The 60,109-nt window shown below is 37.6% G+C and overlaps 1 protein-coding gene, 1 long non-coding RNA gene and 1 pseudogene across 4 annotated transcripts; 2 read left to right on the plus strand and 1 right to left on the minus strand.

Annotated features, from left to right (window-relative positions):
• The first annotated feature begins 32,596 nt into the window (after positions 1 to 32,596).
• LOC145568613 (uncharacterized) lies at positions 32,597 to 36,888 on the plus strand. Of its 2 annotated transcripts, XR_014095854.1 has the most exons (5): positions 32,597 to 32,879; positions 33,216 to 33,297; positions 33,866 to 33,941; positions 35,946 to 36,614; positions 36,702 to 36,888. It is a non-coding gene; the product is annotated as an uncharacterized LOC145568613 (long non-coding RNA). The 2 variants fall into 2 exon arrangements; XR_014095853.1 differs by lacking the exon at positions 33,866 to 33,941.
• A 6,951-nt stretch (positions 36,889 to 43,839) lies between these two features.
• LOC145566319 (uncharacterized) lies at positions 43,840 to 45,490 on the minus strand. The gene is made up of 3 exons (XM_081625775.1): positions 45,056 to 45,490; positions 44,701 to 44,942; positions 43,840 to 44,503 (listed from the first exon to the last, which is right to left on the minus strand). Exons 1-3 carry the CDS (start codon positions 45,488 to 45,490, stop codon positions 43,840 to 43,842), a joined length of 1,341 nt encoding a protein of 446 aa, XP_081481901.1.
• A 3,666-nt stretch (positions 45,491 to 49,156) lies between these two features.
• On the plus strand, positions 49,157 to 55,593 carry LOC145566321 (factor of DNA methylation 2-like; annotated as a pseudogene). Its single transcript, XR_014095402.1, has 7 exons — positions 49,157 to 49,308; positions 50,842 to 51,721; positions 52,193 to 52,374; positions 54,092 to 54,181; positions 54,253 to 54,540; positions 55,053 to 55,275; positions 55,360 to 55,593. The product of XR_014095402.1 is annotated as a factor of DNA methylation 2-like (transcript).
• Positions 55,594 to 60,109: the final 4,516 nt, after the last annotated feature.

The following is a 60,109-nucleotide window of genomic DNA, read 5'->3' on the forward strand; positions in this document are numbered from 1 at the left end:
ACTTAAAATTTTTCGTCAAAACGAAAAATCCCTCGAAAAATGCACTTCTGGTATCAGATACTGCTTGAGTGTTACTGTTGGGGTTTGGTGAGTCCGACTCACCGCGGAAACAAACCCAAAACCAAGACCGCACTCGCAATAAATAAAACCATAAACATAATTAACTTAATGACAAGATTAAGATAATGATTATACCTTTGACACATGCTTCTCCCAACCTCGATGGGCTCTTACTTCGAAAGCTAGCCTCGAAAATACGATGACCTCCAACGGAAGTCCACCCACAACTCGAACACCGACTAGGTCCAATGCCTTGGAGTTAGCAAGGCCCGACCGAAACCCAAGTATTTGAGTTCAAAGGTTTTCACAAAGGTGATGCCTTTTTCAACTCTTGAGTTCAAAGGTTTTCACTACTAGTGATGCCTTTTTCAACTCTTACTCAAGTGATTTTTCCAATACCCCAACTTGGGTATTTATAGGAAAAATCATGAGTGTGAAAAGCTCTCCCACCAATGTAGGAGAATTTGATTTTCCCATTTTATTTTAAAGCTAAAATAAAATTAATAATCAAACTAGTAATAAATCAACAAGTGGTAAGCTCATGTGAGAGATTAGGTGAGGACCATTTGGAAGAGGGGGACCAAACTTGCTCCTCACTCCCTTTCCCAAAACCGGCCACCTCAGTGCCCCAACTCCCATTTATTTTGCACCACGTGGCACCCACACTTGGGAACCAAGGCACCCTAGGTGGGCTGCCATGTGCTACGGCTCGGCAGGCCCACGCACCAAGTGCGGGCTGCTTAGCCGAGGCTAGCTGCCAGCACGTCGCGCACAATGTACGGATTCTCAGCTGATAGTCAGCCAGGTGAATGGCGATTATGAAGCCAGGGAGTCGGCTATGATGAAATATCTGTAGATGGTTAAAGATGAGGGCGAGAGCCTAGAGCATTTCTCCTTACAACAAGTTCCCCGTTCAGAAAATCATCAAGCGGACGCGCTCTCTAAATTAGCATCCTCGGCGTCATGTGATACTCCCAGGTCAGTGTTTTGGGAAGTAAAGGAAAAGAGGAGTATTGATGCCGAGCCAGTACAAATTATTGACATAAGCTCCACATGGATGGACGGAGTCATTTCCTACCTAAGGGATGGGATACTCCCGACCGATCCGAAAGAGAGTTGGCTGATAAAGAAGAGGGCGGCCTGGTTTGAGATGAAGAAATGGGAATTATTCAAAAAAGCTTTTGTGAAACCGTATTTGAAGTGTATCACCCCTGAAAGAGGGCATAATGTGTTGGACGACCTCCATCAAGGGCAATGTGGCTCACACATTGGAGGGCGAGCCTTAGCCGAGAAAGTTACCCACCTAGGGTACTACTGGCCGAGTATGAATGCAGACGACATGCAAATGGTGAAGGAATGCGACAAATGCCAATGATTTGCACACCTTCATTGGTATGAATATCGCAAATTTTGTAAGTCTATCCACCACTACCCAAATGGTGTCATTTTCACTCTTTGATTTTGGAAGGCAAGTCACAAAATCCATTGAAATGCAATCCCACTTCCATCCAGGAATTTCCAATGATTGCACATTCCCTTGGGGTCTTTGTTCTCTATTTTCACCTTTTGGCAAGTCAGACACTTTGCTACAAATTCCGCAACTTCATTCTTCATTCTAGGCCACCAATACACCTTTTTCAAGTCCTTGTATAGCTTATCCCCTCCTGGGTTCAGTGAGTAGGGTGTATTGTGTCCCTCTTCCATTAGCTTTATCTTCACTTCCTCACACTTTTGGGGTACACACCATCGACCTTTGTACCTCAAACTTCCATCTTCATGAATTTTGAAATCTGTAGCTTTGCCTTGTTTTATTTTCTCACGAATCCTATCCAATTTTACATCTCCTACTTGGTCTTTCCTTATTTCATCGAATATGGTTGGTTGGATAGTCAAATTCGCAAGAATGCCAGCTGGTACTCCCCATTCTACAACTTTTAAGTTCATTTTCCTCATTTCTCTACATAACTCATCAGCCACTACTAAAGTATTTAATCCATGACTGGTTTTACGACTTAGAGCATCTGCGACTACATTTGCTTTTCCCTCATGATATTGTATGTCCAAGTCATAATCCGTCGTATACTCTAACCATCTCCTTTGGCGAGAGTTCAAACCCTTTTGAGTGAAGATGTACTTCAAGCTCTTATGGTCTATGTAAATTCTACATTTCACTCCATACAAGTAATGACGCCAGATCTTTAGTGGAAATATAATTGCAGCAAGTTCTAAATCATGGGTTGGGTAATTCACCTCATGGGTCTTTAACTGCCTTGATGCGTATGCAATTACCTTCCCATTTTTCATAAGCACACATCCCAAGCCATTCTTTGATGCGTCACTATACACATCATAGATACCACTGTCGTCTGGCAGTGTAAGCACTGGTGCTGTAACCAGCTTCTGTTTCAAGAGTTGGAATGCTTCTTCACACTTATCATCCCACTCAAACTTCTTGTCCTTTTTCATCAGAGTAGTCATAGGTTCAGCAATCTTGGAGAAATCTTTCACAAAACGCCTATAATACCCTGCTAGACCTAAGAAACTCCGAACGACAGATACTGTTTTGGGCATAGGCCAACCAATTACAGCTTCGATCTTGGCTGGATCTACTTCCACGCCATCCTTAGACACAAAATGACCTAAGAATGCTACCTTTTCCAACCAAAATTCACACTTAGAGAACTTTGCATAAAGATTGTTTTCTCCCAGAGTTTGCAGAATTGCCCCCAAGTGTTCTACATGCTCTTCTTTGCTCTTTAAATACACCAATATCTCATCTATGAACACTACCACAAACTTATCCATAAATTAATGAAACACCCTGTTCATCAAATTCATAAAGATTGCTGGAGCATTTGTCAATCCAAATGGCATCACTGTAAACTCATAGTGTCCATATCTCGTCCTAAATGCAGTTTTAGGAATGTTTTCATCTGCAATCCTCAACTGGTGGTATCCGGACCTCAAGTCAATCTTAGAAAACACTATTGCACCTTTAAACTGGTCAAACAAATCATCAATCCTTAGAAGTGGATACTTGTTCTTTATTGTCACCTTATTTAATTCCCTATAATCAATACACAACCTCATACTCCCATCTTTCTTCTTAACAAACAAAACTGGTGCTCCCCAAGGAGACGCACTCGGTCTAATGTATCCCTTGTCCAACAAATCCTGCAGTTGCTCCTTTAATTTACTCATTTCTGCAGGTGCCATTCGATATGGTGCTTTGGATATTGGTGTTGTCCCTAAGACTAAGTATATGGTGAAATCAATTTCTCTCTTAGGTGGCATTCCAGGGATCTCGTCCGGAAATACATCCAGGAATTCATTCACCACTTCTATATCTTCTGGCGTAGTTGCCTCATCATGATCCATGTTTCTTACACTGCAAAAGTACACTAGATGCCCCTTTTTCATGTACTTTGCCAACTTTAAAACGGATATCAACCTAGGGCATTTGGTTTCACCATGCATCTAATAAATCACTGACTCATTCTCACTTGTGTTCATTTTCACTTTCTGCGATCGACAACTGATTTCTGCATATACTTGCTCAACCAATCCATTCCCAAGATGGCATCAAAATCTTTTAACCCAAACTCGATGAGGTCAGACTGAAACACTTTCCCCTCGATCTCTAAAGGCACTTCTCTAAGGGTTTTGGTACAATTCACTACCCCACCCGTCGGAATTGTTATTAGTAAGTCCACCAGTTCTACTGTTTTCAAACAGTCTTTAAGTTTCGAAACAATTCTTTTCGAAATGAAAGAAAAAGTAGCACTAGAATCAAACAATACTTTAACAGGAATAGAGTGAATAGAAAAAGTACCAGTGATGACATCTTTCGTGGAATCAGCCTCATGCCTACTCAACACATTCAGTTTTCCTGTAGCTCCACCTTTCTGTTGATTGTTCCCACTGTTGCTATTATTGTTGTTCTTTACCCCATTCTGCTGAGCTTCCTTATTCCCAGTGAAGTTATTGTTGTTTCCTTGAAAGTTCCTTTGGGTCCCTCCTGAATTATTAATCTGCTTATTCCCATTAGAACCTTTGGAGAAACACTCATACTCTCGATGCCCTAGTTTGTTACAAGCACGACAAGTAACCAAGTTGCCCTCACAATACTTTCCAGGGTGGTTAAATTTGCACCTCTTGCAAAATAATGCCTCTCATTCTTATTATTCCCTTAGTTATTGTTTCTAGCCCCTCCATTGAAGTTATGTCCTCCTTGACGATTATTTCCTTGGGAATTGTTGTTGTTGTGGAAGTTATTGTTGTTATGGTGGTATTTTTGCTTCTTGAAGTTGTTCTGGTTACCCTGTTGGTTCCCAGAATTTTGTCCCACCTCCTTTCTCTTTTCTTTCACTTCCACATCAGCCAGTTCCTTCTTTTTCTTTAACTCCAAAGCATACAAGTGTGCAAGCTCTACCATACACCTCATCCAAGGTTTCAAACACTTGTCCACATAACTTCAGTTGTAAATCAGTAGTCAAACCACTCTCAAACTTTCTAGCCTTTTCCTTCTCTGTAGAAACGGACTCTTAAGCAAAACGAGACAACTCAATAAACTTTGTATAGTATTCAGTCACCGACATCCCCTCCATCTTGAGGTTTGAGAACTCCTCGGCCTTTTGCTTCTGTAAGAAGCTAGGGTAAAACTTATCTCTCACTTTCTCTTGGAACTTAGTCCAATTGAATCCAGGTAATGCTCTAATAGTTGTTTCATTTTGCTGCCACCAAAGATCAGCTTCACCTCTCAAGTAATAAGTAGCACAGCCCACCTTAGAATTCTCTGGGCATCTAACTACCCCAAACAGTTTCTCAAACTCCCTTAACCAATTTTCCAGTATGGTAGGGTCAGGCTCTTCTTGATAGGTTGGTGGTTTTCTTTGGGCCACCTTCTTGAAAAGTTCTCTCTGAGCATCCCCATTGTTGGTTGAATTCCTGGCCAATTGTTGGGCTACAACTGCCAATTGTCTCACAACCTCATTCAAAACATTCCCATCATTACCAGAATTACTTCCCCATGCCATTTTGCTTCTCCTGAATTAAGAACAAGGGTTTATATTAAAGATGGCTTTAGTTAGCTCTCAAGACATACACTCATCTATTACTTAACACCCTTGAAACATTCACAGTAATATTTGAAGCTAACAAATTGGGATAGCAAAAGCTAAAAATTCCCTAAATTTGTAGCTTTGTCAATCAATTATTGATTGCTAACCAGCCATACATTTAATAAAGCATCACATAGATAAATAAAAATAATTCCCATAGATTCCCACAGCTTAGAAATCATTTTTTTGGAATTAATTTGCTTGGAATTTGGCTATTGGAATAGTGATGAGAAATGGAAGATTTTGGAAAATAAAATGAATTATTTATTAATGATATAATTAATTTAACAAATAAATAAATAGGATTTTTATTTATTAAAATAAAATAGCATTACTGAAATAAAATTGAGTTCTAGAAACTTATGTACTACATAAGCTCACAGACTCACTGTGGTCATGCCACTTATTATTTTAAAACTAAAATAATAATAATAATAAACTGTAATTAAAACTGAGGATCCATAACGAAGAAAATTATAAAAATCTAATCCTTTCGTACGTTATCTCTCTTGTCCGCCGACTGCTTGTAGCTACCAGGGTCGAACTCAGGATCATCTGCCTCCTCCATGGGTTTAAATTCTACCTACACGAGCTCTCCCTCTTCCTCATCATCAGAAGAAATTTCTATAATGATTGGAGTTGGAGGTGGATTCGGGTACGAAATCTCCATGAGTGAACTATCTTCCTCCCCTTGCTCTCTATTCTCTGCTTGACCACCTTGTGAAGAAGAAGAAGAAGAAGAAGAAGAAGAAGAAGAAGAAGAAGAAGAAGAAGAAGAAGAAGAAGAAGAAGAAGAAGAAGAAGAAGAAGAAGAAGAAGAAGAAGAAGAAGAACTCCCTGACTGGTGACTAGGAGAAGGGGAATTTTGCCCCACTGGATTTTTGAAATAATAGTCATGGTATGGAAGGTGGAGTTGTCGACAATGGGCTTTCTCGACCCTAACAAGATAAGAAATCAAAAATCTGTAATCCGGGTATCATTGTCCATAATAGTCCCTATATTTGTAGTAATTTGGGATGTCCCCTGGTAAATAGAAATCAGAAAATTTGGATTTGACAACATAATAAGGAGGCTCATCAGGCAAGCAACGGAAAATCATAGCTAATATACGATCAGGTTTATCAAAAACCCTGTCCCTTAAAACATTGCTCCTGTAGAAACAGTAAAAGCGAATCTTTTGAACATAATCATAGGGATCATTAGGTTTCTTAGTGAGAGTGCCTAATTCGGTGTACCCTGCTAGGAAGATTCGGCATCTTGTAAAGAAAAGGCTTAGAAAAGAATTCCCTTTCCCAAAGAAAACAAAATAATACAGTTCTTGCATGAATTAGGTTCAATGTTCAATCAAACAATTTTTCTTATTTCTAAACTCATAAATACATATCCTCAAGCAATATATTCACATGATTAAACATCCACAACCTAATATTAATGCATACAAGAACATGATTACTTCTAACTTATATGCCCAAATTCTTTCCTACCCATTCTCACCAACATGCTTTTAAAAAAAAAAAAAAAAAAAAAAAAAAAAAAAAAAAAAAAAAACTGTAAACACATGATACTTACCTTAATCCTTGCTTTCCTGCAAAATGAACAAACTAAAAAAAAATATTTTTAACTCCTTTTTAATTTAAATTTTCGAAAATAATAGGGAAAAAGACCAAGGAAAATTTGGCCCTCCCCCTAAACAAAATTTTCGGACATTTCCAAAAATAAAAAAAAAATAATAATTTCGGACCTCTTAAAAAAAATTCGCACCCTTTTCAAAATAAAAAAATAAAAAAAATTCGGGTTTAAATTTAATCAAATAAATATTTGATCTTCTCAAAATAAAATAAAATAAAATAATTCTCCTTAAAATTTTCACCAATAAATAAGTACTTGGCCAACTTTAAAATTAAAACACGTTTTAGGCTTTAGTGGTAATAAAATCTCAACCAAAGCTCCCAAATACCACTTTGTAACACCCTAGAAATTCCTTTCTTTTAAAATACCTATTTTTCCCTATTTAAAACTTTAAATAGGAACATCTAAGATATTACCGCCACCGTGAAAACGGCTAAGGCAACTATCAAAGACACACAGCGGAAGACTCACCTTTAAAATATTTAAAACGACTCAACTTAAAAAGTCAACTCACGAAAATAAAGTCAAACCAAAGTAAAACAAAGTCAAACCTACAACTTGGAAGCATTGTAGGCCCTTAACAAAACCAGTTCAACTTAAAACTTTTACGTTCCTCGCAATAGAAATATCATAAAGCAATAACACATCATATACTTATGAAAACTAGCATGATTCGTTCTTCACTCATGCCCGTCATGAATATGCTTCATCACCTGAAAAGCTTCTCTCTACTTGTTTCCACTACTCTCCATTAAAAATGGGTCATCATAGGGGCAAGATAAAGATAAGGCCAACAAACACACAAAAACACACAATCAGCAAAGCTGAGTAAATAAGCGTATTTAACACACTAACATGCATTTGCCTATCGGCACACAACTTACCTTGTTGCACCTGTTGTTCAAGCACACAACATTTAACAAAACTTCTCAACTAGAAAACTACATAATTTGTTTAGCGTTGATTACGCATCGAACGGGTTTCCAAACTAACCTCCCCCAATAATGAGGTTACTGACACGGGAACTAACCGTGCCAGCATCAAATAACCACTTGTAAGTGGCGAAAATCCTGCGCATAATAGTAATAAAAGGAATGTATAGCGTCCTGTACTCTAGTAGAAGTTACGGTTAAATATAAAACTCCATAACTCCCCCCGCATGTTCATACTCAAGGTATATACGTTCCAAGAGTTTTGGTGCGTAATCTCTTTCACTTTACGTTCTTTACAATTTATTAACTTGGTGATGACTCTAAAAACATAACAACATCAAACATCATGATTATTCAAACAATTAAACACTTTAATTTAATTCTTGAATAATTAGTGACCACATAATATTTAATGTTGAACCCTTTTTTTAATCTACCTCGGTGTCAATGACACCTTAAGCTCTTAATGCGTCAAAAATCCTATCCCTCGGTGTTAAAAACACCTTAAGTGCACTAAGGCACCAACCTACAATTTATTCCTCATGTACATAGACACTTACATAGCTCCTTTCTCATGCTTAAAGCATCCATAAAAATTATATGAACCATAATAAAATTCTCTTTTAATATCCCAAGCTAAATTAAAAATTTAGTTTAACTAAACATGCTTTCTATCATGTCATAAATAAAAGTGTGGTTCATACACAACATTCCAAACTATTATTTTCCAACCATTAATCCATCACAAATAATTCATGCTTCATAATTCAAGCACCAATTACAACCAAATCATAATTTCCATTCCAAAACTAGCATGATTCTACTTGTAATCAATTAAACACATTTAGCATGCTACTACATCAATAAAATCCTGCTAAGTATGCGAACGTACCTTGTATACGATCTTAAAATCGCCACAACTAATAGAAATCACTCACTTCGAAGTCTCTTTCAATTAAAAATCATAGAAGAGTATTAAAATCCTCTCTACACAAATTTCCAGCAATATATACTATTATTAAACCCCTCAAAATTTCATTAAAATAAGTTGAAATTATATTTAAAGCATCATACTTTAATCCCAATTAATGGGTAATTAAAATTCCTTAAAGAAACTTGATTTTTAATGCACTACCAAAAATTCCAGCATTATATTTTAATGAAAACTTGCTGTAATTAGGCCTTAAAACACTTAAATCAAAGGTTTAACCCATCCTATATCATAATCCTTCAATAATTAATAATTTATGAATCTAGGGTTTCAAAATTGGGGCTTTTTAATTAGAATTAAAATCTGAAAATTAAATTACATACTACTTATAATCAATCATCATAATATTAATCACAAAACCCTTAATTAAAAATTAGATCTAAGGTTTAACAAGAATTAAAACAAAAATTAAATTTTCTTTTTCGAAGAAGAGGAGCAGCCGGACAGCAGACCGGTGCCACTACAAGCTGCTGCTAGAGCCGGTGGTTGCCGCTGCTGCCGGCTGGTGTTGCTGGTGGCCGACAGCCCACCGGTGGTGGTGGTGGACGGCGGTGGTGAAGGCCGAACAAGGGGAAGGGGAAAAAGAAAGAAAAAGAAAAGAAAAATAAGGAGAAGGGAGAGAAGGTTTACCTTGGGTTTTCCCCACTCTGAACAAAGTTTGATTTGCCTCAAGTGTTAAATATTTATACCCCTTCTCTATAAACCCTTCTTCCTAAACTTTCTCTTTTTAATCTTTCCTAATCCCTTTTCCTAATAAAACTTTACTAAAATAAAACTTTCTTAAATTAATTCCCAATTTAAATAAAATAATTAAACTTTCCTTTTTTAAAATATTTCCAAACTTATTAAAATGAATAATTAAATTACTATAAATAAAACATTTCAATTTATTTAAATACTTCTCAAAATACTTATGTTAAATAAAATACGTATAAAAATACGGGGTATAACAATGGTGCCGAAGCAGTGCTCCCAATCGAGATATACGAGCCCACCCTCCAGGTAATGTTATATGACGAATCGGCCAATTGGGAGGCCATGAAGACTGCCCTGGAATTCCTCCCTGAAGCCAGGGGCAATGCAGCGCTTAGACATGAAATCTATCGTCTAAGCACGACAAGGGCATACAACCGCTGAGTGTCTAAGGGGCCGCTTAAGATGGGGGATCTAGTCCTAAGAAAAATGGAAGCAGTGGGTAGAACCAATGAAGATGGAAAGTTAACCCCGAAATGGGAAGTGAAGGATTTATGTCTTCGTCGTGTGCAATTATTAGATATATAAATGGATCAAATTATGGAGATAATTAAGTTCGGACATTTGGGTCGTCGTTTTATCATAGCTAGAGGTACTAACGATCTTTGGGCTAGTAAAATAGCCCAAAGCCTAATTGGACGGATCCTATAAGGTCACACAAAGGGTCTAGATCAGGCACGAGAGGACGAGGCCCGTGATGGGCCTCATCCCCTAGTATGGCCGGCCATGAGGAGTAAGGATGAGGGTTTTGGGCTTCCTAACCCTAGTCTAATTATAATATGATTATAAATAGACTAGGTGCCTAGGGTTTGCATGAATGCAATTAACTGATCAGTGAGATCAAACCCTAATTAGCAAACACGAGACCAACCCCTCTCAAACTCTCCTCTCTCTCACGGCTCACTCTCCTCCCTCGGCGCCAGTGTGGTGGTTCGTGGTGGTGGTGGATCGTGGTGGTCGGCTTAGTCCATTAAAGGTGGTGATCGCGGTTTTCCTCAATCACTCGACCAATGTAGTACTGGTGGACGGCTCGTTCGAAGCTCGTGGACTAAGTAGAGGAGCAACGCTTGAGGCTCTATTCTCTCCCTGATTTGTCAATCAATTGCTACATGGAATTCACGCTTCAAATGTATGATTATGTGTCTTGTGTGTTATGCATGTGATCATGGGATTGGGTACTTTTATGAATATGATTCATGTTTTTCCGCAGCATAGTACCTATAAACTCCTACAGTGGTATCAGTTAGCCTCTTGCATGAACGCACTTGATCATATTAATAAGATTAATTTGAAGTCCATGTTAATTTTACAATCAATTAAGAGGGAGAAATTAATTTAATTATGGTTCAATTGTTATATTTAATGTGATTAAACTTTTGGAATTAATTAAATGCGATTTAATTATGCTCAAAATAGCCATGAAGAGGACCGATTTAAGCCCCAGATCATTCGAAAAAATTCGAACACCCTAACCCTAATTTTCGGATTTTCGAAAATTCATAGCCTAAAATATGATTTTGGTGCTTGATTTTTTATTTAATTCGTATTGTTTTATGCTTCATAATTTTAATCGGATTGATTTACGCATAAAAATATTTTTTGTATGATCATCGATTTAATTTTAAGAGTTAGAATTAAATTGGGATTAATTTTATGATGAACCCTAATTTTAAAGTTGAATGTGATTTAATTTTAATTTTTGGACTGATTTGATTTAATTTTTATAAAATTTATTTTACTTAAATTAAAAACAAAAAAAAAAATTGTGCTAAGGCCGGCAGCCGCAGCTGGGTGGCGCAGCCATGGCGGCTACCCACCTGGTGGCAGTCCAAGAGGGAGGGGAGAGGAGGGCGGCGGTCCAAGGTGGCTGGGGCAGCAGCTGTGCAAGCGTTGCACACTACTGCCGTGGCTGCTGCTGCTGATGTCCTTTGCGGCAGTGGCTGCTTTCGGCAGCCAACCACCGTGGCTAGCTTCGGCTAGCCAACCACGGTGGGTGGCGAGGTGGCGGCGTTTTTACAAAAAAAATAAAAAATAAATAAATAAATAAATTATTTCAAGATAAATATGATTTATTTTGGGATAAAATAAAATATTTTGAAAATATGATCTTTTATTTTGGATAAAAATCTTTTATTTTGGGATAAAATCAAATCTTGCAAAAGTTGTTATATTTGATATTATCCATATTTAAAGTTGTTAAATTGGTAATTATCCATAATTAAAGTGGTTAATTTTGGATAAGATTGATTAGGATATTCTGAACATATTCCAAAAGGATAATAATTGATTTAAATAATGTGAATATCCCATAATTAGATTAGGATAATTGATTTTAAAATTATTTGATTGACTAATAATTAGGATAGAATCTTCTAAATTTGTTAGGATAATCATGGAAGATTGAATATGATTTATCTTCTAAATTAAAATAAGATTTGATTCTATCTCATGCCTAAATTAAAATATATGATATTTTATGATTGGTCATGAATAATATGCGATATTATCTAATTATGATTAAAATATGAGATATTTTAGGAAATGTGTTGCCTTAATTATGAACATTCAATGTTGTAGTTTAGACAAGCATGTTGAGTGATTTATTATATGGTACTTTTAAAATATATGATATTATATTGCAATATTTAGACTGGTATGGCCCATAGATTCTAAAATACGATCTGCGCATCGTGATGTATTTTTGTAATCTAAATACGGTCTGCGTGCCGTTAAGTATTTTTGTAACTTTTATTTAAAGTAAATAGATTAGTTATTTAAATAGTGTTAGTCCAAAGAAGCTCAAGTGAAGGCCCAAAGGAGCAAGGTGGATGGAGATCCATGATGATTCAAGTGGGAGCTTTTCATTTCTAGTTTTCTTAGGACTAAGGGGCCATACTATGTCATGTTTTATTGCATTAGTAGATTATGCATGTTAAATTTTATTTATGTTGATTAATGATGCGCTAGAGTTGACTATATAATCACAACATAAATGAATCTAGGTCCCAGTAATATTGAGATTGCTTTTCCAATTAAAAACCCGACAAACCCTTGATATTTATGATAGGTCATGCCAAAGCTGGGTGTCATTTTATATCTTGGGAGACTTGGGGTAAATCAAGTTTTACAATTTTAATTGGTTATGCTCAACAAGGTTACCTAAAGAGTTTAGAACCTTGAAGCAAAGGGAAATAATTAAACATGTGATGGTTAATTATTCAACCAAGAGTTACAAGAGTTGTAATCAGTAAAGAGTTTACTCACCTTGAAAATGTAATGCTTGATGGTAGGGCCAAAGTCCGGTCAATTATTGCTTGATTCATTTATTGGGATCAATTAATATTGAATAAAGTGTTTTAAAGTTACCTATATTATTCGTTTATGGTACTTTAAATTTAATTAAACATAATTATTAAACTTTGCCTTATTTTGACATAGATGGGTAGCCATAATTACAATGACAACAACATTTACAATCTTCAACCATTCCTTGAGAAAGATAGGTTGACAGGAGAAAACTTTTCCACTTGGGAAAGAATGCTAAGGCTCGTTCTGAAATCTGAAGGTAGAGAGGATATCATTGACACCCCATTGCTAGGACCTCTGCCAGAAATTGTAACTACGGCAGAAGTCAAGAGGCACAAGGAAGCTCATGATAGAGCTGTGCCTATCACTTGCTTGATGATTGCTACTATGGAACCTAGTCTTCAAAAGCGTTTTGAGTATCAGGATGCGTACACAATCATGCAAGAACTCAAAGCCTTGTTTAAGAAACAAGCAAGAGTTGAAAGGTACGAGCTTCATCGTGAGATTCTGGATTGTAGGATGGAGAAGGGTGCCACAGTTCATGATCATGTTTTCAAAATGATCGGCCTTATTCAAAGTATGGAGAAACTAGGGCACCCATACAGTGATGAGATGGCAACAGACATCATTCTCCACTCACTTCTAGAAAGTTTCAACCAGTTTATCATGAATTTTAACATGACTGCGACTGCAAAGACTATGAATCAATTGCACGCAATGCTGGTTAGTGCTGAAAAGCAAATCCCTAACGAACCTAAGAAAGAGGTTCTCATGGTTCAAAAGGGAAAGGGGTTCAAGAAAAAGGGGCAAAAGGCTAGTGCCAAGAGCAAGGGCAAGCAAGTTGCCAAAGCTCCTGAGAAGCCTAAGGCGAATCCAAAACCCAAGGCTGCAAGTGAAAGTGAATGCTTTTACTGCAAGAAGAAAGGGCATTGGAAACGCAATTGCCAGAAATGCCTTGATTTCCTCAAGAAGAATGGAGCATCAACCTCAGGTATTATGTTATAAACATTTTAACTTTAACTTAGGTATGTGATACCAAGTTGCAGTGTTTAACATTATGAATATTGTGTAGAAGCTGCAAAGAAGTGAGGCTAGCATGGAAATGGAGCTTGAAGGTGCACTAGAAGTGTTCGAGTGGCCAGAGATAGCTTCATAGTTTTAAAATTCTGAATTTTTATGATGATTTTAGAACAATTTCCGGTTTTTGATGAGACAATTTTCAATGTTAGTTTGAATACTGATTCGTTTTTTTTTTTACTTGGCTTGGACAAGTGTTAGTCCATGACCAAGGTAATAAATTGTTTTCATTTTGCTTACGAGTCAAATTTGTTTTATGACATTGATATAAGTAGATCACAAAAGCAATTTAGATGATTCAAAGTCAAACTTACTTACAACAAAGTAAGATTAGGTCACATAACCAATTAGCACATCCAAAGTTACATTGGATGGACTCTTATTCTAAATTAATTATGAATCAGTTGAGAATTAAAAGTCATTCTTGATAAGGTAAGATGACCAAGTCGCCTTTTAGTTGAAAGGGTACGTAAAAGAGCTAAAATGACCTTTTGGAACACAAACATATAATGTGTGTGAACCATAAGTTCAAGAATTAGCAAAGAGATTTAACTATTTCATTACTTTTACTAACGATTTAAGTAACTATATCGATAATTACTTAATGAAGTAAAACTTGGAATCATTGAAATGTTCAAAATTCCAAAATGAAATGTAAAATCAGTTTGAGATAAACAATTTAACACTACAATATGATTGTTGTGATAAATATTTAACTCAAAATAAATATCATCTAAAAGGGAATTGTTGAATTAGTTCACAATCCAGAAAGATTACAATTAAAATGTATGTTAAAGGAAGGAATCAAACTTTTCTTGTCATGGTTTGATCCTAGTTTAGCTTTAATGATTTACAAATATCGTTTTGAGGGTATGCATTTACAACAACAATTGCGAATACACTAAACAGGAAACTTAACCAAAGTAGTAGAAAAAATGTCATAAGAGTTATGATTTGGAAATGTTCCAAAAGTTATCCTTTCTAAACAGGATTAAGGGTTATGAAATCGATGAAAAGCGTTTACAAAGATAACATAATGCACCCTAAATCAGACAAATGGTTCTTCATGGATTATCCCATGGAAACTAAGAGGTATTATTCCTACAATCGCGTAGAAACAAAGTGTTTGTTGCTCGCGATAATGCCTTTATAGAAAGAAGTCTCTTCCTACAAAGCCAAGTGGGAGTAAAGTTAGATCTTAATGAGATTCGAGACGAGCAACAAATGGATGTGGATAACACTACTTCAGAGACGAAGGCATATGAAATCAGTTATTTTGATAAACCATGTGTCGAAGCAAGCTAATTCCACTAGCAAGGCTTCTATCATCCCACTTGAATGAAAGGCTTTAAAGAGTTAAAGAGAATAATTCTATTGTTGCTCATACCTATTGTAGGTTACTTGGGATCAAAACAAACAGTTTGTTGAAATTCTGAGAAAAGGTGGATTTTAAAATTTTCCTATTGGAATGGTTAGAACCCACAACCTACAAACAAGCTTTGGATAAGTGCCAATGTCTGTGAAGATGTGTTAGTCCATGATAGTCTTACAAATAAGGTCAAACCTATTAGAACGTAAGCCTATTCGGATTATTCTAGTTTTGGAGATCAAAAATTACCTTCTTGAAATGTTCTTGACGGAGGATATGTATATGATACAACCTAAGAATTTTGAAATCCAAAAATCCTAAAAAGTTTTGCGAACGTCAGAAATTCATTTATGGATTGAAGTAAGCATAAGGGAGTTGAAACATTTGTTTCGATTAGGCAATCAAACAGTTTGATTTCCTCAAAGAACGATAAGGAATCTTGTAGAGACAAGAAGTTTAGTGGGAGCAATTGGTCTTCTTGGTCATGTATGTAGATGACATACAATTCATATGAAATGACATATCAATGCTTGAATAAGTCGAGCTATGGTTAAAGAGTTGTTTCTATATGATAGACTTAGGAGATGTTGAGTACATATAGGGAAGCAAGATCCATGAAGTGAATCTTGAAGAATAATTGGAATAAATCGAGAGACTTATGTTGATAAGGTTCTTGACAAGTTCATGAAGCAAGACTCTAAGAGGGGATATCTTCCCATGTTTCATGGTATTACGCTCAGTAAAACTCAGTGCCTTCAAAAGCTAATAGAGTTGAGTTGTACGTATAGTATGCCTCATGCTCTTGCAAAAGGGTCCATTATATGTGCCATGATATGTACAATGCAAGATGTTACATATGACTTGTGCATGTGTAGCAAGTTTTCAAGTAAATTTAGAATAAGCATACTAAAAGTTGCAAAGAGCAAATCCTTGAGTACTTGAGAAGGACTAAAGGAATGTTCCTAGCTAATGGTGTTAAAAGTGAATAAGTTGTCAAAAAGGTTATACGGATGCAAGTTTTCAAAACAGGCAAGATGACTTTATATGTTGATCTAAATACATTTTGTGTTTGTATGAAGAAGTACAGTAAGCTTGAAGAGTTCAAAGCAGAATACTGTCGCATACTCAATGTCAGAATATGTGTTTTAGCTACAGTAAGAGTAGTTGAGGAATTTTGGATCAAATTGTCCTGTGACAAAAAGGACACCTTTGCCAAAACAAAGGAGCCAGGGTCACATCACAAATCCAAATAAATAAATATGAGATATCACCTCATTTATGAGATCAATGACAAGCGGAATGTCGTGATCTGCAAAGTTTTATTATGAGTGAGAAATCACTAAACCCCTTCCATAGACTAAGATATGAGAGTCATATTAAAGTCTTGGATTGAAGCAAGTTATGTAATTCAAGTTGTATATGTTTTGAAAAAACGTGTTACATAAGGAATGCATCAATTTGCAAAATTATGTTTAAAATAGAAATTTCATTTCTCTTATTTAATTATGGTTTTGGAAATTAAATAAAATGTCCAAAATAATTATGAATTGATGGGCTCATCAAGTTGATGACCTGGTGAATGGAACCCCACAGGTGAACAAAATTCATATATTATTTAAGTTCCTAGTTCGAAATCATTAAAGTGGACAGAAATGATTTCAAAAAATGGGCTAGCATGTAAGATTGATTAGATAGCGCAGTTTCATGGGCTATAGGGGCATAGTGATGCTCGGTCAGTCACTTGGATATGCATGAATGATGCATGATCGAACTATTGACTTACCTTGAAGTTCAAGTATAGAGCTTCCAGATATATTTGTGGATTCCTTTGACATGAGTGGAACATTGATTTCATTCAATGATTGAATTAATTGTGGTACACTCAAACGTCTGCCCGTAACTGGAGATTATGAAGTGTGTTTCCCGGTTACTTCATGAGTTGAGTGGGAGCCTTGTTGCCATAAGATTGGATTTTCTATTTCTATAATTCAACTTGACTTAACAACAATGGAATCACGCTCTGTAGGATTTGAACCTACGACATCGGGTTTTGGGGTCTACCTATTAAATTAGGGAATGTGTCATGGTCGCTTGAAGATGGAGAATTCAGAAAATACGTGGCCGCGTTCAAATGCATTACTTAGTAATCATTTGATTTTGTAATTCTAACTCAGATTTTGTAATTCTAACTCAGATTTCAAGAAACTATTTGTAGATTAATATGATCTCGACATGTGATGCAATCATATCATCAAATTGACACATATTGACTTAAGGAATTTGAATATTGCACACTTGTCTCAGACAAGTGGGAGATTGAAGGATTTATGTCTTCGTCGTGTGCAATTATTAGATATATAAATGGATCAAATTATGGAGATAATTAAGTTCGAAAATTTGGGTCGTTGTTTTATCATAGCTAGAGATACTAACAATCTTTGGGCTAGTAAAATAGCCCAAAGCCCAATTGGACGGATCCTATAAGGTCACACAAAGGGTCTAGATCGGGCACGAGAGGACGAGGCCCATAATGGGCCTCATCCCCTAGTATGGCCGGCCATGAGGAATAAAGATGAGGGTTTTGGGCTTCCTAACCCTAGTGTAATTATAATATGATTATAAATAGACTAGGTGCCTAGGATTTACATGAATGCAATTAACTGATCAGTGAGATCAAACCCTAATTAGCAAACACGAGACAAACCCCTCTCAAACTCTCTTCTCTCTCACGGCTCACTCTCCTCCCTCGGCGCTAGTGTGGTGGTTCGTGGTGGTGGTGGATCGTGGTGGTCGGCTTAGTCCATTAAAGGTGGTGATCGCGATTTTCCTCAATCGCTTGACCAATGTAGTATTAGTGGACGGCTCGTTCGAAGCTCGTGGACTAAGTAGAGGAGCAACGCTTGGGGCTCTATTCTCTCCCTGATTTGTCAATTAATTGCTACGTGGAATTCACGCTTCAAAGGTATGATTATGTGTCTTGTGTGTTATGCATGTGATCTTGGGATTAGGTACTTTTATGAATATGATTCATGTTTTCTGCTGCGTAGTACCTATAACTCCTACGGGAAGGGCCCTACCGAGTCAAGGAAGAAGTACAAGACGGAACCTACCGACTCGAAGCCTTAGATGGCCGTCCTATTCCTCGTGCGTGGAATACGGACAACTTGGAAAAATATCATGTTTAAAGCCTATCAGCCCAATGTTGCATCCTAGTCTAAATGACCAAGTAGTGTCACCCAGTCGTAATGACTGAACAATGTAATTAAGCCGAATAGCCACTAACAATGTAAAAATTTGACACAAATAAATGAAAAGTCAAGCATTGTTATTAAATTCTTTGCTCTTTACTGCTATGAATGTCTATACTGTTAAGCTAAATGCCGAATGAAAATAATAACAAGGTGGCTCACAACAATGCTGGTCGGCCACCAAATAATAGACACAGTAGCAGCCTGAAAAAAAATACCTGTGCTACTTCAACATAGCAGCTCGGTCGTCTCAAAATAGGGCATAAAGAGGAGGCCGAGTAGGAACTCACTGAGAGCAAAACAAAATGAACTGGCTCGGCCACCCCTAATCGAACGATGATGCACCCAATAAAAGGGGGAAATATATATTGGCCGAGTAAAATGCTAAGCAAGGGCTTCCCTAGCAAAGCTACTCGGCCAACAGTTCTACAGGGCCGAGTAAAACGCTATGAAAGGGTCTCCCTAGCAAAGATACTCAGCCATCAGTTTTATATCAGCCAAGTAGAATGTTAAGCAAGGGCATTCCTAGCTAAATTACTCAGCCATTGACCATTTATATTAAGAACGCCTCAAAACGATGCCGACTACCAAGTGTAGCAAGGGCATACTTTGTTCAGCCACTCGACCAACTAGCCTAAAAGGCTAATCTTGTCATTCGGCCCCATTAGGCCGAGGGAAAGACAAACGAGGAGTTCTAAAACTGCCTAAGGTATACATTACCCGCTTAGGACGAAGAATTCCCTAGGCGAACAAGCCTAGTAAACAAAAATTTACAAGTTGAGAGAATAGTTGAAATTTCTTGGGTACGTCTGAGCGATAGCTTCAATGGACGACTCAAACAAAGCCCTTAAAGAGGCCATATACTTAATGTTAATTCGGCATCTACCTAGTCCAAGGGCAATCATTATATATGATTTGATTCACTTACTAGTAGTCATACCCTTCAAGGTATAAAATCTACTAAGTAAATCAAACCACTTGGAATATGGACTAGGCAAACGCCGAATAAAGGGGCATACCCCCAGTATTCGTACGAAAAGCAATAAAAAGAACAAATAAACAAGCAAATTGCTAAATTAACATAAATTAAAACCGCTCAAAAGGCGGCAAAATAATCCTTAGAAAGCCGCTCAAAACAGGCGACAATAAAATTGTTCAGCGGAAATAAAAGATAAAAGACACAAGCTTAAAGTTGCAGAAGAGGAGGGCTCCTCGCTGGGCTGCTTCCTTAGAGCCATCATCGACATTGGTCACATCATCAGCATTGGCCACATTATCAGCCTGAGGTGGTCCTCCATCCTCGGCTGCATCCTCTTCCTCGTCCTCTCCATCTTCACCGTCGTTAGGAGGGGGAGAAGGAGTCTCAACAAAGGGAGAGACAGTCAGCCCAATGACTTTGCACTCAACCCTCATGCTGAGGAAGTCTAACCTTCTGGTGAAGTGTTCCAGATAGTAGCCGAGCTCGTCCTTTTTCACTATCATGGAAAAAGCATCCTCAAATCGGTTCTTGAGACGAGTAAGGCCCGACTGCTCAATCCGGACGACGTCTACTGGGGGGAATTGGCCTTGGAGCATTGAGTTGTTGCTTCAGCTCCTCTACTTCTTTCCTGAGATGCTCGGCCTCCTGGTTTCACTCATTCGGCCTTTAGCGCCGCTTCTAAGGCCTCCTTGTTGGACTCCACCTCCGCCTTAAGCTTGTCCGAGGACTCGGCCACCTCCTTTACCCTGGCCGCTTGAATAATCGCCTCATCTCTCTCCTTGGTGAGAGCTTCGTTGGCCAGCCGCTCCTGCTTAAGAGCATCGCCGATTTTGACGATGTCATCAGTTTGTCTGGCCGCCTTCTCAGTTAGGGCGTTCATGGCGAACTTGTTCGACAGCCAACAGGCCAGTGTGTAGGAATTTACAGGTACTATTAAGCGGGAAATCATGAATCATATTCAATTAAGCACCTAATCCCTAGATCGCATGCATAACACATAAGACACATAAATATACCTTTGAAGCATGAATTCCACGTAGCAATTTGACAGGCAAATCAGACAGAGAATAGAGCGCCAAGCGTTGCTCCTCTACTTAGTCCACGGGCTTTGAACGAGTCGTCCACCAATACTAGATTGGTCGAGTAAAAGGGAAAACCGCGATCACCACCATTAATGGACAAAGTCGACCACCACGAACCACCACCACTACGAACCACCTTGAGAGGCGTCGGGAAGGAGAAAGTGTCGTGAGAGAGAGAGATTTGAGGGGCTTGGTCTCATGTTTGTTAACTCAGGTTTTGATCTTACTGATCAATTGAATTGCATCATGCAAACCCTAAGCACCTAGTCTATTTATAATCATATTATAATTAGACTAGGTTAGGAAGCCCAAAACCTTCCAATCCTCTCCATATGGCCGGCCATACTAGGGGATGAGGCCCATCATGGGCCTCGTCCTTTCATGCTCGATCTAGGCCCTTTGTGTGACCTTATAGGATCCGTCCAAGTGGGCTTTGGCCTATTTTACTAGCCCAAAGATCGTTAGTACCTCTAGTTATGATATAACGACAACCCAAATGTACGAACTTAATTATCTCCATAATTTGATCCATTTATATATCTAGTAATTGCACATGACGAAGATATAATTCCTTCAATCTCCCACTTGTCTGAGACAAGTTTGCAATATTCAAATTCCTTAAGTCAATATGCATCGATTTGATAATATGATTGCATCACATGTCGAGATCATATTAATCTACAAATCGTTTCTTGAAATCTGAGTTAGAATTACAAAACCAAATGATTACTGAGTAATACATTTGAACGCGGCCACGTATTTTCTGAATTCTCCCTCTTCAAGAGGCCACGACACATTTCCTAGTTAAATAGGTAGACTCGATCCAATCTTGTGGCAACAAGGATCCCACTCAACTTTTGAAATAACCAGGAAACATCCTTTATAGCCTCCAGTTACGGAAGACGTTTGAATGCACCATAGTCAAAACATCCATTGAATGAAATCAATGTTCCACTCATGTCAAAAGAATCCACTAATATATCCGGAAGCTCTATACTTGAACTTCAAAGTAGGTCATTAGTTCGATCATGCATCATTCATGCATATCCAAGTGATTGACCGAGCATCACTATGCCCCTATAGCCCATGAAACTGCGCTATCCAATTAATCTTACATGCTAGTCCATTTATTGAAATCATTTATGTCCACTTTAATGATTTCGAACTAGGAACTTAAATAATATATGAATTTTTTTCACTTGTGGGGTTTCATTCACCAGGTCATCAACCTGATGAGCCCATTAATTCATAATTATTTTAGACATTTTATTTAATTTCCAAAACCATAATTAAATAAGAGAAATGAAATTTCTATTTTAAACATAATTCTGCAAATATATGCGTTCCTTATGTAATATGCTTTCTCAAAACACACACAACTTGAATTATATAATTTGCTACAATCCAAGTCTTTAATATGACTCTCATATCTCAGTCTATGGAAAGGGTTTAGTGATTTCTCAATCATAATAAAACTTTGCAGATCAAGACATCCCGCTTGTCATTGATCTCATAAACGAGGTGATATCTCATATCTGTTTGGTTGGATTTGTGATGTGACCCTGGCTCCTTTGTTTTGGCAAAGGTGTCCTTTTGGTCACATGACAATTTGATCCAAACTTCCTCCTTAATTACTTTTACTGTAGCTAAATACACATATTCTTACATTGGGCATACAACAGCATTCTGCTTTGAACTTTTCAAGCTTACTGTACTTCTCCTATTCAGACACAAAATGCATCTAGATCAACATCTAAAGTCATCTAGCTTGTTTGGAAACTTGCATACGTATAACCCCTTGACAACTTGTTCACTTTTAACACCATAAACTAGAGAAATTCCTTTAGTCCTTCTCAAGTACTCAAGGATTTGCTCTTGGCAACTTTCAGTATGCTTATTCTAAATTTACTTGAAACCTGTTACACATGCACAAGTCATATGTAACATCTTGCTTTGTACATATCATGGCACATATAATGGACCCTTTTGCAAAAGCATAAGGTACACTATCCATATAACTCAACTCTACTAGTTTTTTTGAAAGCACTGAGTTTTCTGAGTGTAATACCATGAAACATGGGAATATATCCTCTCTTAGAGTCTTGCTTCATGAACTTGTCAAGAACCTTATCAACATAAGTCTCTCGACGTTGTCCAATCATTCTTCAAGGTTCACTTCGTGGATCTTGATTCCCAATATGTACTCAACATCTCCTAAGTCTCTCATATAGAAACATTTCCTTAACCACTGCTTGACTTATTCAAGCATTGATATGTCATTTCATATGAATTGTATGTCATTTACATACAAGACCCAAAAGACCAATTGCACCCACTAAACTTCTTGTCTCTATAAGATTCCTTTTCATTCTTTGAGGAAACCAAACTGTTTGATTGCCTAATCGAAACGAATGTTCCAACTCCCTGATGCTTACTTCAATCCATTATATGAATTTCTAAAGTTTGCAAAACTTTCTAGGATTTCAGGATTTCAAAACTCTTAGGTTGTATCATATACATATCCTCCATCAAGAACATTTCAAGAAGGTGATTTTGATATCCAATGCTAAACTTCGTAATCAAAATCAGCAATCACTAGAAGAATCCAAATAGGCTTACGCATCTAATAGGTTTGACCCCATTTGTAAGACTATCATGGACTAACACATCTTTACAAACATGGAGTCCATTCTAAATTTCATGGCCTTAAGACACTTCCTGATTTGGCACTTACCCCAAGCTTGCTTATAGGGTATGGGTTACAACCATTCATTAGGAAAATTTTAGAATCCATCTTTTCTCCGAATTTCAACAAACTGTTTGTTTTTATCCCAAGTAACCTACGATAAGTATGAGCAACAATAGAATTATTCTCTTCAACTTCTTTGAAGCCTTTTATCCAAGTAGGACGATAGAAGCCTCGCTAGTTAAATTAGCTTGCTTCGACATATGATTTATCAAATTAGCTGATTTCATACGCCCTCATCTTTGATGTAGTGTTAACCACATCCATTTGTTGCTCGTCTCGAATCTCATCGAGATCTAATTTTACTCCTAGTTGGCTTTGTAGGAAGAAATTTCTTTCTATAAAGACACTATCGCGAGCAACAAACATTTTGTTATCTAGTGATTGTAGGGATAATACCTCTTAGTTTCCATGGGAAAACCCATGAAGAACTATTTACTTGATTTAGGGTTTATTATGTCATCTTTGTAAACATTTTACATCGATTTCATAACCCTTAATCTAGTTTAGAAAAGACAACTTTTGGAACATTTCCCAATCATAACTTTTATGACGTCTCTTCAATTGCTTTGGTTGAGTTTATGTTTTGTGTATTCGCAATTGTTGTTCTAATGTATATCCTCAAAACGATATTTGTAAATCATCAAAGCTAATATGGGATCGAACCATGGCAAGCAAAGTTTAATTCCTTCTTTAAACATACAATTAATTGTAATGTTCTTGAAATGTGAATTTATTCAACAATTCCCTTAGATGATCATCAATTTTGAGTTAAAATATTTATCACAACAATCATATTGTGGTGTTAAATTATTTATCTCAAACTGATTTTACATTTCATTTTGGAATTTTGAACGTTTCAATGATTCCAAGTTTTACTTCATTAAGTAATTATCAATATAGTTACTTAAATCGTTAGTAAAAGCAATGAAATAGTTAAATCTCTTTGCTAATTCTTGAACTTATTGGTCTACATACATCATATGTATGAGTTCCAAAAGCTCATTAGCTTCTTACCCTTTCATCTAAAAGGCGACTTGGTCATTTTACCTTATCAAGAATGACTTTTAATTCTCAAATGATTCATAATCAAATAAGAATAAGAGTCCATCTAATTGTTACTTTGGATGTGCAAATGGTTTATGTGACCTAACCTTACTTTTTTATAAGTAAGTTTGCTTTGAATCATCTAATTTTGCTTTTGCGATTTACTTTTATCAATGTCGTAAACAAATTAATTCATATCTAGCATAAATGAAAACAATTTATTTCTTTGGTCATGGATCAACACTTGTCCATGCCAAGTAAAACCCAAATCAGTATTCAACAAGAAAACCGAAATATTGTCTAATCAAAACTAGAAATTGTCTAAAATCATCATAAAAATTCAGAAATTAAAACTATGAAGCTTTCTTGGTCACTCGAACACTTCTAGTGCACCTTTCAGCTCCATTTCCCATGCTAGCTTCACTTGTTTGCAGTTCCTGTCCAACATTAATAATGTTAAACACTGCAACTTGGTATCACATACCTAAGTGAAAGTTAAAATATTTATAACAAGATACCTAAGGTTGATGCTCCATTCTTTTTGATGAAGTCAAGGTATTTTTGGCAGTTGCGCTTCCAATGCCCTTTCTTCTTGCAGTAAAAGCATTCACTTTCACTTGCAGCCTTGGGTTTTGGAGTGTCTTTAGGCTTTTCAGGAGCTTTAGCAACTGACTTGCCCTTGCCCTTTTGAACCATGAGAACCTCTTTATTAGGTTCTTTAGGGATTTGCTTCTCAGCACTAACCAACATAGCATGCAACTCATTCATGGCCTTTGTAGCATCAGACATGTTAAAGTTCATGATAAATTGGTTGAAAGTTTCTAGAAGTGAGTGGAGAATGATGTATGCCTAAAACCTTCCAATCCTCTCCATATGGCCGGCCATACTAGGGGATGAGGCCCATCATGGGCCTTGTCCTCTCATGCTCAATCTAGGCCCTTTGTGTGACCTTATAGGATCTGTCCAAGTGGGCTTTGGCCTATTTTACTAGCCTAAAGATTGTTAGTACCTCTAGTTATGATATAACGACGACCCAAATTTACGAACTTAAATATCTCCATAATTTGATCCATTTATATATCTAGTAATTTCACATGACGAAGACATAATTCCCTCACAGTGTTCTCGTCCTGAAGGCACCGGATGTTTTCCCACTCCGACTGGATCTCGCGTCTCTGTTGCAGACGCCAGTCATGGAAAGCGAAGAGCCTAAGAAGAAGCTGCGGACGAATGAACAAAGATAAGTAAGAAAGAAAAGGGAGAAATTGGCTAAGTTCTAAGGGGGAAGACGAGTTCGGATACCTCAACACAGCTGTTGATCATTGGACCGAGGTGCCCATCGTTGATACCCCGGTATTTGTTTTGAGTCTCGACCAGGACAGCCTGCTGAATAGCGTCCCAGACGGCTTTACGCCCCTGAGGGGGTCTTGGACGCAGAAGTTTTGCGAGATTTGGACGACCCCTCGTCCTTAGAAGCAGGCACTGACCGCTTCCTCGCTGACCTAGGGGTAACTTTCTGAAAAAACACCAAAGTATGATTTTAGTCTACCCCATTCGAGCAGAAGTAGGAGGAATACCCCTCCAAAGTGTTTCCACTCGGCATAACTTTCCCCTGTCCGAGCAGAAGTAAAGGGAAAGATCCCCTTAATAAAATCAGCTCGGCCAGGTGGGAACGTGTTTGATCCAGCATGGAAGATCGGACATAAAAAAAAAGAGAGAGAGAGAGAGAGAGAGAAGAATAATATACTTAATTAAATAATTTAAGGCAAAAGGATGAAGGATGTGTTCGTACCCCCTTTGCCTCCTCGTATTGCTGCCTTAGGAGCCGGTAGCGCTCCATATTGAACTCGTTCATGTCAACCTCCCCCTTTTGTACTGGGTCGAGCTGAGACATGGCTCGTTCTATCAAAGAATAAAGAGTTGGGAGTTAGAAAATTCTCAAGTGTAAATATAGTCAAGTGTGCATATCACTAAAATCCACCTAGAGTGTATTTTCGGAGCAAGCCGAACGAGGACATAATCATGGGATCCCTCACCCAGTCCACTAAGGGAATCCACCTAGGGATGATGGCCACTCGGCGCCCCCCCCCCCCCCCCAAACTCCCTCTTGACCGAGAAGTAGTCAAGTTGATGAGCATGGTCTGGATGAATGGGAGGACAGGTTGGACGATGGTCCCCTCGTCCGAGTTGAACAGGAGAAGAGTTAAAGTTGTTCATTTTCCTGTTAAACGCTCGATCCCTAGTCCAGACGAGGTAGAATCTCTGCTTCCAGTCGCGCCATTTAGACGGCTTGCGCAGGACCACCATGTACTCCGGCCGTGTGTATAAAACGAACCACCCGTCTACATCGGTCTTCATCTTCACCATGCTATGCATGGCACAGAAGACCGGAAAGATAGGGGTGAAGCCCATCTTAAGGCAGGTCACCAAGTAGCCAAAAATGTTTCCCTAGTTGTTCGGCGCCAGCTGAACCAAGGCAATGTAATATTCGTCCAGCAGCTCCTGGACGAAAGGATAAAGGGGAAAGCGGAGGCCGACCTCCAATGCCTATATACATTGAAACCCCGATGAGTAATAGTCGAGTCATCTGAAGCCGCCACTGAAGTAGAAGTGCGTGGCGGTTCGATCCTGAAGTCTTCCCCCAGCAAGAGGAACTTCTCAAACTTGTCATTGAGGAAACTTAGGGCAGTTACCCCAATATCATAGCCAAATGGGTTGTTAGAGTCCTCCTTTTTGGCTGGAGCGTCAAGGTTTTCACCCCCCTGCTCAATCGCTTGAGGTTCGGGTTCTCTTACCTAACCAAACTCAGCAGATAAAACTCTGTCTGGCTCAGCCGCTTCAACCGAGCTTCCTCCAACCAAGCCCTACCCTGGGTCGGCCAGCACCACACCTTTAGGCTCTAAGGGGGCCTTGCCCTTGTGTTTAGTTCCGCCCCCAGAACCGTGACTTCTAGAGGGAATGTTACGGGGGCGCTTGGCCGGCTCAACAATATGGATGCATGTTCGAGGCCTGGCCGACCTAGAATGATGTGAGGGGGTGGAGATAGAAACTTTTCGGAAGCCACATTATGCTATGGTCGATTTTGGACAAATTGAACAGCGCCCGACTGAGATGAAGAGCGAGGCCTCCCAAAAGAATGTCTCTCAGACAATCTTACGTCCAAACTGATATGGTGTACTGGGAAATGATAGGAATGGTGTCCTTCGAACAAGTGTATTACTCCGATAGAGGGTTCGGAATTATTAGAAAGCTAATTATTCAGTGAGGTCAAGTGATCGAAATGCCAAGGTGGAGGCTGCTTCCGATCAGTAATATTAATGAGTAATTAATATTACAACTTAATCTTGACTGAACCCTTCGGGTAACACCCAAGCATCTAATGAACCGACACGACGAATTAATTCGGAAGGAATTAATGAGTCGCTCGAGTAATTAATATTTAGACGTCGGAAATTCGAGCTTGGAGCGTCGAAACCCAGCGTCGAAAGTCGAGTCGAAATAATAAAAGACGAGATGGTAAAATCACTAATTAATCAACAATTTACCGAAATACCCCTAGGATCGGAATGCCCCGAGCAAACCAAAGCCTAGGGGCATTTGGTATAGCCAAGGTGGTTAGCAAGCGCACTAAGCCGAGCCAAGGCTGGCTAATGCGTGCTAGCGCACCAAGGCTAGCATGGAGCGCCATGGTGCTAGCTGTGTGTGCTGGCAGGGGCACAACAGCACACCAAGGTCAGCAGCCCACACTTGTGTGCGTGGCTTGTTGGGCCGAGGCAGCAGCTGCGCGCCAAGCCAAGGCCAGCAGCTTCATGGGCCGAGGCAGCAGCCCACCCCGGGTTGTTTTGGTGCCCAATTGAGGGTGCCACGTGGCAGTGCCTCATGGTTTTTTGGTTGGTATAGGTGGCCGGTTATAAGGGGGTGCTTGGGGATCAAGTTTGGTCTCCTCCCTTCCTTGTGGTTCTTACCTAACTTTTCCCCTAAATGTGCCACTTGTTGATTAATTAGTTGTTGGATATTTAATTTTATTTTTGATTTAAAAATAAATAAAGAATATTGATTTTATCAACTCTCCCACATTGATGGGAAAGAGGATTTTACTCGTGATTTTCCCTATAAATACTCAAGTTGGGGTACGGGAAAAATCACTTGAGTAAAGTGTTAGAAAAGGAATCTCCATTGAGAAAACCTTTAAACACATAATTACTCGAGTATTTGGTCGGGCTTAGCTAACCTCTAAGCAATAGACCTAGTTGGGGTCAAGTTGCGGGTGGATACCGTAGGAGGTTTTTGCCCGTGCGAGACTTAAAGCTTTCTCAAGTAAGAGCTCGGGGTACGAGCGAAGCACGCGTCAAAGGTAATTAAGTCTTTCCTTAATTCTTGTTAATTATGTTAATTATGTTTTTTTATTATATTAATTGTGAGTGTGATCTTGGCTCGGGTTTTATTTCGCGATGAGTCGGACTCATCAAAACTCAATAGCGGTATCGGAGCCTTGCTCATTTATTTTATAATCATAATTTTCAAGGTGTTTTTATGGCTTTATTTTTTTTGGTTTTATGTTGCTAATTAGATTAGTAGCTCGGTTTTATTATTTTTAAACCCGTTTTAAAGTTGATTATGGCCCCGAACCCAGATTTTTGCCCAAAAATAGTGAATTTTGGGTGGAAAAGGTGTTGTGGAAATGTCTTTACCCTTTTAGGACTGTGTTTTAGGCCAAAATATGACCAGAAATGCCTTTTTCGAGGGATTTTTCGTTTGACGAAAAATTTTAAGTCTTTCTAACCTTGAATCTTAATGGCATATTTATGGTGATTATGTATATGGTTCTTTCCTCAATGTTTCTGCAATTTTGAACCTCTTTAAGCATGATTACTTGGTAGTAATTAGTGCTTGAAATATTGGTTTATATTTTCACATAATTGCAAATCCATTGCATTAAGTGTGAAAATTTTGTTCTTTGAGGCTTCTAATTAAGTACTAAGGATTCAATATTTGATTATTTTAAGTGATTGAAACTTTGAGTTACTAAATTCCATGAATTTTTAGTTGAAATTTTGATTTAATCATGTATTAAGTTGATTGGAATCATAAAGTTTGAATCTTGTGATAGAAATTTCATTTATCTTCATATTGGAAGATATAATTTTTCAAGGATTCACAAGTTAAAATTGGAATATTTATTTGAATGTTTGTGTTCATAATTCCAACTCCCCTTTATTTTGTCAAAATCTCATGATTAATTTAAATTAATTAAATTAATAGTGAGTAATTACCCTTGTTCATTTTGTTGCACCAAGTTGAACCAATTTTATTATAGAATGGTTCTTGGAAATAATTTTGGTTATGTGCACCTTGATGATTTTTTATTTAAGTTGGACTTGTAATAATTTTTTCATTTTTGGCTCATTTTATTAATTCTAAAATTAATTTGGAATTAATTATTTAATCACGCAAAATTTGGGTTAAAAACCCAAGGCTATGGCACGAAAATCGAGGCAAAAGCCTCCCTTGGCGAGTCGGGCTACATAGCAGCCCACATGTGGCTTCCAAGGGGCTGCCTCGAGTGCGTGCAGCCCTTGCGTGGCTGCTGCTCGCTGCCAGCAGCACGGTGCGCCAGACAGCAAGCAGCAGCAGCGTGGCGCAACAGCAGTCTCGTGCTGTACGCGCCATGCGTGCTGCTGTGCATGGCTTGGCTGGTCGTGGCATAGCTTGCGCGAACTCGAGCCTTGTGGTGCGGGGTATGCTATATATGTATATATGCATCTTGGTGCATGATAGGGGTTAGTGTGCGTAGACATTGCTTGTAGAGCAATGTAGTGCAATGAGCTCGCGCGACATGGCCATCATGGGCCACAACTTGGTGTGTGAAAGCTCGCTGATGTGGTCAATGTAACGCGTAAGCGACATCGTAAGTCACTCCCACTTTCATTGAGCATCAATCGGTTGTGCGATTAGTGAGCACTCCAAGTCTTGGTGCTAGGCACTTAGACATTTTGGACTACGCAAGTTTGTATTCTTTTGCTGTTTTAATTTTTTAATTAATTATTTTGGTTTTAATTATTTTAATCAAATTTTGAGGCTAGGCCTCGGTTTTGAGCGGCATTGGCAAAATTTCATTTTGGCAAAATTTTGGGTTTACCAGCTTAATTAATTGGATTAATTAAGTTGGATGCAAAATTTAGTGGGAGCTTCAATTTTAATTGCGCTAAATTACAAATCGGTTAAACAACTTTGACTAGTTTTAATTAGGCGTGTTAATTAGATTAACGACCTAAATTAGTTACTAGTTTACGCGTGTTTGTGCATTGTTACTTGTTTATCGTTGTAAAATGCATGGGCCATTCACAAATAGTGAATGGATGAATGGAATGTATATTCTCCCACAGGTTTTATAAAAATGGCAACTAGTGGGGCCCGATTAGGATAGAAAATACGAACTATGTTCCGTGATGTATTTTTGTAAATCTAAATACGGTCTGCGAACCGTTGAGTATTTTTGTACCTTAATATTTAGATTAGTCCTAATCGTAGATACTAGTATTTGCATAATTATGGTCATGTCTTGAAGACGGAGGTTCTTAGAAGACGAAGCCATGAAGTTGCAAAAGCCGTCCCTTGAAGACTTGAAGACTCAAGGGGTCATGCTAGTTGCCAAATGCATCATTATTTATGTTTTCGATATATATTTATGATTATATATAGGAATTATATGTTAGATGCATGTTTAGGATTTCGAATGTTGCGATGATTAATTAAGTTCACTTAAATCAACCAACATAGAAACCCTAGGTCCCTAAAATATTGAGTAAAAATTGTCATTCCAAAACAACACTTATCGACCTATTGAGAGTAATGATGGGCTACGCCAAAGCGAGGCATCACTATTACTCCCTAGGATATGTAAGGAATACCAGGTATGCAAGTGGGTTTTGGTTAAACTCGACGATATGAGTGATGGAGTCCTAACATGTCGTAGCAAAGTGGATAAGTTGTTGAGAGAGTATTAGATGCGACGATTTATCCAACCAAGAGTGGCTTGGAGCCATTAGCAAAGAGTTGCTTACCTTAGAAGATTGAGTGTTAAGACAAGCCAAAGCATGCTTAACCACTCATTGTTTCTTTGGATCTTGGAATCGACTTATTCTCACCAAATGGGGACAATTTAATGTGTGAATAAGACGTTTAAATAAGTTTTATTAAAATGCATGATTTCAATCTTATTTAAGTACCATGAATGGTTTTTCATTTAAATTCTTTCAATTGTAGAATCATGTCTTCAACTAATGACAACAATCTAATGTGCTCGGAACTTCCGGAAAAGTTACCATTTTGCTTGAATTTGGTGAACTTTAAGGAGTAGGAAGAAGAACTCCAAAAGACCCTCCGAAATTGCTACCTAGAGCATATTCTGGATATACCCATCCCGAGTTTCTACTCAAAAAGGGTTATGAGCGATGAGGCTCATGAGGAGTGGAGTTGTGATTGCAAAAGAGTCTCGCAACTCATGACAAACTCCATCCCGGAACAATGGAAGGGGAAGTTTTCCAACTATTTTCCGGACATGCTCCTCAAAGCTCTAGAGGACATAGTCAATTTGAGGGTCACCAAGAGCATCAATGGCAACTATGATGGTCTCGTAGAGGAAGTGACTAGGTCACTCTCCAACATGAAGATCAAGCCGCCGCAGGAGGGGTGCCTAGCCAAGGAAAGGCAAGAGGTATGGGCACAAGTCTACAATGCTAGACTAAGACCTGGAATGTCACTTCGAGCCCACGTGCTTCAAATGACAAGGCTATTCACTCACTTGGCACTCATTGGCAAGCCATTGGAGGATGAGCAAGCTGCTCTCATGCTAGTAAGCTCTCTCCACTCGGGCTATATCGCATTGAAGATGTGGCTAACTGCCAATTATGACAGACTCACCTTGATGGAGGTTGTCAATGAGCTTCAAATGGCCGACCCTGGCGGAAATGATAGCCTAAAGCTTACTCTAAAGGCAAAGAACACTAGTGGAAAAGTTTCATTTGTAACGAGTTATTTGTAACGGGCAGTGTTATGCCCGTTACATTAAATATATTCGTATCGGGCAAAATTTTGCCCGTTACGAATACTTATTTATTTGTAACGGTCAACATGTGTCCGTTACGAATACTATATTATTTGTAACAGTCAGCATGTGCCCGTTACGAATATTTGGCCCAGCTGAAAAGAGGAGCCCATTACTTACTATTAGGGTTTCACACTCCACACTCCACACTCCACACTCCCTAGCCGTCAAACACTCAATCCCCTCTTTCTTTCCTCTCTCCTCTCTCATTTCGCTCACTCAATCTCTCTCTCTTCTCTTGATTCACCTCACTCAATAATTCACTCAATCTCCTCCATTTCACCACCCTAATTTCCAAATTTCCCCTCTTTCTCTCTCATCTGAATCGCATCAATGGTAGAGGACCCAATTTAGAATGTCTTTTGTACCAATCTCGTTACTCGGAAGTGGATATGGCGGTGATGATTCAGGGTCAAAAACATCACAATTATGGGTAATTATATCTCTTCGATCTCTACTTAATTGATTTTATTGATTAACTTTAAGCAATTATTTGCTAAAGGAACTAAAAAGTTGAAATTCTAGGGTTTGTTCTTTTGTTATTTCATCATTTCATGTTTTTTGAGTTTTTGTTTTTCACAAATTTGCAATTCATGTTTTCGGAACCAAGGTTTTTCTGATTTTTGATTTTAATTCAATTTTTTCCATAGAAATTGTGCCTTTGTCAATTACATGCGGTAAATTACTGACTTTTGACAACATTAATTGCCCGTATTTCTTGAAATTAAATAGATCTGTGTTTCTGAGCTTTTAAATTACCATTGTGCAGGGGAGCGAACCTGGGTACGGGATTGAACCCGTGTATTTCATAGCTTTCAACTTGTTAATCAATCACTTATTGTGGAGCTCAGGTTTTATTTCACTCTCTTGTCCGTTGTTTTACTTGCATTTTGATGGGATTTTGTTTGAAGAAATTGAGATGATCTGATATTGATGTAATAGAGGAATAAGTTTGGTAATGTGGGTAATTGAGCAATGATTTTGATAATGGGGTAATTGAGGAATAAGTTTGGTACTGGGGGTAATTGAGGAATAAGTTTGATGATGGATAATTGAGGAATTAGTTTAATAATGGGTAAATGAGGAATTAGCTTGATGATGAGAAATTGACGAACTATATAGTCTGATACTCTCATTTGTTAGATTTGAACTCTATGATTAGCCTAGCTCTCTAATTCTTATTTCATACTGATGTGTCTTTTTATTATGTAGTGTTGTCGATTCTTATACTTTGGTAGGGTAAATTCTTATTTTATGATTAGCCTAGCTCTCTAATTCTTATTTCATACTTATTTCTCTCTCTTTTGGTGTATCTTAAAATTTGTTTTCCGGTTCATAATGAATTATAATATGCATGACTTTATACTGAATGTATAGATGTTAATAACCGTGTTTCATTCAATTGCATATGATTGCAAGATTCGGCGATTTCGAGTTTAAAGGTTGTTGGCGGGTTCTGCCATTAGAAACATACCGACATTGAGGCTTGTTGCTGGTATTATATTCTTGCATGAACAAGGTTACAGTGAAGCTACCTATTTATATGCTGACTGTGACTTTTAATTCTCTTCTTAGTTCTCTGATTTTTTTTAATTTTTAATTTTTATTTTTATTTTTTTATTTTATTTTTATTTTTTCTTTTGTTTTAGAGTTTTACCTTAGATGGAACACACAAGAGGGGGGTGAATTGTGTGGGAACTAGTGTTCCCAAATTTTGTGGAAATTAAAAACGTAGAACGAAATAAAGAGATGCAAAGAGATTTTTACGTGGAAACTCCTTGTGCCCAACAAGGAGAAAACCACGACCACTTGGGATTTTCGAACACGACTTCACTAAATAGGGCAACTACTCCGTTACAACCTATAAGGAACTCGACAAAACTTAAGTTCCAATTAGAACCTAAGCCAACCCCAAATGCTCACTCTATCTTCTACTCCGAAGCCTACACTCAAGACTTAACTCTAAGCCTTTACAAGGATCACTCAGCCCTTTCCCAAATTACAACTCAGTAATTTGAACTCTACGTGTTTAGATATCTTACAATAGTTGGAACAAAGGAATACTCTTACCGACACAAATATATTTTTTCACTCAAATATTGTACAATTGTCAGGATTCCTTAAAACTGGAACTTAACTCCCTTTTTATACTGTTCCATCAACCCAACCACCTTCCCCATATTCTCCACTACTTGAGGTGATGTTCCTAAACTTTGGGAACTAACTCAAGCAATGTGGAGAAGTTAGGAAAGTCGTTCAATATAGAACGTGGGAAGAGGTTTGAATAAATTTTTTTCTTGGAGAGTAATTTAAGGAATCAGTTAAAATCTTTTTATAGAAGATATTTATTTTGTTAAAAAGAAAATATCAAAGAAATATCCTTTTATAATTTTAACCAAAACCAAAAATAAGTTAAAAACCAATTTTATAAAAATGATCGTTTCAATTTTATTTCCAATTAACACTCATATTCCAACCAATCATAAAATATCAAACACTTACATAAAGCCTAAAAATAATAACACATACTTTTTAGTCTTTATGTAATACTCGTTGCTTTTTATGATATTCCAATTGGACCTTTGATAACTCTATCTTGCCAAATAGAACATCCAAGCATAAAACCTTCTTTGCTTTCTTCACTTCAAATTGTTGTGTATGCCATATGTAGATTAAGGACTTCTCTTTGTTCCAACCCCAGAACTTTGTTCTTAATAAGAACTTGCCTAAATAACCTGCACACTTAATACACTTTTATCAAATTGAGTTTGCTTGTCATCACCAAAACTAATCGAGGTCAACATAGAGTTTCTTTGTGCAGTATGTATACTGCAGGTTTGTTATGCATGGTTTGCAACCCAGTCCTTTTGTTTATGATATGGTTTTCATGTTTCAAATACATTTCGTATATGCAAGGCAGCAAGGGTTTAAATTGTCATGTTTAAGCATTGATTCATGAGGTATCAGGTTGTCTAATTGATTACATAAAATTATAGAATATTGCTGAATTCATCATACCAGGTCACCTTTGAGACCGATCTAATTTTCAAATGTATTTGAACTGCACTTTGAGCTGCTGTTAATTATTATCAATAATTTTTTACTATGGATTTATTTGACTGTTAGAATATTAGTACTAATTTCGATAACATGAAACTCTTACTTGAGGTCTAAAAGACAGTTCTGAATGAGTTAGTAGGACTAGATAATGGTCTTGTTATATCTAGGTATTTCATAAGCTGCTGCTGTAGTAAATTATTATGTGTCTTTTTGTATTGTCATACTAAAATCTTATTTTCAAAATCAACCATTGTTTATTAATCTCTCTTTTTTTTTTCTTTCTTTTTTTTTTTTTTTTGTGGTGAAAGCTTTCTTCAACTAGACTTTATGATTATCTTAACCTTCTGAACATGTCCTACTAAGTTTACATTGTTTTGTTTAATATGATTTTAAATAATTGAGTGTTCTTATTTGCTAAGGTATGATGTGGGTGTTTCAGGTTCCTAAGGCAGCCTCGGAATTTGAGATCAAAGTTGCAACAACTCGGAAAAACGGTGGAAGATGTAGATTATTATAATTGAGATTTGTTTTGCTCTATTTTTATAGTTTTAGTTTTAGATATTAAGTAATAAAGAATGTAGGCATTTACTGATTGTATATAATGTGTGTAAAATATAATTATATGCATTTCTCTAATTAACTGATAATGATTGTGCAAGGCCTATCCAGCATGTGCTGGACTATTATTTATTTATTTTTTTTTAATTTGGGCATACATTATTTGTAACGGGCGAATATCATGCTTGTTACAAATAACCCCTTATTTGTAACGGGCGTTTTGGTGTACGTTACGAATAACCCCGTTATCTGTAACGGGCATTTGGGTGTTCATTTCGGATAACGGGGTTATTTGTAACGGGCATTTGTTTTGCTCGTTACAAATAACCACTTATTTGTAACGGGCATTTGCCTGTTACATATAATATTTTTATCCGTAACGGGGGTGTACGTAACGGTTGTTGCCCGTTACGAAAGGCCTATTTTTGCCCGTTACGAATAGGCTTTTTTCCACTAGTGAAAGGAGTTCAAGAACAAGGTAAGGATGCGATGCTTCTACTATAGTAGGCAGGGCCACTACAAGAGAGAATGCAGCAAATCTCCACCTCAGGTATCTTCTTTATAACCTACACTTGAATACAAGCAATTCTCAAGGTATTAGATACCATTAATGACTCACTATGTGATCCTATTTCAGGAACCAAGTGAGAAGGGCTTACCAAGTGGATGTGGATGTACAAGCGGAAGAAGAATTTAATCTTTCCGGAAGGCTTGTAATCATATTGTTTGTCTTGACATAGAACTTGTTTAAGTTTCTTTTGTTAACCATACATTTGATCTTTTGATGTTGGACGTCATGTTTTGTTTTAAAAGTCTTGAAGTTTATGGTATGACATGTTTATCTAAAATATGTGCTTTCTTTAGACAAACAAGTTTATAATGTGAATTATACCGCCAAAAAGGCTAAGACCATGGATTCAAATCAAACGTACTTGTGGCATTGTCGTCTTGACCACATTAACATCAAACGTATCAAGAAACTTGTATAGGAAGGTGTTCTTGACTCATTCGATTTGCAATCGTTTGAGAATTGCGAAGGATGTTTATTAGGCAAGATGATTAAGCAGCCATTCTCCAAGTTGGGAGAAAGGGCAGGAGACTTTTTGGGTCTAATACACACCGATGTATGTGGACTAATGAGCTCCACCACAAGAAACGGATATCGATATTTTATCACCTTCACAAACGACTATAGTAGATATGGCTATGTCTACCTTATGTCGCATAAATTTGAATCGTTTGAAAAGTTTAAAGAATTTCAGAGTGAATTTGAAAATCAGCTTAGCAAGAAAATCAAAACCCTTCGATCAGATCGAGGTGGTGAATACTTGAGCCAAGAATTCGATGACCATCTGAAAAAAAAAGGTATACTTTCAGAATTGACACCTCTAGGAACTCCACAATGGAACGGAGTATCCGAAAGGAGAAATCGAACCATGTTAGACATGGTACGATCTACAATGGGTCTTAGTGATCTTCCAATCTCTTTCTGGGGACACGCATTTCTAACCGCAGCACTAAGGCTAAACCGTGCTCCATCAAAAGCTGTAGAAAAGACTCTATACGAGTTATGGACGAAGAAACCTCATAGGTAGTCTTTTCTAAAGATATGGGGATGCGAAGCATATGTCAAGAAATTGATTTTTCACAAACTTCATCCCAAATCTCACAAGGTATACTTTGTGGGCTACCCAAAAGAAACCAAAGAGTATTACTTCTACAATAAATCCGAGAACAAAGTGTTTGTTGCTCGCGATGGTGTCTTTTTGGAGAAGGAGCACCTTTCCAAAATGACAAGTGGGAGAAAAATCGAACTCGATGAAATTCGAGAGGACAAGCAACAAAATCAGATTGATAGTCAAAGTGCTCAAACAGCATCTGTTGACGCTGGTCAAAATGTGTAAAGTCAAACCGACAATGCAAATGCTCAGTCGTTACCCTGCATAGGTCTTAGAGGCCAAGATCTCAACCTAATAGATATCTTGGTATTGTATTAACCGAGAATCAGGACATCCTGGTGATGGATGGAGACGAACCGGCAACCTACAAGCAAGCGATGACAAACACCGACTCTACTAAATGGCAAGAGGCCATGAGATCTGAAATGGATTCCATGTTTGAAAATCAAGTCTGGGACTTGGTTGACTTACTTGAGGGTTACACACCTATCGGATGTAAGTGGATTTTCAAATTGAAAATCGATAAAGATGGAAATGTATTCATTTACAAAGCTAGATTGGTAGCAAAAGATTACATGAAAAATCATGGTATTGATTACGATGAAACCTTTTCTCCGGTCGCAATGCTTAAATTTGTTCGGATCCTCCTAGCGATTGCTGCATATTACAACTATGAAATATGGCAGATGGACGTCAAAACCGCCTTCCTCAATGGGATTTTGGAAGAAACTGTGTACATGACACAACCTCAAGGTTTTTTCGACCAAAACAATGCTGGGAAAGTTTGTAAGCTTAAAAGTCCATCTACGGGCTAAAACAAGCTAGCAGAAGTTGGAATCTGTGATTCGATGAAGCCATCAGTAAGTTTGGCTTTATCAAGAATCCAGATGAATCTTGTGTTTACAAGAAGGTCAATGGGAGTGACATCGTCTTCCTAGTCTTATATGTCGATGACATATTGCTCATTGGAAATAGCATTCCGATGTTAGAGTTTGTAAAGGCCTGGCTCGAAAAGTGTTTTACAATGAAAGACTTGGGAGAGGCTCGGTACATATTGGGTATCAAGATCTATAGGGATAGATCGAAAAAGATGATTGGATTGAGCCAAAGTACTTATATTGATAAGGTACTGGCACGATTCAACATGCAGGAGGCCAAGCAAGGTCACCTACCCCATGTCACATGGCATAACCCTAAGCAAGAAGCAGTGTCCACAGACACCTAATAAGCGGGAAAGGATGAATGAGATACCATATACTTCGCTAATTGGATCGATCATGTATGCCATGATATGTACTAGGCCAGATGTATCGTATGCCTTGAGTGCTACGAGCTAATACCAATCAGACCCAGGAAAGGGCGCATTAGACTGCGGCTAAGAATATCCTAAAGTACCTAAAAAGGAACAAGGATAAATTCCTGGTGTATTGTGGCTCAGAAGAATTAGTTGTTGAAGGTTATACCGACGCAAGCTTCCAGACAGACAAAGACAATTTTAAATCGCAATCTGGATATGTGTTCTGTCTAAATGGAGGAGCAATTATTTGGAAGAGTGCCAAGCAGAGCACAATTGCAGATTCTACAACTGAAGCTGAATACTTGGCAGCTGCTGAAGCGGCTAAGGAGTCAGTTTTGATTCGTAAGTTCGTTAGTAAACTTGATGTTGTACCCTCTATCAAGGGTCCAATAGTCCTCTATTGTGACAACAATGGAGCTATTGCTTAGGCCAGAGAGCCAAGGGAACATCAGAAGGTCAAACATGTCAAGCGGCGATTTCACATAATAAGATAATGGAAATCAGAGGGTGAAATCAGAATTTGTAAAGTTGGAACGGATGACAATGTAGCCAATCCAATTACTAAACCTTTGCCTCAAGTGGAGCATAACAAGCACGTTGAGGCAATGAGAATCAGGCACGTTGGAGATTGGCTTTGATTTCCCTGTTAAGTGTTTTAATTAATTTTGAACATTTTAATGTAAGACACTAAGAAGAACCATTCAAGTTTTGGAGTAATTTAAATTTCATGTAATTTTATCACTCCGTTAGCTATTTAATTGTGGTTTAGGATTAAATAATGAGTCCATTCGATTATGAGAATATTCAAAATAGGGTATCAAGACCAGTCTTGATAAGGAAACACCTATTAAGTGAACATTGAATATTATAATCGAAAATTATCCCTAATCGAGTTCAATTAAACGATAGACGATTAATGACCACTTGAGATTAGTGTGTAGTTTGATTTATAGCACCGTTTCTTGTGCTACAAGGACATGATTGTCATAAATCAATTGCACAGGTATTGGTTTAGAACCATACTGGATCGACCTATGAGAATACTTTAAGAGATTTAAAAATCGTCATAAGTATACTTCTCATTATGGCTATCGAAACCTATTTCCTCGACTATGAGTATTGTGAGTTCTCTTGTTTGAGTACTAGTCCGTTTTGATGTTAGTCAAGCGTCTGCCGTAAAAGGGGATTATAATGGCAACACTCAGGCGGCTAGGTCCTCTCAGTAAAAGAAGCTACATTACAAGACTGGGAATGTCCCCCTACTAAAAATAGGGAAGATGTCTTTGTTGTTTACAAGGCCTCTCGAAGAGTAAGACTGTGAAAATGCATGGCCGTGCTCGGATGGATTTTAGAAATCATCTGTTTATTGACAGTCGGACTCGGATATCGAGAAACACTTCTGGACGTAATAAGGATGACGAATAAATATTACCTTATAAGAGCTCGGGGTACGAGTGAAGCACGCGTCAAAGGTAATTAAGTCTTTCCTTAATTCTTGTTAATTATGTCTTTTGATTATATTAATTGTGAGTGTGATCTTGGCTCGGGTTTTATTCCGCGATGATTCGGACTCATCAAAACCCAACAGGGGGCGATTGGGGTTTGATTCGGACGGTAACCCTTAAAAGAAGTGGTTACCTCAATCACCGAGCATGCACTACCGCCAATAGTAGTGGAGGTGTTGGTATTTGTGTCTATATTAGTGGTCTCCACGTCCGTATTATTCGAATCATAGGAGGCCAAGGGTTGGACAATGCTGCCATCCAGATTTCTTGCAGCATGAAGGTTGTGCGTCTGCCTCGTACGCGCCATGTTCGATTGCAGGGACATAAAAGAATAGGTGGGGGTGAGTTGGTACGCACTAGAAATAGACCCACTCCATAAAGACGAGGACTCATCCCCGTCCACTCTAGATTTCTCAGTCCCAGGCGAACAGACGGCCTCATGAGGAGAAACGGATGTGGTCGAGTGTTGAGCCAGTGTGTTTGGAGATAAAACAAGTATAAAAAGAAAAAGGGGAAAAGAAAGGAAAAGTATCCGGTTACCTTTATCTGAGTAGAAAGCTTGGAGACTTTGAAGATCTTGTTGAAGATTGGTCGGAGAACTCAACACTTTGACCAGAAAACTCTAAATGCACGGTGAAAATCTTGAAGATTCAAAGGAAACTCAACTTTCTCTCTCTAGAAGCTCTGAATTCTCTCTAGAAAGTGAAATAAACCAAAGTATTAAAATGAGGTCAAAGCTTCGCTATTTATAGGCAAAAATTTACAGGGGTAGGATGGTAAAATCATCTTTCCGCCAAAAGAAGTCCAACAGTTAAACCTTTTGAAAGTTTAACCTAGAAGTCAAACGGTTAAGAACCGTTCTGTTATTTGGAACGAAATTCAAATGGGTGTCACGTCATTTAAGATGGAATTCGAACGGACATCATAACAATCTGTTAAAATTAACACCTGCCTCGGAAGTTGAACCATTCCCTCGAAATAATCGACAACAGCTGGAAGGCTCGTCCAAAGCCATTCAGACCTCCCCGTCCGACATACTATCATGCAAAGTCCCTTAAAGATGTCAGGCGGACCGGACAAGGCATCTAACCCAATCAGACTGACGGAAAACTCTGACCGACCTCTATAACGACTTCAAATGTTTAGAAACGCCTAAGTACTCGGACGAGTAAAGTTAGAGGAGGCGACCCGTGGAGGACGAGCCACCCCCTCTGAGGGGAAAATGTTTAGGGTAAAAAATACCCCAATTACGAGGTCCAATCTCATAGAGACACGTGGCCTAAATAAAGAGGCAACACATGTCCCTATAGGAAGATGGCACGTGTTAATAATGAGAGCACCTACAAAAGAGAATGAGGAATGAAGGCCTCCTTACATTAGGAGGCCCAAGATCCTAGACCGCCGCAAAACGGCGCCCTTAAAGGACACATGTCCTCTCCTGATTGTGCCGCCAATCAGAGCACGCCATCCTAGATCACTAACCCTAAAGGGGCATCATTCCCCACCCCTATAAATACCCCAATCATTATGATGGGAGGGGTGGATTTTAAGACATGACATTAAATAGAGCATAAAATAAACTCCAATTTCTTTCTACTTTCTCTCTCTAGCTTTCCGAATTTCGGTTACTAACTTAACCTTCGGAGGCGAATATTTCGGTAATGGAATATTCGTGTTTTGCAGGTGTCCGAGACATCATGTCCGTGGAGCGCGACCAGTATCCCAAGGGATTCCAAAAAACCCCAAAATAGTACTAGTACTCTATAAGATTTAAAGAGGAGAAAGGAGCATTAAAAAAAGTGAAGTAGTGTGAAGACGTACAACTGACATTTATTTTAGAAACTTTGGATTTGGCGAGAGTCGAACCCTGACTCTCTTACCAAAAATACAACTCTCTTTACCACTGAACCATAGAAAGCATATCATTACTATATGTTAATAATTTCTACACAGTGCCCCTGAGGTATTGACTTTTCCAAGGTGTGCCCACCCATTTTCAAAATTCTACACTATACCTTCAAGGTACATTTAGTGTCTACACTGCAGCCTTCCGTTAAGTCTCCGTTTGCCAATTCTGTTAGTTTTATTTATCCAACCTTTTGACGTTGCAGTTGGGTTATTTTTGGTGGGAAATTTTCCCCCCAAAAGAACAGTACTATCATTCCTCCATAAATAACCCCTATATACCCTGTTTTTAGGATTATGGTTGACATAATTTTTTTGGATTCTCCACATAGCAAGGTTGTTCTCCATTATTCACCATGTCAAGTTCTCGATCGTCTTTTCAATCGAAATCAAATTGCGTGCTGGTGTTTATGCCTCCACGCTGCAGTTGCAAGCCCCCTAAATTTGCAAAGATGAAGCTATCTACAACCAATCGCAACCCAGGGAAAGCTTTCTTTAGGTGCAATGACTGTGGATTCTTCAAATGGTTTGATGAAGGTGATATACAAGGCCTGGAAAGTTTGCAGACCTGCGATGTAGCATATTTGCACGAGAGAGTAATTGAGTTGATGAGTTACATTAAGGATGTAGTTAAGATAGGCCTTGTCATGTATGTTGTGTTGTTTGTGATTATCTTGATAAAAATAGGGTGACTTATTCTATGTATTAGTGATAGTGCTCTTTTATTAGGCCTTGCTTATTCTAAGTTAAATTGTATTTTCCAGATTTGAAGTTATCATGAATGTAATTGGAATTATGTTATTTAATGAAAATTTATCTTTGAGTATGTTTTGTTTTTTGTGCGCATAATTAGAAGCATTTATACCATCTACTTTTTTGCATGAAACCAAAAGATAAAAAGGAGAAGCTAGAGTACATATTTATTTTTGAGTTTCAACATTGTTTGACACCCCAAAAATTTACACTGTCAACAAAAGTAACCATGTTTTTTCATCCAAAAAAATACCCCATTTCAAAATAAGCACATAATATTCAATCCAAAAATATACATCCCATTCACAGAAATATATAAAATAACCCTAAGTACTGCATATTGATGACAGAATGCTGTGTAACTCTGAAATCAGAGCATGGACAGCCTGTTGAGTATTTTTCTTCTATTTGGGCTTGTGTACCCCTCCTCTGCTTGGGAAGCTGCATGATCAGTGGTTGGGGGAGGTTGAGTAGAAGCTTATCCTTGGGAAAATTGTTGTCTGGTTCTTGTCCTGGGCAAAGTTTGGCTTGCAGATACTGTAGCAGCATTTCTGGTAGTAGGCAAAGGTTGGCTTGCAGAGACTGTTGCAGTAGCTTTAGGCACACTTGGTTGACTGATCATAAGTTCAATCAAGTTCATATCAGATGTGTCAACAGACCTGTGGTGCCTTGTGTTCTTTTTTGTCTTGGTGCTGGATCCTTTGGTTTAACCACACCTTGTTGCTCTTGCATTTCCTTCTTAGTTAGTCCACCTTTGCAAGTTAGGGTGTTATGCCCAAACTGCCTACATTTGCCACATTGATCTGTAGAGCTCCTTTTGCCTTTCCTCTGTTCTCCCTCATCTCTTCTCCTAATCCCAGATGGTCTCCCAACACTTCTCTTCAATGTAGGAGGGATTAGTGTAGGTACATCTAGGTTAGGCCATTGTTCAGGATCAGGAATGGGCAAAATATTGCGCTTGTAAGCTGCCTTGTACCTAGATACAGAATACCACTCACTAACAAAATCTAAGGGGTCTTTACCAGCATCTAAGATAGCTCTAATTCCATGTCTACATGGAATTCCAGTGATTTGCCACTTACCACATACACAGCTCTTACTGTTAAGAGATACAGGAAGCATGCTTCTCTTGTCAAAGATTTCATACTCCCCCTCCCTGCTGGATATGCATGACATGTCCTTGACTCCCTTGTAGGAAACCTCACTCTTTCTCAAATGTTGGGACAGACTCCACCATCCACCCATTGCTCTAAAATTTGATGTCTTGTAGCATGTCTGACCATTGCAATCCTTCTCACACCTGCACAGCATACCAATTGAATGAATTAAAACTTGCACTTGTTAGTTCATTAGCTTCAAAAATAGTGAGTTAAGTTCTGCTTACCCTCAAGTAAAGTTAGGATTGGGTAAGTCTTGTCAACACCAACTGTATTGTTGAAGCTCTCAACAAAGTTGTTGGTGTTCTCATCAAAACACAAGTTTGGATCAAACTTCCACCTTGTCCATCTTTCCAAGTCACCTATTTCTCTGAACCATTTAACTGCACCAAGACCTGCAGCCTTTTGAACTTGTTGGAGTGCTTTCTTAAAGCTAAATGATGAGTAAGCATTTGTGACACTCCAGAATAGTTTATGCATAACCACCCCAGGGTACTCAGACTTGAAATTCTTGCAAAGATGTCTTGCACAATATCTTCTGTCAACTCTAGGCCAGACTTGATCCAATGATGGATCAATGCCCTTACAAACCAAAAAAACACACACATGTTAGTATTACAACTTAAGTAGGACATCAATACAAAAAATCACAAAATAGGTGAAGAAGTAAAACCTTTTTTCCTATCACTCATTACTGTCCAGTCAGATCTGCCTGTTTGGGTTAGTATGTTCTTCAAGTGTGTGAAGAACCAACTCCAACTGCTCTTGTTCTCTGAGTCAACTACTGCCACTGCTATAGGGAAAATTTCTTGATTCCCATCCAATGAGACAGCAGATAGCAGTACTCCTCCATAGCTGCCCTTTAAGTGACAACCATCCACACCCACCAAACCTTTACACCCATGAATTAGCCCGTTGAACTGAGCAACAAAAGAAATGAAAATGGCTCTGAATTGAAGACCTTTTTGTGGTTGTTGGACAGCTTTCCACAAACAGAATGTTATTGATCCTTGGTTTCTCTCTATCACCATTTCACAATACCCAACCAAATGCCCATATGATTCATCATTGCTACCTTGTATCATCTCCATAGCCAAGCTTTTCATTTTGTACAAAGTTGAAGTTGCCATTGTGATGCCATATCTCTATCAAAGCAAACTGTTAAGGGCCTTACCTTTAATGTCAGGTGTAGCCCTTATATCCTCTAATAACTTTTTAGCTGCCCAGGCACAGTTGCACATAGGGTTGTTAATCATGTTCAAATCACAAGAATGCCCATTCTTTATACTCTTAATAGCCCATGTGCAACCATGAAGTAACATACTTGCATGAATTCTCCAACTACATCTCATGTCAGCACATTCAGCTGTGAATCTCTCTTGCTCTGATCTTCTCACAACCAAACAAAACCCCTCTTGTATATAGAAATCCCTAAGTGTGTCTTTGAAATGCTCCCTGTCCACAAATAGCTGCCAAGGTTTTAAGGTTATCTTACCTATGCCAGCATCTTCATAAACCTCTCCATTCTTATACAACCTACTTATATAGTCACCAACATCCTCATAGTTAGCCTCATTCCTCCTAAAAGGCTCCCAATTGCCATCCACAAAATTCTGGTTCAACAACTCCATTAGGTTTTCATCTTCAAGTTGTTCCTCATCATCAGAAAAAACCCCTCCCTCTTCTTCATCTAAAGGTGGTTCATATTCACCATCAGATGAACTTGCAGACGCTTCAGTTGATTCAGAATCACTACCCCCATCTTTATTAACCTTAACAGATACCCTACTCCTGGTCCTACTCCTACTGCTCTCACCTTCAGTCGCATTGGGTTGTGAAGTTTGGATTGGAATGATTGGTACACCCTTTAATCTTGCTGTGGAATTTGGTAGTTTCCTACCATGGGGAAAAAGGACAGCTTTGGTTCTCACCCTTGACTTTTTTGTTGATTGTGTAGGTGACTCAGTTGGAAGTGGGTTTGTTTTGTCATTTGTGGAGGGGTTGAGAGGTGCTTTCCTGAGATTGGGACTTTGAAGACCTTGTAACATCCTAGGGCTTCTTCTCAATGGGGGTGGTGATACCTGACTGTTATTGATCTCTAAGTTCTCAGAAGGTGCAGACAGTGACACATAAGGTGGGGAAGGTGCAGCCAGGAACACATAAGGTGGGGAGTCTGGAGAAATTTCTTCTAAAATCTTTGGTAGTCTCCTACTGGGAATATTAGAAATACTAGGAATATTAGAAAGGGGGGATGTGTTTTGGGCAGTGGCTTTATTTTTCCTAATAGCCAGTTTCTGTCTTGTGGGGTTAGATGGGCTACCATTAATAAAGTGTTGGACACTTTTGGAAAGTTGTTGTGGGCCACACTCAATTGTAGTCATGTCAAGGGTTTGGAAAGGGGTAGGAATCATTTGTGGGCCAGACTCATTGTTGGGTGCAACATGTAAATTTTGGGCAGTACTAACATTTTGTTGTGGGCTAGGATTTGGATTTTGTGGTTTCCTCACAGTTTGGGCAAGATTCCATATGAAACTAGGCTTAGCCAAGCAACCAACCCACACATCAATTTCTGTTGATGTAATCCTCTCAAACATCTTCATCAAAGTCCCATCATCAACCAAAGATACACTCTTCTCAATAAAACAATAGTGTAACCCAGGGTATGTTGGCAACTCAAATTCTCTTTTTTCAAACTCCTCACACATCTCATTAATCACATCAATTAACAAGCATCTATCTATATCACCAACCTTTACACTAACACAATTAGCACCATAATGGATTTTAAGAATCCTCTCATCCATCTGCAAGATAAAACATGCGAACATCCTTAAAACACTACCAATCACACCAATTACAAGCTACAACAGCAACTTCATTACAAATTACAAACATAATATCTCAACCATTTCGAATTCCAACAACAACCAAGAAGTTCATGTATAAAAACCATTCATTCAATCACATCTCAAATTAATTTCAGTAATTTATAACATGTAAACTCAAAATTCAACATCTTTTATCATAATTCGACAACAACAAAAAAGGTGCAATTTAGGGATTCAGTGAGTTACCTTCGACAAAGCTTTTTCGGATTTGTGTACACAATCTTATGCTACTTGATCTCCAAGTTAATGGTGTTGTTGTTCTACAAATTTTCGATGCTAGAATTTTGCAAGTCACAAATTCAAAGAGTTTAGGGTTTTGATCGAAGAGAGATGATGTCATGAATGAAAGAATGAAACAGAGAGTTTCGGTGAGAAGGAATTAAATGAAAAGAGAGGGAAGGTACAAAAGTTAGGTAACGGCATTAACTATCTCTGACGTCCGTCATTAATGGTGACTAAGCAAGGCTACAACTTAGACACTAAACGTACCTTAGGGGTACAGTGTGGAATTTTGAATATGGGTGGGCACAGATTGGAAAAGTCAACACCTCAGGGTCACTGTATAGAAAAACCCTAAAAACATTTTATTGATTTGGGGCCCTAATATTTCGGGGGCCCTGTTTGGTCGCCCAACATGCACCGCGCTAGCGCCGCCTCTGCTACTCGATATGAATTAATAAATGTCATTAGAAAGTTATGCCCATAGACATATACCCCAATAGACACATACCCCAAAACACCCTTTTTCGAGGACGCCCCCATTAATCTTTAAGATAAACAAAATTTGTTTATCTAATGGCAATTTCGTAAAATATCAACAAATCATCCCACTTAGCATGACATTTTCGCAAATACGTCAATTTCTATTAGTTTCTAAGATATGTTGCTTAATAATCTACATTCACAATACCAATGTGATTTTATAAGCACAATGTCATGAGAGAATATACAAAAGATTTTGAATAGTAAGAGTATTCTATCTAGATAGAGAACCTACATTATGACTTGTAACTCCCACATCTTTATGACTCACATAGTAACCCCTTTGTAACTCCCTTATATTATGACTACTTTACTATACTTTGTAACCCCTAATTAGATGGACTCTTAACTGTGTTTATGGGTTAGTGGATCATCATATCTATATATATACTAAAATAATAACCGCTGATGTCATCACTACCTATGTGTCACTTTTTTATTTAATTTTTTCCCTCCAAAATGCAATGATGATGTCATATTTTTTTTTTCCTTTTTAAGCTACCCTATTTAACATAACTTTGAAAATATATTCCTTTTTAAATTTAAATTTTGGGTTTTCTACACATAACTATTTAGTTAATTACGAGTTGTTAACAATAGTTAATAATATAACTTAATTGAAATTTCAGTATGTATTAAAAGTCTATAATTCAATTCTTATTTTAAAATTGTACGTCACACGGGATTAATCCAGTGATTATGTATAAATATGGCATAGCTTAGTGAAATGGAATAGAGAACGTATGACATTAGAGCATCTCCAATGGCAAGCTACAATGCTTTGTAGCTTGCTTTTCCACATAAATTTCTAGGCTACAACACTTTTTAAGCAACAACTTGTTTCAATGGTAAGCCACAATATATTGTAGTTTGCAAAAAAATAAAGTTTAAAAAAAATAGATAATTATACACATGTTCCAATATGAATGGAGATTATTTGTCTCTTTTTCAATCAAGCATGTAGCTTGGTTGGGCTACAATTGCTAACATGTTGCTCAATTTTTTATTCTCCAATGGTAAGCATGTAGCTAGGAACTTTATTTAAATTGCAAGCAAGTCCTTATAATTGAACCATTGGAGATGCTCTTACCATTTATATCTTTCTCTACCCTAATCTCTTTATTTCATAACACATTACCAAAAGAAGTTAAAATAGTGAGAAGAAAAACCCAGAACCTCTGAAGAACACAAGCTACCATAGCAGAGTAGGAGAAAGAAGATAAAGATGTGCGGAAGGGCCTCTGTACTATTCGCCCAGGCGACGTCCCTACTTCCGTTCGTCAAGTTTATGTCGACCGGTATTTCTTCATCTCTTTCAATTTTCAGCTTCAATTAACAAATATATTGTATAATTATGTTTCTCAACTTCCTTTATTCATTGATTAAAATTAATTTTAGTTCAAGTGCGAAAATATATACTCGTACCTTTTAATCAAATTTTCTGAACTTCGTCTCTTTTAAGGCATTTATTGGGGTTTTACTTCAAGTTTGGATTTTTATAACCAATGGAAACTTTACTAGTTACCCTGATGAACAGATTGTTTCGAAATATTTATTTAGGTGCACTAATTTTTAAAAATTAGGCGACGTTTTGATATATTCCAAAACAAATATGCATGAATAAATTTAGATAAGTTCACAAAATGATTTCAAACAAAATAAGTTGAATTGAACAAACCCCAATATAGTACTCCCTCTGTCCCCAAATGATAGTTCCTTATTGGCAAATTTTAGTCCCAAAATGTTTGATCGTTATGGGCAAATCCAAAATCTTTGTAGATAGAGCTAATCAGTAGTTCCCAACCTTGGGGCGAATGAAATCCGATACATAAATCGGTTACTAAAAGAATGGAAAAAGCTTTTATTGTGTCGCTTAAGTTATATAGGAATTCCTGAACCCAAGAATTAAGACGAATAAGTTCTTTATTTCCCAGAATGGAATAACCACCTAGAATAAGGAAACAAATAAAATTTGTGGAGAAGTGCAAAATCATATGGATACAATCTTCATTGTACGTCTTGATCAATTGAATCGTTTCATTGTGGATTCCTATACGAAGCTTTTGTAGATGTGTTTCCGGACATTCCTTTATCATTTCGTCCAACAAGCGGAGCTCCTCGAATTCGATCCATTTTTCGCGAAGATTTTTTTCTTGAATATCATTCAAAAAAGTTTCAGATTGCTTAGTATTCCACCAAGTAGTAACCCAAGATTCCAGACTTTTTTGAAATGATAGATAGATCCACCAGGGTAAAAATACTATACCATTTGCTTTTTCCAACAACCATTAACATTAATTTTTTTACCAAAATTCCCTCCAATTTGCAACAATATTTATGCAATTTTAAATTTCCCATGTAAATTTTGTTTTTCCACGTACTATTATTACTTTCTCTCTCTACTTTTTTGTATACCCAATGTCAATTTACTTTTTTTAATGTACTTTACTATTCTTATTTGTGTTTATTAATTCCCGTGAAAAATTTCCATAAGGGAGTATCAATAGGGGACGGAGGGAGTAGGATATACTACTAATACTACAATTGATAAAAAGATTGCTTTTTGAGTGTTTTATTTTCTTTTTAGATGCATACTATGAGGAGGAGTGTGTGTATATGCAAAGGTTTTATAATCTATTTGGTTTAGGTACTGGCCTGCATATAATGTTCTCACCGGGGTCTTACTTGCCAGTACTTCCAAAGATTTATTTGCAAGTTGTTGACCATCATGGTGCTACTGGTTCAACCAATGCTAAAGTGCTCAACAAGTTGATTGATAAGTTCATTCTTCTTTCCCATGAGTTGTGACATTTGTTTTTCTACTTCTTAAGGTTCTTGATGGAGTGCAGCTCAGATGAAGAGTCTGGCATCAGTGATTCTGAGATTGAGGAGTATGCTGAGAAACCATACCAAGCCTTGAAAACCGGGAATTACAAAGTATGGAGCTTAAGAGGTAACCTCAGGTGCCCATTTTGTGGTGGAAAAAAAAAGCAAGAATATGCCCTCAAAGACCTACACCAGCATGCCTCGGGTGTTGCTAAAGGTGCTGCCCACCGGAGTGCCAAACAGAAGGCCACCCATCTTGCATTGGCAAAGTTTTTGGAAGTAGACCTAGGCTTTAAACCAATTCAAACTAGCCAACCAGCTGAGGCAGAGCCACAACTTATTTCTGCTGGCCATGGATGGGCATTGTCGTCAACATTATGGAAGATGCAAAGACTGGGAAGCAATTGGCTGATAGTGGATCCTTGGTGATATTCTTTTCGAAGTACAGGCCGTTGGGAGTTGAAGTTTTTAACAATGAACAAGAACAAACTGCAAATGCAATTGTGCAGTTTGAGAAAGAAATGGCTGGCTACAAGAATTTGCTGGATTTTGAGAAGTCCTTTCAAGCTGTTCTTCATAGCAAGGAGGAGTGGATTGCCAACAAAGGAAGTCTTGGTTCTAATATCTATGGATGTGCCTGTGCAGATTATTACCATTCTGAGGGGCAGATAGGAGAATATCTTCGCAAGAACACAGAGCTCAAGGCACTTTCAGATATTTTTCAACAGGGTAAACAGGCTTGTGTAACAATTGTCAACATGGCCAACGAGATTGATATGCAAAATCAGACTATGGTTGAAATGGAATCCATGGTCAACGAGAAAGCTATGTCCTTAAGTCGCATGCCTGGAGAAAAAGAAGAGCTGCTGCAAACATTTTATACAGGTCAGTTTCCGTGGATAACCTATGTTGCTGTCACTGCTCCATTAATTTAGGAATAGTGTAGCTTTTTTTATGTTGGAGTTTGTTTTTTACAATTTACGCGGTGAACTATTTTCATTCTGATAGTATGCATAGAAACCTAGTTTACTCTCCTGGGGACCCTTCCTATCAACTAATCCTGACAGCAGAAATGCTTGTTGCAGAGTGCCAGGGATAACTGGTACCGATGACTAAAGTCGATACTCCTGCATTAAATATATAGGTCCTTAATATGTCTACATATGGCAAGAGGAATGCTTTCCTCTATTAGTTGAGTGCATTTGTAATTTCCAAGGACTGTCTGCTACTCTGCTCAGGCGGCACCATGAGAGAGAGGGCATATGGTGTAAATTGGGAGGCGTATAAGTCTTGTCTAATGATTTTATATAACTATCCCTTTATCTGACGGGTTTGCTAATCTTTGACTCTCAACAGAACATCAGAAGATGCAGCAAATGGCTAGAGATCATGTTGGAAGGATATTACAAGAGCGTGAGAAGATGATGCACGAATTGGACGCTAAGAGAAAAGAACTTGATCGGCGTACCAGGGAGTTAAGCAAGTGTGAGGTCATAACTGTGCGCGAACGGCAGAAACTTGAGAAGGAGAAGCAGCAGGTGACTTTCTAATTCGTTAAAATTAAGATGATTCTGCTGGTTGTATATAAGGAGACATTGTAGTTGTTTCTTCTTTATAGATTGTCGCAATATTGAAGCTCTTGATACATCTATGGCATGTTTGGATTATATTTAATAAGGTCCAGTAAATATCCTGTCAGAGTAATTCTTCTGAAAGTTGGAATGGATTTAATTTTCTTTTTTCAGATTTGCAAGAATTAAAGAAAAGAAAAGGTTTTTGGACAGTCGTTGTCTTGGTTGATCTAAGTGCCCATGCGGGCTCTGCCACTGACTCGACATGAATCAACCTCTAGCATGTTGACAGTTAGCCAGGATCAGAGAGTCGAAGTCATGGCTTTCTTTTGTTTATGATCTGTTTTAACTATACTTACTGGTTACATGACTTACATCCATGTCTAGTTGTTGTAATATAAGAAGTATTTCAAGGGTACAATAAAAGTAAGCAATAAAATCGAAAAGTTGATCTTATAATAATGGAAAGAGTACGGTGTGTCGTGAAGCAAATTCACCGACTTGAAAACGAAATTCCGACGCAACCGGGGTGCTCAATTGTATTCGTCGGCACGTTCCTTAAGGTTAACACACTACTTCCACTCAAAGGCACTTTTGGGTGAAAGGTTGGAGCCAAGTAATTTATGCCCAATATAGAGTATGTGTTTAAGCAAGCTTGTGTTTGAAGGTTATATTCAAGTGTATATAATCAGAAAAATCATCCATCAATTTATAATGAAGTATGGAAGAAGATGAAAGATCATAGAAGAATCACAATCATCAATGAGAGTGAATAAATCAACATAAAGATGAAGATTAAATCATCTTAATCATCAACATAAATATGGGGGTTACAAGGAATCAACAAGAGAACAAGAGGAAAGAATCCAAGAAGAGTCGTTGTAACCCAACGGACAAACTCGTGCCCGGTCGGGTGGAGCTCGCCCGATCGGGCGAACACCACTCAACATTTTCTAGACACCTTCTCGCGCCCGGTCGGTTGATGCTCGCCCGATCGGGCGAACACCACTCAACATTTTCTAGACACCTTCTCATGCCCGGTCGGTTGATGCTCGCCCGATCCTGATCCCTTGAATTCCCTTTCCTTATTCCAACACTAGTATGTACATCAGCCATAATCTAACAACTGTCACCCAAAAAGCTGGCAAGACAGACACGCACATTGGATATAACTATATATATGACTTCATATATCGTATCCTAATATGTTCAGTCATTACTGGAATACATTTGTATTCACTATTACAAAAAGGGCCAAAGAGACCCATCCAAAAAGGCCAAAGAGACTGCTTATAATGGTTCACATTATTTGAAGTAATGATGTTGTGATGCATATGGAAAAAAGCAAAGGCAGCATGGTTTACAATCATAAGCCTAGTTGTAACCTTTAGCAGGATTAGGCCATTGATTCCACTTTGTTGGTTCAATGTTGTAAAAGAGGATATCAATTACCAGAAACTAGTTCACCACGTAAATTGTAACAAACAGTCCACGAGGTAAGGTCAACTTAAGAAAAGATAGTTATTTCTAGGCAATAGTAAGTGTGCCATAAAATAGATTTTGTGGAACAATAAATGTAAATACTTAATTTGGTTGATAAAATGTCTTGCAGTTTCATTTTTTTGTTGCATCTTGATCTCTAATTTCGGTGAAAGTCAACACTTGTTATCTGTTGGTTTCCCAGAATGATGAAAGAAACCAGTCATTATACATGGCTTCCATGGAGCAGCAGAAAGCAGATGAAAATGTATTGAGGCTTGTTGAAGATCAAAAGGTGATTGTTCATTTTATGTGCATCAAGCATGCTCAAATTTATTTAGCTCACTGATTAAAATTTGAAAATAGAGGGAGCAAGAAGATGCCTTGAAGAAGGTTTTTCAGCTACAAAAGGAGCTGGATGCTAAGCAGAAGTTGCATTTGGAGATTGAGGAGCTAAAAGGAAAGCTAGAAATCACAAAGCATCTGGGAAATGATGATGATGCTGCAGTCCAGAAGAAGTTGAAGATGATGACTGAAGAGCTGAACAAAAAGATTGAAGACATGGACAATTTGGAAGATATGAATCAAATTCTTATGGTTAAACAACGGCAGAGAAATGATGAACTACAGCCAGCTCGGGCAGAATTAATTGCAGTATGTCCTTGCAACATTCCATTTTTGCAAGATATTGATACTCTTAGTTCCATGGTGATTGTCTTCTTTTCATTTGGTCTAGCTTAAACATTGATACAAAGTATTGCCGTACATTTCTAAGGAGGTTCATACCCCTACGATAATGAATGTGATATTTGTATAATATTCTTGATCTCAACACCTTTTGTATACACCCGGTTGTACATAAAGGTAGGTGCACCCAAGGGTCATTATTTGCTCATTTATCAGAATATAACTGTGGGATGGAGAGACCATAAACCATAAATTGTAATCATCATATCATCATCTAGAGCTGTTAAAGTGAAAAAGTTGTTCTATTCTTAGTTTTTCTATTTGAATTCTCATTTTGACTCCCTTAATTTTATATTTGAGATTATAACTCTTGTTGTGCTGATTGCTTAATGTTTAATTTGCTGGTATTATCAGTCATTTGAGATAATGTCATCTATATATTTATTGCTACTACGTGCATTTACTTGTTTGTGGTTTAGGGTCTGCCGGACATTCTGCAAATTAATCGCACTAACATTGGGGTTACAAGAATGGGGAAAATTGATCCGAAGGCCTTTGTGATGGAGTGCAAGAAGAGATTCACGGGAGATGAATTCCAAATAAAGGCAAGTGAGGAAAGCACGTTGTGGCAGAAAAAATTGTCAGATCCAGCATGGCATCCATTCAAAATTACTGAGATTGATGGAAAGGCTAAGGTAAAATGTACTTGTTGATCAAATTTTATATTCCACTATTCTAGGTCCAAATTCTCCATTTTTTCATTGTACTATTCTAGGTAAAATGCAGTAATTGATGAGAAAGATGAGAATCTGAAAAGGCTCAAGGAGAAGTGGGGTGCTGAAGTCTATAAAACAGTTGCAGCTGCCCTACTTGAGATCAATGAATACAATCCGAGCGGAAGATATCCAGTCAATGAGCTCTGGAACTTTAAGGAAGGTCGAAAGGCTACTGTAAAGGAAGTTGTAAGTTATGTCTTTTAAGAACCTGAAGGCTCTGAGGGCTTCGAAGCTCAAGAGGTGAAGTTGCTATCTGGAATGAGTCTTGAGTGTAAGTATTATAACCTAACCTGGTTGTTGTTGGTGACTTGGTGGTGCTTCATATCATTTCCTTTGTGCAGCTTGCAGGACACTTCGTGTGTTTTTAATTGAAGGATTGCTGTTTTTTTTTTTTTTTTTTGGTTAAATTCTTTTGTTAAGCTATTTTCCTATAAAGAGTTCAATGGCTGAATGATTTTTGGCTTTCTGGCAATATTTCTCTTACCTGTTTCTCATGATGTTGATCTTGTCTTAGGATGTCCCACACTAGTTATCATTAGAGGTGGGCAGCGTGCCGTGTCAGGCCGCCACGGGCCATGCCTCGCCGTGCCTACGTCTTGGCGTGCCGTGCCACCATTTGGCATACCCCAGCCCACAGCACGGCACGGCCCACGTGTCTGGCGTGGCGTGCCGTGCCATGCCGGGCACCGGGCCGCCCATAATATTTCTAATTATTTTTGTAAAAAAAAAATCAATATATATTTTTTAACAACTTTTAAAATGGATATACTATTTAAATAATTTCATAAATTTATGTTTATGTTTTTTTTATTATTGTATTATTATTGTTCTTTTTATTATTCTTATTTTTATTATTATAGTTCTTTATTATTATTTATGTTATTTTTATGGCCGTGTTGGGCCGTGCCTGGTGTGGCGTGCCGTGCCGGCGCGGGTTCGTGCCGTGCTCGTGCCGGATTTTCAAAATTGTGTTCACGGCACGACCCACTCCTCGGTCACCGTGCCGTGCCGTTGGTGGGCTCGGGCCGGCACGGCCCATGCCCACCTCTAGTTATCATTGGTAAAATAACCTTGTGTATCAACTTATTCAGTTCTTGCACTGTTCTTCTGGATTGAATCTTGTGTTTGTTCTCGTCTGCATTTCTGTTGTGCTTTTGCAGTATTTCCTATTAGTGGCTAGAATAATAATTCTTGATATTCTCTTAAATTTGTTGATCCTTTACTTGTACTCAGATTTCAGTCCATAGTAATATGATTTTCAGTTATGATGGCAGACACTAAACAATGCTTAGATATATAGATTGCGCAATTGGAGTATTTGATTCAGCATGATTATCTTATGTAACATCAATTCATACTTCTTGAAATGACAGATTTTTTTGCAGAGATTATAGGAATTTTTATGTTTAGGCGACTCCTTAGTTTTGAGTTCATTCTGTCCAAATGTGACTTGACTAGTTTTGGAGTCAAACTTTGGTTTGAGTTGAATTAATACTTAGATCATTTGAGTTGTTTGCATTATTGCATACATATATATAATAACACATTAATACATCAACCATCCAATGGATCCTTTCCATAGGTAAGGTTTCGAGAGTTTTAGTCTAGATGTATGCAATTTCATCCACTGGTAAAAGAGAGTGCATGTGGAGACTGCAAGAGAAGCTGTTTCCGATGGACTAATGCACCAATATTTTCCAGGATAAAGACCTTTAATTTTTTCCTCTTAAATAGAAAGGTGGTGGTAGCTGTAGCGAGAGTAACACTAAGCAAGGAGTACAAGCGTTCGTTTGTGAGAGTGGATTGAGGAGAAGTGTAGCAAACAATAAGAATAATGCCTCATGAGTATAGTAGAACTGGCGAAATCTAGTAGAAGGAAAAGTGTCGGGGAAGAGAAAGGCTGGTGCACACATCTTTGGGAATAGAATCAGGTTCATTTATGGTAGTTATGTTGGATGGCTTAGATGGAAGAGTATATCTAGATACACTTTAAAAATAAGGGGTATTGTGGGGGCGAGAATAGATTCTTGAATTCACTCTCCCAGAGACGGGTCAATCCTTTCCTGGAAAAGGAGAGTCGAGAGAGACAATTCCTTCGAAACAGAGGAAGGTGTGATGCTACCCCTCTAAGAACGTATTCGTAGTATAGGAGGACCTTGGGACCCCAGGCCTCTACTTGGTAGAAATGAAACAGATCCTACATACACATGCACCTCAAAGTCTACTTGTATCATTTGTATTTCAGCATGACAGTGTAAGTGTAACACCCTATGCTCTCTGGAATATGTTTTCAGATCAGAATGAAATATCATGCTGTGCATTAAGTGTATTGGTTAAAGTTTGTTCTAGCAGGAGCATTAGGAGAATTCGTTAATCGTTATCAATATATTGGCTACATTTTAAATATTTGCATGTTCATTTTATCGTAGTATTTGAATAATTTTGGCCACAATTTAACCTTCTTATATTTGAATGCATCTTGTTCTGAAATCCCGACATCTGTTTTCACATTATGTAATTTCTTCTGAAATACAAAAAACTCTATTTCACATTATCTTATTTGTCAAGTACTTGTATAATTATGCAGGAGACAACCTGATTGAAGACGAACAGGATTTGGAGACAATATTTGAGACTTGTGAGGATCTTGAACATTAGCACCAGATTGCCACCACGAGTCTATGGTCCAACTGTAAGCTTTTCCATCCAAAACTTGCTTGGGCTCACTCACTATGTTGTTTCTTTTTCTGTTTGATAAGTAGCCCAATACCTCCCATATTTATGGCATCCCTAAAAAGTTCGAGACCACATAAAAAAGGATCAAGAAAAATAAATCTCATCATCATTCTCTTGAAAATGTAAATGACAACTTACTTTTGTTTATTAATTTTTCTTTATGAGGAAAAATATAAACATACTTTTATTTTTAACAAAAATTGATTCATAGATAAAAAAAAGTCATACGACATTTGCAAAGAGATTTATATCTAACTTCCTCAAAAAAAAACCAAAAAAAAAAAAAAAAAGATTTATATCTAACAAATGCATCACAATTGAATTAAATAAAAACATCCTCTCAGCAAAGCTAGATCAATTTTATTGAATTGATTTTTATCAAATAAAAGGGTCCCCAATTGTTATCATCTTAAACCTACTTTATTTGTTTTTATTTAGTGGGCACATTTTTTTAATGTATAAGGCCCCGTTCACTTCACCTTATTTTTCCTGAACTGAAATTATTTTTACTGAACTGAAATTATTTTTGCTGAACTGAAATTATTTTTGCTGAATTGAAATTAATTTTATTAAACTGAAATTATTTTTACTAAATATTATTTTTTAAGGTGAAGTGAACATGGCCTAAATCTGTCCTTAAATCCTTAATAAATTGATTTTTATTTCTTTAAGCTTCTACTATTTAATTGACACACTTATTTTTGTTTAATGACATAAACCTACTTGTTTATTTTTATTATAATAATTATTATTTCTCCCACCAAACTTTGTACTTATTATCTTCTAATTCAACAATACTCCATACAAAATTCAATACAATTTGCATAAAACCTTACATCGGTATGTGTGAATGAAATAAGGGAAGGGAGTAATTCAATACCAAATTAGTTAAACAAATTTGACCAACACATTTATTAATGCTCATTTGACCATTAATGTTTGCAATTACGAGTATATAATATTAACACATACTTTTATAAAAAGCTGATATTGATATAATGAAAATATACCTTTAACGGCTTTAAGATTAGTTTGTAGAACATTTTACATTATGATATATTGGTACTCCCTGTGTTTTATTTAAGTAACCCAACTCGGCTGAGCAAATATGTCACTATACACTTTGAATACTCCTTATACTTTTTATATTACCTCTATTTCCAATTATTTACAACGATTTGATATAAAGTGTGTAAGTGTTAAAGTTGAGTTGTTGCAATTTGTACTATACAAGTAATGATTTTCCCTTTAAAATTGAACAAGCTAAAAGGTACACGCTATGCTTGTACCATATAAAAAATTAGAAGGAAAAAAAAAAGAAATTAACCAATGCCCGTCATCAACCTAGAATCACCCCAAAAAAAAAAAACACCAGCCATGTGTATTAGGAAATGTGAAACTAATAATACAAATAAAATATTTACTAAAAGCATGAGAAAGAAAGAAGAACAAAAAAAACCATAGATGAACAAATTTAGGAGGAGTTTTTTGACTTTTTTCCCAAAAAAAAAAAAAAAGTAAAAAAAATCAAGAGCAATTTTATTTTTTATTGGGGATGAGAATAGTTGAAGATATGGGAAAAATTGATGGGAATAATCCCAACTTTCAGTAATCCGTTCAAAATGATCCCAACTTTAACAAAATCTGCTCAATTTGATCCAATTGACTGGTTACTTGCTAAGCTAGTTGTTAAATTAATTAATTTCTTTACTTTTTTTGTTGTGAAAGTTAAATATTGGGATTATTTTACTACTGGAGTAGTAGGTTTTTTTTTTATCCCACCCTTTCTCTCTCCTCATTCCTTCTATACCGCCATCCCTCTCTGTCGTTACCGACATCCCATTCCAGTGTTGTCTCGCTTCAATTCCCCGTCTTTGCTGCAACTCTTCCTCTATCTTCCTTATCTGTTTTAATGGATTGTCACTACACGGTTTTGTAGATAAGGGGTGGATTTGGTTGTGGTTGTGGGGTGGTGGCCTCCTTGTCCTTTGAGCGTCGTCGTATGCTTATTCTCCGAATGGTGT

Source organism: Chenopodium album, chromosome 11 (genome assembly GCF_948465745.1).
Source record: "Chenopodium album chromosome 11, dcCheAlbu1.1, whole genome shotgun sequence".
NCBI classification, from domain to species: Eukaryota; Viridiplantae; Streptophyta; class Magnoliopsida; order Caryophyllales; family Amaranthaceae; genus Chenopodium; species Chenopodium album.

Excerpts from the sequence above, each read along its gene's own strand:
- LOC145566319 (XM_081625775.1), bottom strand. The coding sequence starts at position 45,490 with ATGGCAACTTCAACTTTGTACAAAATGAAAAGCTTGGCTATGGAGATG. Across the intron at positions 44,943-45,055 it reads CAGGCAGATCTGACTGGACA|GGCATTGATCCATCATTGGA; the intron begins GTAATGAGTGAT and ends TTGGTTTGTAAG. Across the intron at positions 44,504-44,700 it reads GACTTGGAAAGATGGACAAG|GTGTGAGAAGGATTGCAATG; the intron begins GTGGAAGTTTGA and ends TATGCTGTGCAG.